The 72089-nt window shown below is 46.5% G+C and overlaps 1 protein-coding gene across 1 annotated transcript; it reads right to left on the bottom strand.

Annotated features, from left to right (window-relative positions):
• Positions 1-36690: 36690 nt before the first annotated feature.
• LOC139280045 (ARL14 effector protein-like) lies at positions 36691-56407 on the bottom strand. The gene is made up of 3 exons (XM_070899502.1): positions 55777-56407; positions 45332-45468; positions 36691-38514 (listed from the first exon to the last, which is right to left on the bottom strand). Exons 1-3 carry the CDS (start codon positions 55804-55806, stop codon positions 38286-38288), a joined length of 396 nt encoding a protein of 131 aa, XP_070755603.1. The 5' UTR covers positions 55807-56407; the 3' UTR covers positions 36691-38285.
• Between the last annotated feature and the right edge of the window lie 15682 nt (positions 56408-72089).

Raw genomic sequence — 72089 nt, 5'->3', positions numbered from 1 at the left:
GACTTTGGACCCAGGCAACAGAGGGCACGGCCACCGATGGTTGAGAGATTATAATCAGGGATGCTCAAAAGGGCAGAATTAGAGGAGAACCGACATCTCGTTGGGGGGGGGAGAGGGGGAGGGGACGTTGTGGGGCAGAAGGAGATTATAGAGATAGGGAGGGGCGAAGCCATGGAGGGATTTGAAAACAAGGATGAGAATTTTGAAATTGAGGCTTTGCTCAACTGGGAACCAATGTAGATCAGCGAGCACAGGGGTGATGGGTGATCGGGACTTGGTGCGAGTTAGGACACCGGCTGCCGAGTTTTGGATCATCTCAAGTTTACATAGGGTAGAATGTGGGGGGCCAGCTTGAGGTTTAGATTACAGACTTTTGAAATGTAATCACTGTGGTAATGTAACCACACAATTAATGGATTTCTGGTGAAAGACAGGAATACTTGTATCCCTATTTCTTTTAACTATATATATGAATGATTTGATGAAGGAATAGAGAGTTGCATATCCAAGATTTTTTTAAATTCATTGGATGTGGGTATCACTGGCATGGACAACATTTATTGCCCATCCCTAATTTTCCTTAACTGAGTGGCTTGCTGGGCCATTTCAGAGGGCTGTTAAGAGTCAATCACATTACTGTGGGTCTGGTAAGACCAGACCAGACCAGGTAAGGTAAGGATGGCATATTTCCTTACCTAAAGGACATTAGTGAACCAGATGGATTTTTATAACAATCCACTACACACCATTACTGATACTAGCTTTTTATTCCAAATCTATTTAATTAACTGAATTTAAATTCCCCAGTTGCCATGGTTGGGATTTGAACTTACATGTCCTAGATCATTAGTCTAGGCGTCAGGATTACTGGTCCAGTAACATAACCACAATGATACCATTCCTAACTAGCTATTTCTGCATAATTAAAACATGCAGGGAGTTAGATGGGGCAGTGGATTAAACATTCATTTTTAATCTACAATTTGGCTTCAGATCTGATTACAGATTGCATTAAGTTAAGAGGCACAATAAATTGTGTAGATGGAAGCAGGGAGTTGCAAAGGGACCTGGACAGACTAAGTGAGTGGGCAAAAGCTATGGCAGACGGAGTTCAATGTGGGGAAGCGTGAGGTCACACACTTTGGATCCAAGGAACACAAATCGGAATTTCTTTTGACAGGGCGAGACTAGGAGTTGTGGAGGAGCAATGAGATTTTGGTGTCCATGTAAGCAAATCACTTAATGCTGGCATCAGGTACAAAAAGCAATCACAAAGGTTAATGGAATGTTGGCCTTTTCCTCAAGGGGGCTGGAACACAACAGTGAGGAAGCGATGCTTTAGTCGTACGGAGCCTTGGTCAGGCAACATCTGGAGTACTGTGCTCAGTTTTGGGCACCACACTTTAGGAAAGATATACTGAACTTGGGTCAGATTCACCAGAATGATACCGGGGCTTAGAGGGTTAAATTAGGACAGGTTACATGGACTTGATTTGTATTCCCTTGCGTTTAGAAGGTTAGGGGGGATCTAATTGAGGTATTTAATATGATAAAGGAATTCGATCAAGTAGATGGAGAGAAACTATTTCCTCTGGTGGGTATAATGTATGCACCTATGAATATGCTCACAGGTTTGTGGAGCTGTTGTATTGTGAGTGGCTTAGCCAGTCATGTGATGTTCACAAGACTCAATAAAACCCCAACCAGTTGGGTTCAGGGGATCCACGCTGAGGCAGGTGGTTGTGAGCCTGGTGGATGAACTGGTAATGTGTAGTGTGATTGTTAAACCTTTTGCTAATAAACCAACTAGTTCTTAATAGCAATGTGTTGCTATGAATTCTTAAGCAAAGAACCCATGGAGCAAATACATTACAGCGGGGAATCCAGAAGAAGAGGGCACAATCTTAAAAATAGAGCTAGGAAGCATTTAGGAGTGAAATCAGGAAGCATTTAGTGGAAATCTTAATTGAAATAATCAAGACAGACATCGATAGATTTTTGTTGGGTAAGAGTATCGAGGGATATGGAGTAAACGTGGGTAAATGGAGTTGAGGTACAGATCAGCCATGATGTAATAGAATGGCAGAACAATTTCGAGGGGCTGAATAGCCTCCTCCTGTCCATATTTACTTTCCTGGGATGCATATCATGCATAGCAACAGCTAGCTTGTTTGCCTCTCTCAGAGCTGACAGATGTCTTGATCATGTTAATAAAATCTGATGTGTAAATCAAGAAAGTTACATCAATCAGGAAAAGCAAGTAGTTATTTTTACATAATTAAAAAATATAGGGAGTGTGATGGGGCAGTGGATTAGACATTCATTTTTCATCGACAATCTAGGTTCAAATCCAGGGCATTTTGTCCAACATAAAAGGGGCAGCGTGTTGCGTAGGGTGTGACCTCCATTGCCACCAACCTATTTGGCGTTTCATTAAAAATATAAATATTCAAGGACGACCAACCCTGAAGCTGGTCAACAATGACAACAAATACAACAACTTGTATTTATATAGTTCATTTAATATAGTAAAACATCCCAAGGCGCTTCAAAAGAATTTTTTAAGACAAAACAAATAAATTTGACACCGAGCCACGGAAGAGGAAATTATGGCAGATGACCGAAAGCTTGGTCAAAGAGGTAAGTTTTAAGGAATGCCTTAAATGAGGAAGGAGAGGTAGTGAGGCGGAGAGGTTTACGGAGTGAGATCCAGAGCTTGGGGCCTCGGCAACCAATGGTTGAGTGATTGTAATCAGGGATGCTCAAAAGGGCAGAATTTGAAGAGCGTAGACATCTCGGGGTGGGGGGGGGGGGGGGGGAGGGGTGCGGGGGAGTTGTTGTGAGGCTGGCGGAGATTACAGAGATAGGGAGGGGACAGGCCATGGAGGGATTTGTAAACAAGGATGAGAATTTTGAAATCAATAATAACAACAACTTGTATTTATATTTATATAGCGCCTTTAACATAGTAAAACATCTCAAAGTGCTTCACAGGAGTGTTATAAGACAAACATTTTGACACCGAGCCATATAAAGGAGAAATTAGGGCAGATGGCCAAAAGCTTGGTCAAAGAGGTAGGTTTTAAGCCTTTTTGAGGAGGGGATGGGGGGAGGCAGAAAGAGTTAAAGGTTGAATATTTCTGCACAAAGAAAAAATAGATAGGACTGCCTGGGATCATAACCTTGCTGCCGTTCTTGTACCAATTATTCTTTAATTGCATTATACCATCTGAAATAGATCTGTAATTGGAAAAAAAAACTTTGACATTCTGTGAAACTCGCAGCGACATGTACTATTTGCTCTTTATTCAAATGTAAATTTTCCCTATTATGCTTTCAAAGAAGGAAAATCATGCAAAATTGAAATGTCAATAGCAATTTCTGACAGGCAGACTGCAGCAAGGCTGGGTTCCTTATCTCCCCGTCACTGCTCCCACATCACCGTAAATCAAGCTGCGAGAATTAGCATGGAGGAAGGTGCAGTGTGGCTGCCCCATCCTCAAGGGTACACATCAGGCTTGCCATCGCAGCGTCTCCCGTCCACAAACCAACCACCGGCTGTAATTGTTTGATGAATGGACTTTTCACTTCGTATTTGGGAAAGAGATTGAGGGATAAAAGTGAGGTTGACAGTGCTGTGTGATATTGTGGCACATATTCTACGTGTCGGGGCGTACATCACCCCGCCATTTCAAATAACGGGCCGTGACTTCATTTTAAGGCGCTTTAAGGGCTGGAAATTAGGTTGAGGATTTTTAGAGGTGGTAATGGCAGGCGGTGGGTAAATTTAGTGCCGGGAAATGGTTTGCGTCGGCAGCCAAAATATTCAGCACCTGCGCCCTGAGAGTGGAGCGGAGCACTAAGGGAGGCAGTCCACACGTATCTTAGGGCGCAAGGCCAGGTGAGCAACTGAATATCCCGAGCTAAAGATCTGGTTTTGTAGCGCCCTGAGAGATGCCTCCCTGCAACAACAAAAAAAATTGTAACAAAAAACACACTCTCTATCATGCTCACCCCAAATAAACTTAAATCGCAAAAAGAAAAAAAGATCAATCACACTTACCTCCTGCAGTCATTCCTTCCCGTAGCGCCCCGGGACAACTCTGCACGCAAGCTTTCTCTGGCGTGGTCACTAGGGGGCGCTACAGGTGCAACTGATTTTGAAAGCGGGTGGATACCGGAGGTGTTGCATACCGGCACGACGCTCCTGGGCGATATTCCTCAGCGCCGGCACACTGAAATTGCCGAGCGCCGCCAAAGCTGGTGCCCCTGTTCCGACCCTCGTGAGGTCATATCCTAGCCAATTTCCAGCCGCTTAATCCTTCCGGTCAGGAAAGCAAATCGATGCGTTACAAAACTTTCGGGGGCCGTGCGGATCTCAATGTACAGCAGATTGGTTGTCGGTAGGCAGAGTGGCTAACCGCACATGTGGATACTATTCTGCTTCCCCACTCTGTGATGCCAATTTCCCCCCCCGTCTTGTTGAATGCTGGGCTTGGGTTCTGCAGCAGCTAATTCCCTCGCAGTGAGGTAAAGGAGGAAAGAAAGACTTGCATTTATATACGTTGCGCCTTTCATGACCTCCCAAAGAGCTTTACAGCCAATGAAGTACTTTTTGAAGTGTAGTCACTGTTGTGATGTAGGAAACGCAGCAGCCAATTTGCGCACAGCAAGCTCCCACAAACTGCAATGACCTGATGATCTGGTTTTGTAATGTAATGTTGGTTGAGGGATAAATATTGACCAGGACACCGGGGAGAATTCCCCTGCTCTTCTTCGAAATAGTGTCATGGAATCTTTTACGTCCACTTGAGGGGGCAGGAGGGGCCTCGGTTTAATGTCCCATCTGAAAGACTCCCTCGGTGCTGCACTGGAGTGTCAGCCTGGATCTTGTGTTTAGGTCTCTGGAGGGTGGGACTCGAACCCACGACCTTCTGACTTGGAGGCGAGAGTGGTATGACTGAGCCACGGCTGACACAAAGTGAAGCGGGTTTGGAAGACCGTTCGCGAAGGCAGAGTCAAGAGTCAGGAAGAATTTGTGGAGAAAAAATTGATACAGTGCCTTATCACGTCGGCGATATGGCGCAAAGTGCTCGATCTGAAGACCAGTCACTGTTGTTATGTAAATATAGCAGCTGAGAAATTAGGCAGCCTCGTCCCACATAAGATGAATGACCAGTTCATCTATTTTTGATGTTGTTGGTAGAAGGAGTAATGGTGGCCAAGACATCAAGTGTGAAAGAAAGAAAGAAAAATCTAGCAATTATATATAGTACAAAAGCAAAATACTGCAGGTCAGGCAGCATATGTGGCGAGAGAAACAAAGTTAACATTTCAGGTCTGTGACCCTTCGTCAGAACTGGCAAAAGTTCGAGATGTAACAGTTTCTTAAGTAGGTGCAGGGGCAAGGGGGCGGGGAGGAAAGAAAAGGGAGGGTCTGTGAGAGGGTGGGAGGCAGGAGTGACTTGTGAGACAAAGGGGACAAATTGAGATGGTAATGGCACAAGTTAGGAAACAAAAGATGAGTCTAGATAGGGTGTGAATGGTGGCCATGGGAAACAGAGAAAAAAATAAAAATAAAAAAGGGGGTTGTTATTTGTAAAAAAAAATGAGGAAAGGGAGCAGAGGTTATGATCTGAAATTGTTGAACTCGATGTTGCGTTCAGAAGGCTGTAAAATGCCTAAACGAAAGATGAGGTGCTGTTCCTCGAGCTTGCTTTGAGCTTCATTGGAACAGTGTAGGAGGCCGAGGATGGAAGGGTCAGAGAGGGAGTGGAGCGGAGAATCAAAGTGACAGGCGACCGGAAGCTCGGGGTCACGCTTACGGACCCTGAGTGCCTTTCACGACCTCAGGACGTCCCGCAGTGTGTTACAGGCAATGAAGAACCATGGAAGTGTAGTCACTGTTGCATCGTGTTGTTGGAAACACGGCTGTCAAACGAGGCCGTCCCATCTCTCACTCAAATAGCGTTCGAGGAAGCCCGAAGTTGCCTGGGCTTTCTACTGGTCTCCTGCTGTTAGTTCATCCAACCTGGGAGATCCCTGATGGAGAGGGGGGAAACCCGTCACGTCGAGTCTCTGTCCACTGCGAGTTTCGTGGGTCTGCCTCGTAAGGGGCAGAATTTCTGTCCGCTCTGTACAATGCACTTGACGGGCCTGGGGCCGGGGGCTGCAGTGGGGCCTGGAGCCGGGGCCTGGGGCCGGGGTTGGGGCCGGGTCCTGGAGCCGGGGGCTGGGGCCAGGGGCTGGGGTGGGGCAGGGGGCGGTGCAAGACCAGGGCCAGTGGTGAGGACAACCTAAGCTGGGAGTTGTCAGTCCCTGGCCCTAGCTCGGGACCTGATGTATCAGGAGCGGCTAGTACGATGAGTGAGGGGAGGAGTACCAACCTCACTAAGGGGGTGTAATGTATGCACCTGTGAGTATGCTCACAGATGGATTGAGCTGTTGAGGGGAGGGGGGGGGGGTGGGGGGTGCGGGGTGCGGAGCGGGGAGGTTGGAGGAACTGATTCAGGAAACGTGATGTTCACAAGACTCAATAAAACCCCAGTCAGTTGGGTTGAGGAGGTCCACGATGAGGAATGCAGTTGTGAGCCTGGTGGATGTGCAGTGTGATTATTAAACCTTTTGCTAACAAACCACTAGTTCTTAATGGCAATGTGTTGCTATGAATTCTTAAGCAAATAACCCATGAAGCAAATACATTTCAAGGGGCCTGGTAAAAAAACGTGGACCCGTGAAAGAAGGGAAAATAACATTATAAAACAAAATTTCCTGAATCAATTCCCCCAACCTCCCCCCTCCAACCCCGGCTACAATTTGAGGACAATCAGAGCAGAGCCAGGGTGGGGATGGGGGTTGGGGGAGAGGGTTACGGGCAACCCCCACAGGCAAGCGGAATTTCCACTGGCATCGAAGTGAGGTGCCCCAATGCTGATGAGGTCCTCCAACTGACCCTAGATACTCCGACACAGGATCAGTGTTGGGGAGCACTGGCAGACAAGATCCCAGTGCAGCTACTGCCTGTGGAATTTTGGGGCCAAATCTTTAACACCACCTGAACCGTAAGAACTAGCAAATGGGGCCCTCGGTTTAATGTCATCTAAAGGACGGAACGGTAGAAAGATCAACCTCTGATGGTTTGAGCAGAGGGAATGGGAAAGTGGTCATCAGGAGTCAGGGGAACAGAAGGCGTGGGCTGGGATGCAGGAGTGGAGATTTTCCAAATGTAACAAGATCATGAAGGGAGAGAAAATAAGCGTGAAGATTTTAAAATTGATTCACTGGGGCTCAGGGAACAAATTTCATTGGGAGTTTGGGGCGGAGGGAGAATGGAATTATATAGCGCCTGAGCGTTTAACGTCTCATCCGGAAGACAGCATCTCCAAAAGTGACGCAGAGAGCACTGGAGTGAGAGTGTTAGCCTAGCTTTATGTGCTCAAGTCCCTGGAAGGATTTGAACCCACAGCCTTTGGACTCAGAGGCAAGAGTACTACCCACTGAGCCACAGCTGACACTCAATGGGGAATACTGGTTGTGCAGTACCTTGCGTGGGAATTGATCATGAAAATACCCACCATCTCAAAATGGATGATCAGATTATTATCATATTGCTGTTTGTGGGAGCTTGCTGTGTGCAAATTGGCTGCTGTGTTTCCTACATTACAACAGTGACTACCCTTCAATAAGTACTTCATTGGCTGTATCTCTGTAATCTCTTTCAGCCTCACAAGGCATTATCAAACAAAATTTGACACCAAGCTACATAAGGAGAAAAGCTTGGTCAAAGAGGTAGGGTTTCATGGGCGTCTTAAAGCAGGAAAGAGAGGTGGAGAGACAGAGAGGTTTGCTGATGGTGGGGCAATTCAAATCGGGGATGTTCAAGAGGGCAGAATGTGAGGAGTCCAGAGATCCCAGGGGGATTGTGGGGCTGGAGGCGATTATACAGATAGGGAGAGGGGCGAGGCCATGGAGGGATTTGTAAACAAGGATGAGAATTTTCAAATCGAGGCCAATGTAAGTCAACGAGCACAGGGGTGGGTGATGGGTGAATGGGACTCGGTGTGAGTTAAAAGGAGATCACCCCCTATTCCCGGCCCATGAATTATTTCAGGCCAAGAGGATTAAAAATTGAAGCATAATTTGACCAAAAAAGATTTAGGAAGCCCAAATGTTGTATAATTTTAGAACCAGATTCCATGTGTTACCAGCAAGTGTAACCACTTCCAGAGTCATACAGCCCATCGTGCCTGTGCCGGCTCTTTGAAATAGCTGTCCAATTAGTCCTATTCCCGATGCTCTTTTCCCGTAGCCCTTCAAATTTCTCCTTTTCAAGTGTATATCTAATTCCCTGTTGAAAGTTACTATTGAATCTACTTCCAACACCCTTTCATGCAGCGCATTCCAGATCATAAGCACGTGCTACATATCAAGATTTCTCCTCATCTCCCCCTCTAGTTCTTTTGCCAATTACCTTCAATCTGTGCCCTCTGGTTACCGACCCTCCTGCCACTGGAAACAGTTTCTCCTTATTTACTCTATCAAAACCCTTCATAGTTTTGAACGGCTCGATCAAATCTTTCATTGTGCTTAAGTTTGTTTCCCGTACCATGAATGTGATTGAAAGTTTGATATGCCTGCAGTTTAAGTTATGACAAGCCCAAGCCTCACTGAACGTAAGAACATAAGAATTAGGAGCAGGAGTAGGCCATGCAGCCCTTCGAGCCTGCTCCACCATTCAATAAGATCACGGCTGATCTTCTACCTTAACTCCACTTGCCTGCATTATCCTCATATCCCTGGATTCCCTTAAAATCCAACAATCTATCGACCTCTGTCTTGAGTATACTCAGCGACTGAGCATCCACAGCCCTCTGGGGGTAAAGAATCCCAAAGAGTCACAGCCCTCTGAGTGAAGTAATTCCTCCTCATTTCAGTCCTCAATGGACAACCCCTTATTCTGAGACTGTGACCCCTGGTTCTAGACTCCCCCCAGCCAGGGGGAAACATCCTCCCTGCATCTACCCTGTCAAGCCCTGTAAGAATTTTGTATGTTTCAATGAGATCTCACTCTCACTCTTCTAAACTCCAGAAAATATAGCCTCGTCTACTCAATCTCTCCTCATAGGGCAATCCCCCCATCCCAGGGATCAGTGTAGTGAGCCTTTGTTGCACTCCCTCCAAGGCAAGTATATCCCTCCTTAGATAAAACTCCTTAATTAAAAGCAAGTTAGTGTGTTCAGAGTCCTTGTTGTAAAACAATTACTCAAGTTAATTGTCACATTCTTTTTTATATTAACCATATGGCATTCCTATTTATACACCAAAGGGTTAATAATACAAAATAGAAAAATTAGATTTTTAGGAGCTGAGTGAAATCCTCACTGAAAATATTTGAAAATTATTACTAGAAATGTTTTCACTATTTTTAAGCGATTAAATAAATACTCTGACGCTGGAGCCTAGAAAATTTGTGGATGAATGCTTAATGCCTTGGTGCAGATTTTTCTGTCTGCCATCTTAACGGAGATGTTTACCTACTTAACTGTATGAACCATGGGCCGAAAATTGCAGTCGGAGGCTTCCTGCGGGCGGACGACTCCGACCAAAATATTTTTTACGAAAGTACCTGGTGGTCCCGGAGGAATGCAGACTTGCGGTCCGAGACCTCCATTCGCACGCTGTGTGTGGGCTCACACATCCCAGGAACGTGGGCCTGGACCACCAATGAACATGGAGTATTCTCATTGATAATAACAGTGAGTTCCGTGTGTACGGGCTCCCATTACTATCAATGAGAATACCCCCAAAGCACAGAAACACAACACAATAAATAAAAAAAACACCTCACGAAATTGAATTTAATTAAATCTTTTAGAAAACAACTTTTTTTTTTTTAATATGTTTTAATAGGGTTAAAAATAACCTTACCTTAATGGACAGGGTTTTTAGTATAAAAATTAGTGATGAAATTTAATTTTTCTATGTTTTAAAACTCTTACGCTGGTAACAGTAAGGACATTTGCTGGGCAGGAGTTGGGCTAATAGCCCAAATCTCCACCCGTAGAGGCCCTTCGCCCGGGGATGTGTGCGATCTGTTGACAGATCGCGAAAGCCAGTTCTCGGCACAAGCGCATCGTGTGCTAAGAACCGGCACTTGCACGGCCCCTTCGGGTACCTGCACACATCGTACATGCCAAGAAAATTTTCGGGCCATTGTGTACAGAGCAAAGTGACATGAAAATGGTTGACCACTAAAAGCATCAACAGTCTTTTCGAGGCCTAGGCGGAAGCCTCTAATCCAAGGAATTAATTCATGGTCTCAGGATGTCCCGTACTTTACAGCCAATGAAGTACTTTTGAAGTGTAGTCACTGCTGTAATGTGGGAAATACTGGACAAGGGACGGATCAGGACTGATGGGCCGAATGACTTGTTCTTAGTCTGTGTTTTATGTTCTTACGAGTCTAACCACCAGAACCATAAAGGTTTACGGCACAGAAGGAGGCCACTCAGATCATCATGCCTGTGCCGACTCTTTGCAAGAGAAATCCAGAAATCTCCCCATCACCCAGTTCCAGTGTAGTGCTGAGGGAGTGCTGCACTGTCGGAGGTACTGTTATTCGGATGAGACATTAAACCGAGGCCCCTGTCTGCCCTCTCAGGTGGTCGTAAAAGATCTCATGGCACTATTTCGAAGAAGAGCAGTGGAGTTATTCCTGGTATCCTGGCCAATGTTTATCCCTCAGTCAACACAACGTAAAAACAGATTATCTGGTCATTATCACATTGCTGTTTGTGGGAGCTTGCTGTGCGTAAATTGGCTGCCGTATTTCCTACATTACAACGCTGAATACACTCCAAAAGTACTTAATTGGCTGTAAAGCACTTTGAGACGCCCAGTGGTTGTGAAAGGCGCCATAAAAAGAGGAGACCTGATGGAGGTCTTCGAAAAATAGAAAGACTTTTCACGACCACCAGACGTCCCAATGCCCTTTACAGCCAACAAAGTACTTTTGAAGTGCAGTCTCTGTTGTAATGTGGGAAATACCATTGCCATGCTGCCGGTACCCCATTTGTTTTTAATGGGTTAATACCGCATTGGCAACGATCACGGGACTAGTGTTAGTGCTTTCCCCCGCTTATATTAGTTATTTGGAAGCCATTCAAGCTCCAGCTTTTAACATAATATAAGAAACATAAGAAATAGGAGCAGGAGTAGGCCGTTTGGCCCCTCGAGCCTGCTCCACCATTCATTAAGATTAAGGCTGATCTGATCATGGACTTAGCTCCACTTCCCTGCCCGCTCACCATAACCCTTTACTCCCTTATCGCTCAAAAATCTGTCTATCTCCACCTTAAATATATTCAATGACCCAGCCTCTATAGCTCTCTGGGACAGAGAATTCCATTGATTTCCAACCCTCTGAGAGAAGAAATTTTTCCTCATCTCATTTTTAAATGGGCGGCCCCTTATTCTGAGACTATGATCCCTAGTTTTAGTTTCCCCTATGAGTGGAAATATCCTCTCTGCATCCACCTTGTTGAGCCCCCTCATTATCTTATATGTTTCGATAAGATCACCTCTCATTCTTCTGAACTCCAATGAGGATAGGTACAACCTGCTCAACCTTTCTTCATAACTCAACCCTTTCATCTCCACAATCAACTTAGTGAACCTTCTCTGAACAGCCTGAAATGCCAGTATTTCCTTCCTTAAATATGGAGATTTTCTGCAGGTCACATGGATCTCAAGATGATTTTGATTTGTAATAAAATATAAAAAGGTGCGTAAATGGCAATTGGAAGTGAACCCATTAACCACAGTGCCCTTTCTGCCAGTCTGCTTGTCTGTCTGCACAGCAGTGGAATATTACAATTGCAGCGCCCTCTACTGGAATTCCTCTGGCTCTGCCAGTTGCTTGTTTGCCTTACTGTACAAGAACATGCATTTCTATAGTGCCTTTCACAACCTCAGGATGCCCCATAGCACTTTACAGCCAATGAAGCACTTTTGAAGTATAGTCACTGTTGTAATGTAGGAAACGTGGCAGCCAATTTGTGCATAGCGAGCTCCCACAAACAGCAATGTGATAATGACTAAATAATTTGTATTTTTAAGTGATGTCGGTTGAGGGATAAATATTGAGCAGGACACCGGGGATAACTCCCCTACTCTTCTTCGAAATAGTGCCATGGGACTTTTTACGTCCACCTGAGAGGGCAGACAGGACCTCGGTTTAATTCCCTCAGCACTGCACTGGGCGTGTCGAACTTCTGATGTCGACCAAGAAAGACTCGAAAGAACTTGCATTTATATAGTGCCTTTCACAACCTCAGGACATCGCAAAGTGCTTTGCAGCCAATGAAGTATTTTTGGTGTGTAGTCACTGTTGCAATGTAGGAAACGCAGCAGCCAATTTACGCACAGCAAGCTCCCACAAACAGCAATGTGATAATGACCCGATAATCTGTCACATAATGACTTAGTTTAAAAATATTGCTTTTTTGGGATTGAATCATTTTTGTGCATATTTCTTCTTCAGACATATAAAGGATCTGCAGCTTGTCATAGTGGCTGGTATTTGCTATCTTCAACTACAACAATAACTTTTATTTATGTCGCGCCTTTAATGCAGTAAAACGTCCCAAGGAGCTTCGCAGTAGAGTTATAAGACAAAACAGATACATTTGACACTGAGCCACATAAGAAGAAAATAGGGCAGGTGACCAAAAGCTTAGTCAAAGAGGTCGGGGCCGAAATTGCCCCTCCGAGAAATGCCTGTTTGCACCTCAACCCGGCGTCCGCCGAGCTCCCGTCAAATGGCCGCCGACATCAGAATTCCACTGACGTGGTGTTGCAGCGGCCTGCAGCACCACACCTCTTCCCCTTCACTTCCGTGGTGGTGATTGACCGCACTAGTAAGGAAGCGAGATTCCCCTTTGAAGTCGAATGGCCGCTCGGCGGTGCGAAGAGTCGCTTTTTCCCGGTGTTGCATCGTTGCAGATGCACACCGCCGGAGCCTCTTACAGGCTTGTTGATTTAACTAGTTCATGTCGGCTGGGGCGGGGGGTGGGGGGAAAGACCATTGGAGTGGGTTCACACCTTTATTTTTTTTTAAAGTGTCTCTCTACGTCGAATTATCAATCAGCCTGAGGAGCCTTTCCCCCTTTTAAAATCCGTTGTTTTCTATAGATTTGTACTCTGTCTTCAGTGTGCACTGCTTGCCGAGTGCTGGAGGTGCCTTCCAGCTGTAGAAGAGGGAGGCCACTTCAAGGAGCCTGTGCTTGTGGAGGGTCTTGAGATGGAGGAGGTGCTTGCAGGCCACCAAGCCACGGAGGGGAAGCCGGTGCCGGTGGCAAGGGATGCAGAGGCAGTGGGCAAGGGCTGCTGGCACCATTAGGGAGCATGACGGAGAGGGTCAGGGAGATGGTCACAGAGGGCAAGCATGAGAGCTGGCACACGAAGCCCCTCAGCAAGGGCCACCCCCAAGGAGGAGAGTCAGGTTTGCCGACCCACTGCAGCAGATAATGGGCAAGCAGCCCAGGAGGCAGCCAGCATCGGAGCCAGATGATGGACAGCACCAGCCTGCAGCTGATAATGCATGGCAGCAGCCACACTCTGAAACCATCAGAGGCTCCGCGTGCCCTGTTGCCCAAAGTGCGTGAGAGCATTCTGAGCTTCAAGGGCAGCGGCCATCTTGTGCAAAGGTCAAGATGAACTGAAGACACAGCGACAAAACCTGCCCTCTAAGAAGGCCAGGGAGCAGCTGCATCGTGAGCACGATGGTTTTGCATCAACTGGATAAATTGGGATTTTCGCAGTGCAAACTCCACACCACTGAAAACAGCCATTACCACCGGGAATTAAGACTCCGCTCCGTTTATGACAAAAAAAGGGCAATTTCGATCTTATTACCACCGCAATCATATCGGTGGTAACGAACATCCAACGGTAGTGCAACCACCACGTTTCGGGTGGAGGGCAATTTCAGCCCCTGAGGAAAGAGGTAGAGAGGCGGAGAGGTTTAGGGAGGGAGTTCCAGAGCTTGGGGCCATGGCAACAGAAGGCACAGCCACCGATGGTACAGTGATTATAATCAGGGATGCTCAAGGGGGAAGAATTTGAGGCGCTTCACAGGAGTATTATAAGAAGAACAATTGTCAGAACTGGAAAAAGTTAGAGATGTAACAGGTTTTAAGCAGGTGTAGGGGCAAAGAAAAGGGAGAGGACAGAACAAAAGGGAAGGTCTGTCATAGGGTGGAAGGCAAGAGGGATTAAAAGATAAAGGGGATGGTGATGCGAGGCGAAAGCAGGGGGGGAGGGGAGGGTGGTAATGGGACAAGTAAAGAAACAAAAGATGGGTCTACAGGAGGTATAAATGGCGGCAGCAGAATAATTACCAGGAGCTGCTGTCCGAAACAATGTTTTAATGTATTTGCTTCATGGGTTCTTTGCTTAAGAATTCAGAGCAACACATTGCTATTAAGAACTAGTTAGTTTATTAGCAAAGGTTTAACAATCACACTACACATTATCAGTTCATCCATCAGGCTCACAACCGCCTGCCTCATCATGGATCCCCTGAACCCAACTGGCTGGGGTTTTATTGAGTCTTGTGAACATTACGTGACTGGCTAAGCCACTCCCAACTCAACAGCTCTACAACTATTTTTATAAAACTATAAATCAAGCTCCCCCTTATTAAAGGAGCATGAAAACCGACAAATTAAACAAATTAACTTTTTACATTAATGGTTCAAATTAAAATTTGGCTGCAGTGGATGATGACTCCAGTCCCTCCAGTACCCATCTCTCGTGGATGCTCGCGAGTGTACTGACACCGCATGCTCCATCTCCAGGGACGCTCTGGCGCAAACGTAACTGCGGAAGAGAGGCAGGCAGTCGGGCTGAACAACCCCCTCGACCGTCCGCTGCCTGGACCGGTTAATGGCCACCATGGCCATGCCCAGGAGCAATCCTATGAGGAGGCCTTCCGACCTGCCTGTTCCCCTCCGCACAGGATGTCCAAAGGTCGGGAATGTGGGACTGAAGTGCAACCAGAATTTGAGGAGCAGCCTCTTCAAATATTGGAACAGGGTCTGCAACCTGACACACTCCACATAAACATGGAACACAGACTCTTCCAGACCACAGAAATTACAGGTGGCCTGGGAGTCCATGAACCGACTTAAAAACCGATTGCACGGGACTGCCCCATGCAACACCCTCCAGGCCAACTCCCCAATAAAGAAAGGGAGGACTCCTGCGTAGAGAGCCCTCCATTGGGGACCCACGCCTCCTTCAGATGGCAAGATGGTGCGCCATGACATGTGGACGGACATGCAGACGAGGATGGCAAAGTGGAGAGGGTGCAAGAGCAGCCCGTACAGGAATCCCCTCCGTGCAGAACTGAAGGGCACGGAGGGGATTTCCCGGAGGAGGCTCAAGTTGTGAGGCGCCGGCTCCCGAGGGAGGTTTTGGGGCTCGGCGCCGATGAGGAATTCCGCTAACAGCTCTACAAACCTGTGAGCATCCTCACAGTGATAAATGGGAGCAGAGGTTATGGTCTGAAATTGTTGAACTCGATGTTATGTCTGTACTGCATGCTGTAAAGTGCCTAATGGAAAGATGAGGTACTATTCCCTGAGCTTATGTAGAGCTTCATTAGAAGAGTGGAGGAAGCCGAGGATGGAGAGGTCAGAATGGGAGTATGTGTTAGAGTGACGTTGTTTTTGACAGGTGGTTTTCTTCAATCTCCACAGTGAACCCAGAAAAACATCCAGGCCAATCAAACCAAGAAGTCGACGGCAATGGCACAAGTGTCGATTCAACACCACCCTATTTTATAAACTGCGTTTACTCAATCCACCACCAGCACTCCAGCTTCATGCAGTTGTGGTACAGGAATGATTGACAGTTTGCCTCAGTACCCCGGACTGGAGAGGGGAGAGGCAATCAGCCAGGGTTTAGGCTCCTGACCAGCAAACCCTTGCTGGAAAGTGCACTGTCTGCAAGGCAGACATAACCTTCAAATCAGAGCCAGGCCATTCAGGAGGGAAGTTAGGGAACACATATAAGACTATAAGATTATGAGGGAGCTTGACAGGGTAGATGCAGAGAGGATATTTCCCCTCATGGGGGAATCTAGAACTAGGGGGCAGAGTCTCAGAATAAGGGGTCGCCCATTTAAAACGGAGATGAGAAGGAATTTCTTCTCTCGGAGGGTCGTGAATCTGTGGAATTCTCTGCCCCAGAGAGCTGTGGAGGCCGGGACATTGAATATGTTTAAGGTGGAGATAGACAGATTTTTGAGTGATAAGGAAATAAAGGGTTATGGGGAGCGGGCAGGGAAGTGGAGCTAAGTCCATGATCAGATCAGCCATGATCATATTAAATGGTGGAGCAGGCTCGAGGGGCCAAATGGCCTACTCCTGCTCCTATTTTTTATGTTCTTACACTTCACGCAATGGGTGTTAGACGTGGAACTCTCTCCTGCAGTTCGACAATGACATTTTTAGTACTGGGGCGGATTTACATTCTAATATTTCTGCTGACAGTCAAAAATAAATGGTCTTGTGTTATTTGTGAAACACTGGTGTGAAACATATTGATTTGGCACACTATATGTCAAACAAATGGATAAATATTATGCAAATTTGTGCAAATGCAGTCTACAAACAGTGGGACCATCTGGGTTTATCAGCTGTTCTCAGTCTGCATGTTTCGTAGGATCAATACACTGGGAGGGGAAATAACATTTTAATAATCATTAGTGTACAAAGCGGGATAGTTAAACTACAGAATACAACTTTTAAATACCCAAGGTATTAATGGCATTACCTTAAATTAAATCTTTTACTGACACCTAGTGGGCACTAATATAATCCCAGTACCACAAGAGACTTGCACATTAAAGAGGTTTCCACAATAAAAGGTAGACATGCAATGGCTTTTCTTCCCACCCCCACACCCTGACCTCGCAAGTCCCCCAATGTGCTAATCTTGGCCCCTCGCATTTCTCATTTACATGCTGCCTCTCAGTGACATCATCGGAAGACATGACCTCAGGTTCCACTTGTACACTGACGACACCCAGGTATACCTCGCCAAGGCTTCATCGGCAGCATCTCCCAAACCTACGCAATCTACCATCTAGAAGGACAAGGGCAGAAGGTGCATGGGAACACCATCACCTCCAAGTTCCCCTCCGAATCATACACCATCCTGACTTGGAAATATATCGGCCATTCCTTCATCGTTGCTGGGTCAAAATCCTGGAACTCCCTCCCTAACAGCACTGTGGGAGCACCTTCACCACACGGACTGCAGCGGTTCAAGAAGGCGGCTCACCACCACCTTCTGAAGGATAAATAGAGATGGGCAATAAATGCTGGCCTTACCAGCAACACCCACATCCCATGAACGAATAAAAACAAAACACCTCTCTTGACCCCTCCACTGCCTGTGTTGTCAGACTGCTTGTCCGACATCCAGCCCTGGATGTGCCACAAGTTCCTCCAATTAAACCTTGGGAAGACCAAAGCCATGGGCCCTGAATTTGCAGGCCTGATGACGGTGAGCTGGCAGCAGTCGCTGTAATTCCGGAAACTGACTGTCACTTCGGGATTTGTGGTAGGGTCAGTCACTGACAGCTCCGACACTGGCTCTGCTGTGCCCCTACCACCTCCCCATCGAGTGCCGACAATCTGTGTAACCAGCCAAATCACTGAAACTGACAAAAACTTTGGCTCTTTCACAGTAATTACGCTGATACATTCCCCACTAAAAGTTATCCCAAAGTGTCAGCTGTGGCTCAGTGGGTAGCACTCTTGCCTCTGAGTCAGAAGGTCGTGGGTTCAAATCCCACTCCAGGGACTTGAACACAAAAATCTCTGCTGGCGCACCGGGAGTGGTGCACTGTCGGAGGTGTTGCCTTTAAGACGAAATGTTAAACCGAGGCCCCGTCTGCCCTTTCAGGCGGATGAAAAGATCCCATAGCACTATTTCGAAGAAGAGCAGGGGAGTTATCCCCAGTGTCCTGGCCAATATTTATCCCTCAATCAACATAACAAAAAAATAACAGATTATCTGGTGATTATCACATTGCTGTTTGTGGGACCATGCTGTGCGCAAATTGGCTGCTGCGTGTTCTACATTACAACAGTGACTACACTTCAATAGTACTTCATTGGCTGTAAAGCACTTTGAGCTGTCTGGTTGTCGTGAAAGGCGCTATATAAATGCAAGTCTTTCTTTATTCATGTTGTTTTATACTGAAGTATTACTGGCAAAACAACCATAGGGGAGATGAGGAGAAGTCTTTCTTTTCTTTTCAAAAGTATTAGGTGTAACTGGGGTTTAACAGCGTATTTACAGCTAAACAAGTTTTGGCCCCGAAAATCTCATTTTAATTTTGTGCAGTTTGAAATTTTAATATAAATTAAAATTTTTGAGAAACTTTTGAAAACATTTTTTTTTAATTCTTTTTAAGTTTGCCCATCTTTATTTCAGGTTTGTCTTTCCCCCGTGTGAGAGCCATAATCTTTCCTTTGCTGCCTCTAACCATTTTTTTAAAAGTTAGAATTTTATGAGCTCACCCACTTCTGTGTCTGTGAGAATTCTGCCGTTTGATTGGCTGCTTAGACAGCCTGCTGACATCACTGCAGCTCACACTTGGGGATCCCCACGGCAGTTCGTTGAATTGAATTGAAGGTCAGAAAATCAGAACTTTTCATCACAGGGAGCTCGAGATCTTTGTGCAAAGCGTACTTCGGGGCCTGCAGCGAATACCTTCGCTGAGCCGTTGACCGCAAATTCTGGGCCATTATCTTCGGCCCCCTCGCTGGCTACTGTCTCAGACTGTTCGCAACCTCGACGTCCTATTTGACGCTGAGCTGAGCTTACACTTCCGTAACCCCTCCATCACTAAGACCGCCTATTTCCGCCCCCAAAACATCGCCGGTCTCCCATCCTGCCTCAGCCCATTTGCTGCTGAAACCCTCATCCGTGCTTTTGTCCATGCTTTTGACTATTCCAACGCTCTCCTGGCCGGCCTCACATCTTCCACCCTACATAAACTTGAGCTCATCCAAAACTCTGCTGCCCATATCTTAACTCGCACCAAGTCCCATTCACAAATCACCCTCTGTGCTCGCTGACGTACATTGACTCCTGGACCACAAACACTTCGATTTTAAAATTCTCCTCCTCGTGGGATGTTTTCCTACATTAAAGATGCCATATAATTGGAAGTTGTTGTTGAAATTAGTTACGAGTTTTTTGATCATATCAAAAGTGGTTGTAAGACATTGTTAATAAATTGGAGACCTGCTCCAGTCTTCTTCATAGGCAATGCCCCAGAGTCGAGGATGACTAATAGGAGTTCCAGTACGGGATCTGCAGTCTCTGTCACAGGTGGGGCAGATGGTGGTTGGAGGGACGGGTGGGTGAGGTGCTTGGTTTGTTGTACGCTCCTTCTGCTGTTTGTGATTGGCTTCCGCGTGCTCCCAGTGAAGAGACTCAAAGCATTCGGCACCTTCCCGTAAGATTCTTTTCCATTTTGAGCGGTCTTGGGCCAGGAATTTCCAAAAGTCGGTCAGGATGTTACATTTTCTCAAGGAGGCTTTGAGGGTGTTCTTGAACCATTTTCTCTGCCCTCCTGGGGCTCGCTTGCTGTGACGGAGCTCGAAGTAGAGTGCCTGTTTCGGGAGTCTAGTATCGGGCATGTGGACAATGTGGCCCACCCATCAATGCTTCGATGCTGGGGATGTTAGCCTGAGAGAGAACATTGACATTGGTGCATCAATCCTGCCAATGGATTTGCAGGATCTTGCAGTGAGTAACAAGTGCTATGAGCCTTAGACCACATCAATTTGGGCAGAAGTTAAATGTCGATGTTGCAGTGTAAAATCAATAGAGTCAATGCCCACCTTGTTCCAGAGCAAAGGCAGAACCCCTAGAATCAGTAATCTCATACCATTTCAAATTGACACCGCACAAAGTGTCCATCCCTTGCAGTGTCAAAGACGCTCAGATAATTCATTGGATCTCCTGGAATCTTCTTAAACCTACTTTACCTCAACTTAAATCTTTAGGGAGCAGGGACCTTCCCTACCTATCCTATGCTCAAGTTTCTAACTGTTGGGAGGCAACTTTGCTCCATGTTTGCATTCAAGATCTTCTTCAAATAGTGCTGTAAGATCTTTTACACCCACTTGAGAGGGAAGACAGGACTTCAATTTAACGTCTTATCCAAAAGGCAGCACTTAAAAAAAATTCATTCATGGGATGTGGGTGTTGCTGGCAAGCCCAGCATTTATTGCGCATCCCTAATTGCCTTTGAGAAGATGGTGGTGAGCCGCCTTCTTGAATCGTTGCAGTCTGTGTGGTGAAGTGCTATTTGGGATGGAGTTCCAGGATTTTGACCCAGCCACAATGAAGGAACGGCGATATACTTCCAAGTGAGGATGGAGTGTGACTTAGAGGTGGTGGTATTCCCATGCGCCTGCTGCCCTTGTCCTTCTAGGGATTAGAGATCACGAGTTTGGGAGGTGCTGCCAAAGAAGCCATGGCAAGTTGTTGCAGTGCATCTTGTAGATGGTGCACACTACAGCCAGTGGTGGAGGGAGTGAATGTTTAAGGTGGTGGAAGGGGTGCCAATCAAACAGGCTGCTTTGTCCTGGATTGTGTCTGTTTTGTATGCATTACCTTGTAACCAGCATTCTACCGTCACCACAGGACACATCTGTTGGAGTCCCAAGGGATCCCAGCATCCCTTGAGATCACTGCATATAAGCAGGCCTCCCATGCTGTGCCAGCACTCTTGAATGAGAATAAAGAGACTAAGGTCACACTTACTCAAGTCTACAGTACTCAGTCACATTGCTTTATTTGACACATAACAACTGACGACGCGTAATAAATCATCATGCGAAAATGCAGAGAACTGTTGGTATCCTGGAGAAATTCTCAGAAGGCGATGATTGGGAAGCCTTCGTAGAGCAACTCGACCAATACTTCATGGCCAATGAGCTGGAAGGGAATGAGAATGCTGCCAAACAAAGGGTGAACCTCCTCACCGTCCACAGGGCAACAACCTATGGCCTCATGAAGAATCTTCTTGCTCCGATGAAACCAACAACCAAATCTTATGAAGGCTGTGTACGCTGGTCCGGGAGCACCTAAATCTGAAGGAGAGCATTCTGATGGCAAGGTATCGATTTTATACATGTCAACGGTCTGAAGGCCAGGAAGTGGCGAGCTATGTCGCCGAACTAAGGCGCCTTGCAGGACATTGCGAATTTGGTGGATTCCTGGAGCAAATGCTAAGAGACATTTTTGTGCTTGGCATTGGCCATGAGGTTATCCTTCGCAAACTATTGACTGTTGAAACACGAACCTGAGCAAAGCCATAATGATAGCCCAGGCATTTATATCCACTAGCGATAACACCAAACAAATTTCGCAGCATAAAGATGCATCGGCAAGTACTGTACACAAAGTAACGTCGTTTTCAGGCAGGAATGCATATGGCAGAACATATACGCCTGCAGCTGCACGACCTTAGATGACTCAGAGTCCGCCATCAAGTGTGAATGCGAGGCAATTAACACCTTGTTGGCGCTGTGGAGGTGATCATCGAGCCCATCAATGCCGCTTCAGACACTATGCGTGCAAAGGCTGTGGAACAATGGGACACCTCCAGCGAATGTGCAGACGAGCTGCAAACACTGCAAACCACCACGTTACAGAGGAAGACCGATCCATGGCGGATCAAAGTGAACTAGAGATTCGAACCGAGGAGGCAGAAGTGTATGGGGTACACACCTTCACCACGGAATGTCCACCGATCATGTTAAAAGTTGAACTGAACAGAATTCAATATCCATGAAACAGGACAGGAACTTGCTCAAGGGTGCGAGTCAGTCTATCATGAGCAAAAAGGCCTTCGAGAGGCTGTGGTGCAACAAGGCACAAATTCCCAAGCTGAGCCCTATTCATACTAAACTAAGAACTTATACTAAAGAGCTAATCACTGTAATTAGCAGTGCAGCAGTAAAAGTCTCCTATGATGGAGCGGTGCATGAACTACCACCATGGATTGTACCAGGAGATGGCCCCACACTTTTCGGCAGAAGCTGGCTGGGAAAAATCAGCTGGAACTGGGACGACATCCGAGCGCTTTCATAGAAAGATAGAAACATAGAAAATAGGTGCAGGAGTGGGCCATTCGGCCCTTCGAGCCTGCACCATCATTCAATAAGATCATGGCTGATCATTAACCTCAGTACCCCTTTCCTGCTTTCTCTCCATACCCCTTGATCCCTTTAGCCATCAGGGGCATATCTAACTCCCTCTTGAATATATTTAACGAACTGGCATCAACAACTCTCTGCGGTAGAGAATTCCAGAGGTTAACAACTCTCTGAGTGAAGAAGTTGCTCCTCATCTCGGTCCTAAATGGCTGAACCCTTATCCTTAGACTGTGTCCCCTGGTTCTGGACTTCCCCAACATCGGGAACATTCTTCCTACATCTAACCTGTCCAGTCCCGTCAGAGTTTTATATGTTTCTATGAGATCCCCTCACATTCTTCGAAACTCCAGTGAATACAGGCCCAGTCGATCCAGTCTCTCTTCATATGTCTGTCCTGCCATCCCGGGAATCAGTCTGGTGAACCTTCGCTGCACTCCCTCAATAGTAAGAATGTCCTTCCTCAGATTAGGAAAACAAAACTGAACACAATATTCCAGATGACGCCTCACCAAGGCCCTGTACAACTGCATTAAGACCTCCCTGCTCCTATACTCAAATCCCCTAGCTATGAAGGCCAACATGCCATTTGCCTTCTTCACTGCCTGCTTTACCTGCATGCCAACTTTCAATGACTGATGTACCATGACACCCAGGTCTCATTGTACCTCTCTTTTTCCTAATCTGCCACCGTTCAGATAATATTCTGCCTTCATGTTTTTGCCTCACATTTATCCACATTATACTGCATCTGCCATGCATTTTCCCACTCACCTAACCTGTCCAAGTCACCCTGCAGCCTCGTAGCATCCTCCTCACAGCTCACACTGCCACCCAGCTTACTGTCATCTGCAAACTTGGAGATATTAAACTCAATTCCTTCATCTAGTCACTAGTCACTGCCTGCCATTCTGAGAAGGACCCGTTTATCCCTACTCTCTGCTTCCTGTCAGCCAACCAGTTCTCTATCCACGTCAATACATTACCCCCAATACCATGTGCTTTAATTTTGCACACTAATCGCTTGTGTGCGACCTTGTCAAAAGCCTTTTGAAAGTCCAAATACACCACATCCACTGGTTCTCTCTTGTCCACTCTAATAGTTACATCCTCAAAAAATTTCAGATTTGTCAAGCACGATTTCCCTTTCATAAATCCATGCTGACTTGGACCGATCCTGTCACTGCTTTCAAAATGTGCTGCTATTTCATCTTTAATAATTGATTCCAACATTTTCCCCACTACTGATGTCAGGCTAACCAGTCTATAGTTACCCGTTTTCTCTCTCCCTCCTTTTTTAAAAAGTGGTGTTACATTCGCTACCCGCCAGTTCATAGGAACTGATCCAGAGTCGATAGACTATTGGAAAATGATCACCAATGCATCCACTATTTCTAAAGCCACTTCCTTAATACTCTTGGGTGCAGACTATCAAGCCCTGGCGATTTATCGGCCTTCAATTCCATCAAATTCCCTAACACAATTTCCTGATTAATAAGTATTTCCTTCAGTTTCTCCTTCTCGTTAGACACTTGCTCCCTAGTATTCCCGGAAGGTTATATGTGTCTTCCTTTGTGAAGACAGAACCAAAGTATTTGTTCAATTGGTCTGCCATTTCTTTGTTCCCCATTATAAATTCACCTGATTCTGACTGCAAGGGACCTACGTTTGTCTTCACTAATCTTTTTCTCTTCACATATCTATAGACACTTTTGCAGTCAGTTTTTATGTTCCCAGCAAGCTTCCTCTCATAATCTATTTCCCCCATCCTAATTAAACCCTTTGTCCTCCTCTGCTGAATTCTAAATTTCTCCCAATCCTCAGGTTTGCTGCTTTTTCTGGCCAATGTACATGCCTCTTCCTTGGATTTAACACTATCCCTAATTTCCCTTGTTAGCCATGGCTGAGCTACCTTCCCCATTTTGTTTTTACTCCAGACAGGGCTATACAATTATTGAAGTTCATCCATGTGATCTTTAAATGTTTGCCATTGCCTATCCACCATCAACCCTTTAAGTATCATTCGCCAGTCTATTCTAGCCAATTCACATCTCATACCATCGAAGTTACCTTTCCTTAAGTTCAGGAACCTAATCTCTGAATTAATTGTGTCACTCTCCACCTTAATAAAGAATTCTACCATATTATGGTCGCTGTTCCCCAAGGGGCCTCGCACAAGATTGCTAATTAGTCCTTTCTCATTACACATCACCCAGTCTAGGATGGCCAGCCCTCGAGTTGGTTCCTCGACATATTGATCGAGAAAAGCATCCCTAATACACTCCAGGAAATCCTCCTCCACCGTATTGCTACCAGTTTGGTTAGCCCAATCTATATGTAGATTAAAGTCGCCCTGATAAGTGCTGTACCTTTATTGCACGCATCCGTCGACGACGCCTCATGTGCCCAGGTTTTGAGCAAGTTCCTGTCGTTGTTTGAGCCAGGCATCGGAAATTTCTCTGGGGCGAAGGTGCAGATCCACTTGATTCCCGGTACACAACCCATCCACTACAAGGCACATGTGGTGCCATACACGATGCGAGAGAAAGTGGAGTTTGAGCTGGGCAGGCTGCAATGAGAGGGCATCATCGCGCCGGTTGTGTTCAATAAGTGGGCCAGTCCGATTGTTCCGGTTCTCAAGGGCGATGGCACGGTCAGAATTTGTGGGGACTATAAAGTAACGATCAACCGTTTTTCGCTGCAGGACCAGTACCCGCTACCCAAAGCAGACGACCTATTTGCGATGCTGGCAGGAGGGAAGACGTTCACCAAGTTGGATCTGACCTCGGCCTACATGACGCAGGAGCTGGCGGAATCTTTGAAAGGCCTCACCTGCATCAACACGTACAAAGGTCTGTTCATCTTTCATCGTTACTATGCCTGGTTGAGTACTGTGTAGGTGGCGTATGAACGTTTCCCTGCCTCTCTTAGGCAAAACCACTCGATTACCCCACAAAAGACAGTCCGCCTGTATGGACATTTCGTCTTTGCGCCGCTGGAACGGCTTGATCTCTTCATGCATCTCCGCTGGGATACTGGACCAGCTCCAATGGAGGACATAGTTTTTACAAGGGACAGTAAAGGATCCTGGCTGGTCCAGGTCCTGATCTGGCGGGCCATAACGGATGACTTTTTGTTTTAAAATGCATCTATCACCAAGAGCAAGTCTGCAGGCTATGCCATTTCCACCCTGTGGTGAGCAATGGTAGTTGACTGAGAACATCAGCGCAGTTCTCTGTGCCTGGCCTGTGGCGAATTACATAGTTATATGCAGATAGCGTGAGCGCCCATCTTTGGATGCGAGCAGAGGCATTGGTATTAATATCTTTCCTCTCTGAGAATAGTGATATGAGCGGCTTATGGTCAGTTTCTAACTCAAACTTAAGCCCAAACAGATACTGGTGCATTTCTTTTACCCCGTAAACGCATGCCAGAGCTTTTTCAATTATGCTGTAGGCCCTTTCGGCCTTGGACAAACTCCTGGCCACATAAGCGACCGGTTGCAATGTTCCCGATTCGTTTGCTTGTTGTAACACACACGACCCCATACAAAGATGCATCGCAAGCTAGCACTAAACATTTACATGGGTCATACAGTTTATTGGAACAAACAGATTTCTGGCTTTCTCAAAAGCAGTCTCTCGTGATTTCCCCCACACCCAGTCATCTCCCTTGTGTAGCAAGGTGCTTAACCCGGGTAGGAAATTACCAAAATAATTGAGGAGTCCCAGGAACGACCGCAGCTCCGTCACATTCGGTGGTCTCGACGCGTTCTTGATGGCCTCCGTCTTGTTGTCGGTGGGTCTGATGCCATCTGCCGCAATTCTTCTCCCTAAGAACTCGATCTCTGGTGCCAGGAAAACACACTTTGAGCATTTCAACCTGAGTCCCACACGATCTAGCAGACTGAGAACCTCTTCCAGGTTCTGCAAGTGTTCGATGGTGTCCCGACCTGTGATCAACATGTCGTCCTGGAAAACCACGGTGCGCGGAACCGACTTTAGCAGACTCTCCATGTTCCTTTGAAAAGTAGCCGCGGCCGATCGAATCCCAAACGGGCATCTATCCCATGTGTGGTGGCCTGGCATCGACTCAGATTTGGAGTCTTGCGTGCGCCAATGCAACACTTGCTCTCAACTGAGAAATGCACCCAGGGAGGCACCGCTAAGTTTGTGGTCATGGCCCTCCAAACCGTGGTCTAGGATCCACGTTGACTTCGCAGGCCTATTTCTTGGCAAAATATTTTTGGTTGTTGTGGATTATTCAAAATGGATTGAGTGTGTTATAATGTCTGCAAGCATGTCCACTGTTACCATCGAAAGCCTACGAGCCATGTTTGCCATGCACGGCCTGCCTGATTTCCTTGTCAGCGACAATGGGCTGTGCTAAATTCAAGGAATTCATGACCCCCAATGGGATCAAGCACGTCACAGCTGCACTGATCAAGCCCGCATCTAATGGCCAGGCAGAACGGGCAGTCTAAACCATCAAGCAAAGCTTGAAGCGCGTGTCGGAGGGCTCCCTGCAGACCCGCTTGTCCTGAGTCCTGCTCAGCTACCGCATAAGACCTCACTCGCTCACTGGGACTCCCCCTGCTGAACTGCTCATGAAAAAGGCATTCAAAACAAGGCTCTCTCTAGTCCACCCTGATCTCCATGATCATGTCGAGGGCAGGCGGCATCAAAAAGCATGTACCATGATCGCACAAATTTGTCACGCGCTATTAAAGTCAATGACCCTATATTTGTACTCAACTGTGGACATGGTCCCAAATGGTTTGCTGGCACTGTTGTCGCCAAAGAAGGGAGATGGGTGTTTGAGGTCAAACTTGCAAATGGACTAACTTGCAGCATTTGGACCAAACCGAACTGCGATTCACAGACAGCCACGAGCAACCTGAAGAGGACACCACCAACTTCGACCCTCCCATACACACACAAGTGGCAACCGACATCACTGTTGACCACGAAGCTGAACTCATCATCCCCAGCAACCCAGCAAGGCCAGCTGCGCAGCAGCCCAGCGAAGGCCCAACCAACTCACCTGCACCTGTATTTGCACCGAAATGATCGACTAAGGAGCGGAAAGCCCCAGATCGTCTCACCCTGTAAATAAGTGTACTATTGACTTTGTGTGGGGGGGGGGGGGGGGGGGGGAGAGTGATGTTATGTATGCAACACCTGGTAACCAGCATTCTACCACCACCAGAGGGCGCATCTGTTGGAGTTCCAAGGGATCCCAGCATCCCTTGGGAGCATTGCATATAAGCAGGCCTCCCATGCTGTGCCAGCACTCTGGAGTGAGAATAAAGAGACTAAGGTCACACTTACTCAAGTCTACAGTACTCAGTCACATTGCTTTATTTGAGACATAACAGTGTCGAGCTTCTTGAGTGTTATTGGACCTCCAATAATGCAGCACTCCTTCAGTACTGAACTCAAGTGGGCTCAAGTGGGACTTGAACTCATAAGCTTCTGACACAGAGTCAGGAGTGCTACCAACTGATCTACGGCTGATACCATCCTTCCCTTGGGCAGGTCTCTTGTACACGAGCCCTATGGCTCTCTCGCAAAGACTCACGACGTGCACTATGCTTTCCAATCCTCCCGGACTCCAAATGCCCACGTACTGCATCGAAACATGCCTAAAAGACGTGCTTACCAACTCCGACCCCTGTGCATCAACTGCAATTCCCCTTATTGTGCAACAGGGCTTGCCAGCACCATCTGCCAGGCTCCAAATTGCTGGTGCAGCCGATCCAACCCTGCAGCCTGTGCATTGTACCACAGGAACAGGAGTAGGCGATTTAGCCCCTCGAGCCTGTTCCATAATTCAGTGAGATCATGGCTGATCTGTGACTTAACTCCATAGACCCATCCTTGCTCCATATCCCTTAATACCTTTGGTTGACAATAATCTATCAATCTCAGATTTAAAATTAACAATTGATATACATCAATTGCAGTTTGTGGAAGAGAGTTCCAAACTTCGACCTGAAAGGTTTGGCTCTAATTTTTAGACTATGCCCCCTAGTCCTCGAATACCCAACCGGCGGAAATAGTTTCTCCCTATCTACCCTATCTGTTCCCCTTAATATCTTGGAAACTTCGATCAAATCCCACTGTAACATTTTAAATTCCAGGGAATACAACTCTAGTTTGTGCAATCTCTCCTCATAATTTAACCCCTGGCTTCCGGATATCATTTTGGTAAACCTATGTTGCAATCCCTCCAAGGCCAACATATCCTTCCAAAGGTGAGGTGCCCAGAACTGCTCACAGTGCTCCAGGTGTGATCTAACTAGGGTGTTGTATAGCTCTAGCATGACTTCTACCCCCTTGTATTCTAGTTCTCTTGAAATAAAGGCCAGCATTCCATTAGCCTTTTTGATCATACTCTGTACCTGTTCATGATCTGAGTCCACAAGTTACTTTGGACCATCACTGTTTTTAGCCTTTAGAGTACTAGAGAAACTAATGGGACTAAAAGTCTGAAATCGTAGCGTTGCTTAACCGGAAGCCAATGTAGGTCATAGTCCGCACCACCAGCAGGAGTAAGGTGACCACTTTTTTGCTTAAGAGATGCAAGCCACCTGGTCATTCTCGCCCCACTTACATTGACCGGCTAACCTTTGAAATGCCCAGAGAAAACGGTCACTATCATCCTCCTCTTTATAATTTGGAATAACATTTAATTTAATAAATGGGTGAGTGTCGAGTCCAAGGTCCCAATTACCGGGCTCGCTGCTAGTGCAAGTGTCTGACAGTTTGAGAGCACAACGGATGAGACGTTGAATCGAGGCCCCGTCTGCGCTCTCAGGTGGACGTAAAAGATCCCACCATTTCGAAGAAGAGCAGGGGAGTTATCCCCAGTGTCCTGGCCAATATTTATCCCTCAATCAACATAACAAAAACAGATTATCTGGTCATAATCACATCGCTGTTTGTGGGAGCTTGCTGTGCTCAAGTTTGCTGCTGTGTTTCCCACATTACAACAGTGACTACACTCCAAAAGCACTTCATTGGCTGTAAGGCACTTTGAGACCTCTGGTGGTCCTGAAAGGTGCTATATAAATGCAAGTCTTCCTTTCACAATGATGCTCTTTCTACTTCTCATTGGCCCCCAATTCTTCTTTTCTTCCATTTCCATTGCTCACCTTCCTGTCTATGTCTCTGCAGCCCCTGGCTCAGCAGTACTTCTCCTGCCTCTAAGAAAGCTTTCTGGATCCGCTGGAATATAGGGAATGGTTTGGGGCTGCCCAGAGCTCATTTATAACCCTTTCATGCGACAAAGTACTCCATCATATCCCAGGCTGTGCCTGTTACTCCCAACAGGCCTAATAGGCTAACCATTAATCACTTAAAATAACCTGACAGTGCCCTGGCGCAACTATTTAAAGCAAAGCTTACCATTGCAGAAAGATGCTCAGCCTATTTACAATGGGCTCCCACTATTCGACTTCTGCACAAAGCATTATTTCCCTCATGTTAGCACAATTAGATTTTTAACAGTACTAAAAAAAATCAACTTGCATTCATCTAGCACCTTGAACACAAATTCTTCCCACAGGCGAAACCACACAGAAAGACTTACATTTCCAGAGCACCCTCCATGACCACCGGACATCCCAAAGCACTTTACAGCCTCCGGCCTGCGAGCACCATCGGAGCAGGCCGGGGAGCTGAAGGAGCAGTGTGGCGGCATACCACTCCAGGGAGCAGCACGTGCTGGAGCAGGAGAGCAACGGCAGCGAAGAGGGTGACTGGATTGGACGTCACCAAGATCCAGGTCGCTGATTGGAGCATGGGCAGGTACTACAAGAGCCGCGAGGTCGGGACGAAGGAGAGGTGAGAGACTGTAGAGGGACGTGATCGGGGCCAAGAAGAGGCGCGAGTTCGGGGCCCAGAAGAGGCGGGGGCCCAGGGGCAACGCGGGCCAGCCCACACCGCGATATGTGTGCACACTAGGTCCGTGCAGCAGAGCTGGTCTCCAGTTGTCTTGGTAAATCCTTGCCACTGGACCAAGACCTAGCTCTGTCAAGCCTGTATGGTGGCTGGTGTGCAACGGCCACCACACGTTAAAAAAATCCACGCACAGGCATCTTCCACCTTTCAAGATTTAGTTCGGGACCTGGAATATTAGGTCCTTCATTCAAACACCTGTGAACTTTTTGGCGTGGACGCAATTCATCCTCGACTTGAGGGACTGCCTATGATGATGATGACAGCCAATGAAGTACTTTTTGAAGTGTTGTCATTGCTGTAATGTAGGAAACGCGGCAGCCAATTTGCACACAGCAAGCTCCCACAATAGCAATGTGATAATGACCAGATAATCTGTTTTAGTGTTGTTGATTGAGGGATAAATATTGGTCCAGGACACAGGGGATAACTCCCCTGCTCTTCTTTGAAATAGTGCCACGAGATCTTTTACATCCATTTGAAAGAGCAGACGGGGCCTCAGTTTAACGTCTCATCCGAAAGACAGCGTAATATAGAGCTCCACCTATTGGATTACTGCTCCACCCAGTGGATTACTGTGGTAATGCAGCCATTGCTGTTTACAATAATAAAGCATCGGGTGACAGGTTGCCTGACAAGTTCCTGTATTAAGAGCCATCTTGTTGTCTGCGTGTTTGTGATGTCGTAGAGAATATACCACAGACAGCACTTCCAACAGTGCAGCACTCCCTCAGCACTGCACTGGAGTGTCGGCCTAGATTTTTGTGCTCAACGTCCCTGAAGTGGGACTGTGAATCCACAACCTTCTAGCTCAGAGGCAAGGGTGCGACCCACTGAGCCATGGCTGATACTGCGCAGTGACAAGAAGAGTAAGTGGAGGTCCTTGCAAATGAGGTAGCTTTTGAGGAGGCTTTTTGAAAGAGTAAAAGTGCAACATTGCAAAGGCTCTAAGGAGCGACCCAGATTATGGGGCCCAAGACAGTTGAAAAGGGATTGAAGGGGAAGGCCATGCAGGCCAGAGTGGGAAGGGCGGAGCGCATGTGCTGGCGCATAAAGCTGTGCAGAGAATTGTAGATGAGAAAAAGGATGTTGAATCTGCCGCACTGGGGTAAGGGGAGCTCATGAAGGTTGGTGAGGGTGATAGAGGAGCGAGGCAGGATGCAGATGGTGCAATTTTGGACAAGTTGTAGGGTGCAACTTTGGAAGCTGGCGAGAAGAGCTTTGGAACAGGCAAGACTGGAGGTGACAATGGAGTGAACGAGGGTTTCAGCAACTCAGGGAAAGGGGCGAATCAGATAACTGGAGTAGAAAACTGGCAGGTTTGAAGCCGAGTCACAATTACATAGGGCCCGAAATTCATCGACATACCGCCCAAAAACACAAGTTTCGTCAAAAAACAGGTACATAACGGCGACGGAAGTTTCATGAGTGACATACCGCCAGGCGGTATGCACACCGCCAGCCCATGCAGACTGCCCAAAAGTGCAAGTTCCATGACATATCGCCGGAACTGCATACCGTCCTAGAGAAGGTGCTTTTAAGTGGATCTTAAGTGGGCGGTATGTACACAGAGCTGACAGGTTTGTTTGATATTACACAGATCTTTATAGCTCTCCACAGTTTGATGTTTTTTTAAATAGATTGTAGTATTTTCTAGTGTATATATATAATATAAATGATCTAATAAAGTCTCATTTACGCCTTTATTAATGAACTATAATAAAAATTTGTTAGTCTCTCCCACCCCTCAGTCTCTCCCTCCCCAACCCACAGCAATCTCTCCTCCCCCCCACAGCGATTTCTCACCTCCCCCCAACAGCGATCTCAGGCCAGCAGTCTCTGGCCTCTCGTCAGTGCCTCTCGGGGGGCGGAGTTGGCAGCCGTCTGCGTGCGCACAACCCGGGAGCTGAAGATTCCCAAGTTGAAAAGCCCGCACACCGCCTGCTGCCCTCCACTCACTGCCGAGAAAAGCAGGATGAAACTCCTGCCCACTCGGCCCCAGCGGTACCGGGTGGTACAAAATGACGCACCGCCCAGGGACCGCCGAAAACCGGGCGGAACTTGTGTTTCACCAATTTTGGCTCCATAGAATTTACAGCACAGAAACAGGCCATTGGACCCAACTGGTCTGTGTTGATGTTTATGCTTCACACGAGCCTCCTCCCTCCCTACTTCTGCTAACCCTATCAGCATAACCTACTATTCCTTTCTCCCTCATGTACTTACCTAGCTTTCCATTGAATACATCTATGCAATTCGCTTCAACCACTCCCTGTGGTAGCAGGTTCCACACTCTAACCACTCTCTGGGTAAAGAAGTTTCTCCCGACTTCTTTATTGGATTTATTATTTAAAATTGGATTTATTGGAGAGGCAGTAAGGGGCTAAGGAGCTGAATAGAGTTGCTTCAATCTTACCAATGTTAAGTTGGAGAAAGTTCTTGTTCCTTCACGACTTAGAATCATAGGGCTAGATTTTACACTTTTGTGCAGATCGCCCAAAAATGGGTGTTATTTCCGATGTGGGTGGTAAAAATGGGTTTTCAGATCGCCGACTTCTCGCCTATTCTCAAAGCACCTAGTCTCCATTTTTGAAATTGGGCGTTATCACCAGCGATATGAAATGGGTAGCGTTAAATCTCTGACCTTCTGCCGTAAAGTGTCGCCATCCTTAGCAATGGCATGGCAATGCTCGATTCCCGCGATTCAGGAAGTCAAGGGTCATCATGACATGCGCAGAAGAGGAGACAGAGAAGGAGCTGAGAGGGACTGAAAGCGTGTGGCTATGGTGTGTGCTTGTTTGGCTGTTGTGGGAGGCACGAGGGAGATTCACCAGCAGCAAAAAGCCTACTAAGCACCAAGAATATAGTTGCCACCGAGTTTTTGTCTAACAAATAATATATAACATGGAAGGGATGGTGGAGGCCCTGGAGCTGGTAGCCAGGAATACTGATGGCAGAGGGCTTCCAGTGGTCCCGGAGCATGGCACTGCACCCCAAGATGCCGCACCCCCATTGCCAACAAAACATCAGAGCTAGGAGGAAGATCTTGCTTCTGGCTCGGAGCACGTTCCCACCTCGGGACCGTCCTCTCCCATATCCGTCCAAGCAGCGATTCGTCCGTCATCCCTCCCACCCCCAATGAACCATCGCCTCAGGAGCTCCTCGGCCAGGCGGCTTGGAGTCAGGAAGGGAAGAGGAAGGGGTAGAGGTGGGGAGCAGGGGGGAAGGGTTGGTTTTGACAGAAATATTTATGATTTCAGACAAATGTTTGGTTTAAATGTTTTTTATTCAACAAAACCTTGTTGCACATTGGCTCAGATAGCTGCACCGTTACACATTGGTGATTCCTCATCAAAGGGTATAATTACACATAACTTCAATCAACTTAAACTTTAACTGGCACCAAGGTAATGCCCGCCATTGATGTATGACCTGCACACCCAGCAGTGTGTCAGCTTTGTAAATACCATCAACGAGTCTTGCAGATATCATGCCACCACGGGCCCTTTCATGCGGTCTACAGGGGGGCGGGAGCATGGCTTCAGCGTCAGCCTGATTGTCTGGTCCGATGTCAGCGTCCACCTCCTCATCCTCCTCTTCCTCTCTCTGGTGAGGTGACTGTCAGACTCTTCAAGCAATGTCCCCCCCGATTGCTAAGTTGTGCAGCATGGAGCACACCACCACAAATTTAGCTACCTGCTCAGGGTGGTATTGGAGCTCGCCTCCTGAGTGGTCCAGGCATCTAAAGCGCTGCTTAAGCAGTCCAATGATTTTCTACACGATATTGCGAGTGGCTCGTTCGGTAGCTCTCGTTTTATCGCCTCTCGGCTTCGGCGTGGGTGTCACGCGGGGGAGGATGGGGGGTCATCAGCCAGGTGGTGAGGCCATATCCTTTGTCACCAAGCAGCCAGCATTGACCTTGTGGCTGATTGTTAAACAAGTCAGATACAGTGCTCTCACGCAGGATGTGAGCATCATGGATGCTGCACGGAATTTGAGCATTCACTGCTATAATAATTTGCTGGTGGTCGATAACGAATTGCACATTCAGGGAGTGGAATCCCTTGCGGTTCCTGAAAACCTCTGCATCCTGAAAAGGTGCCCGCATCGCGATATGCGTACAGTCTATTGCTCCCTGTACCTTGGTGAAGTTTGCAATTCTGGAGAATCCTAGAGCCCTCTCGGTCTGGTGCCTGCCTGGTCATAGGGAAGCTGATCAAGTCCATCCTGTGTGCATACAGGGCTTCAGTGACCTGTCTAATGCAGCAATGTGTGGCATGCTGAGACAGACCGCAAATGTCATCAGCTGAGGCCTAAAAAGAACCCGACGCGTAGAACGACAGTGCTGCAGTAACTTTGACCTCAACGGACAGTGCAGTACTGATGGTGCTGGCAGGCTGCATACCTCAGTGATAACCTCTTTGTGAAAGCGCAGTCTCCGAAGGCAGGTGGTGTCAGGAAAGTTGAGGTAAGACTGCTTCTCCCTGTACTTGCGGGGGGTGTAACGTCTGGTCCTCATCAGTCTGGCACGTGTTACATTGGGCACATAATGCTGTGGAGCGAACCTTCTGCCATCTTGAGTCTGCAGCATGTAATTGGTCATCAAGAGAGGGTGAGAAAGACAGATCCCATTGCAACAGCTATCTAGTTTCCACTGATTGTCCCGACAAAGACACCTATTAAATTCCAATCGTCCACAGTATAAGATATTTGATCAGATGTTCACTTCACCTCCAAACACCTCGAGAGTACATCCGAACTCCCCAGAGGTTGAAGCAGAGTAGCCTTTTAATGGATGCAATGTTATTTAGAACATGGCATCCATAATGCTGTGAGTAGTTCTGGTTAGTTCCAGTTTTTCCGGGCGGTTTTTTGGGCGAGTGATATGTGTGCGAGGTGGTAAAAGTGACGCTGGGAGATCTCCTGGGCGTTAGTTTCGGCAAATGTGATCTTTACGACAAAAAAAAGTGGACGGTCGGTATTATTGAATTGCGGCGTTAATTACGTGTGGAAACTAACGCCGGGCAACATTATGGGCGTTGATTTCGTCCATTCTGATGATTCCGCTCAAAAGAAGTGGGCGGGCGCTATTATTTTTCCCCAGCGTTACGCACATGGGGAAAGTAACGCTCGGTGATAAGTGTCCAAAAAATGCCCGTCAATTTCCATTTTGTGGCTAAATGGGCAATATCTGGGCGTTATACGTCATTTCAGCGGTAAAATGGACGTTAAATGGGCATTAAGCATGCAAAAAAAGTGGAAAATCTAGCCCATACAATGCTTACAGCACAGTAGGTGCCCATTCGGACCATTGAGCCCGTGCTGGCTCTCTGCAAGAGCACTTCAGCTAGTCCCACTCCCCCACCCTTTCCCCGTACCCGTGCAAATATTTTTCCTTCAGGTATTTATCCAATTCCTTTTTGAAAGCCATGATTGGAGTCTGCATCCACCACCCTTTCCGGCAGAGAATTCCAGAACCTAACCACTCGCTGCGTAAAATGGTTTTCCTCATGTCGCCTTTGGATTTTTTGCCAATCACCTTAAATAGGTGTCCTCTGGGTCTCCATATTTCTGCCAGTTTCTCTCCATCTACTCTGTCCAGATCCCTCATGATTTTGAACACCTCTATCAAATCTCCTCTCAACCTTCTCTGCTCTAAGGAGAACCACCCCAGCTTCTCCAGTCTATCCACATAACTGAAGTCCCTCATCCCTGGAACCATTCTTGTAAATCTTAACAACACGCTCTTGAAGGTCTTCACATCCTTATCGTCATGACAGCACAAGGCTGACTATGTTGTCAAGTGAGTACTAATGAAAGATGTGCAAGCATCGAAAAAGACTTTATTAAAATGTAATTAAACTTCCTTCAGCAATCTTCTCTTCCACCCTACATAAAATTGAGTTCATCCAAAATTCAGCTGTCTGCATCCTTACTCGCACCAAGTGTCATTCATCCATCAGCCCTGTGTTCATTGATCTACACTGGCTCCCAGACCATCTAACGCCTTGATTTTAAAATGCTCATCTTGGTTTTCAAATTGCTCCATGTCCCGGCACCTCCCGACCTCTCTAATCTCCTACAACCCTCGGAGATCTCTCTGCTTCTCAACTTCTGGCCTCTCGCATAGCCCAGACTTTTAATCACTATTGGCAGCCGTGCCTTCAGCAGCCGAGGCCCTGAACTCTGGAATTCCCTCCCTAAATCTCCCCACAGCTTTAAGACTCTCCTTAAAACCTACCTCTTAGGCCAAGCTTTTGGTCACCTGTCCTAATATGTGGGTTGGCGTCAAATTTTGTTTTATAATGCTCCTGTGAAGCCCTTTGGGCGTTTTAGAATGTTAAAGATGCTATATAAATGCAAGTAGTTAAGTTACGTATGCTAAGTTACTTCAGGAGAAGCACATCTTTAATTTACCAGATCCGAGCTCCTCTTGAGCTTCTCCAGTATGCAGGAGGAAGATGCAAGAATTCCATGTCCTTTATACAGGTATAACTTTATTCAAAATAGAAACACATTATTTGGCATATTGTAGAGCTTTTAGCCTTCTGCCGATGATATCTTGCATTCGTTAGCCATCAATGGAATCTAGGTTTATTTTCACATTTCCTAATCTATGCTGTACCCTCTTATGGGGAAAGGGAGGGATCCAGCTCCCCTTCTGTGCATGGGGCCAGGGGGTACTCGCAAATCTAATCAATCCTGACCACACTCATTGCATTTTCGATAACCATCTCAGTACAGAAGACATTTGCCGCAATGCCCTTTTGAGCAGGGGATATGAGGCCTGAAATCACGCTCCCCACGGGCGCGGGTTTAGGTATGTGAAGCGCATGCGCCTGAACCAGGCACTTGCGATCTGTTAGATCGCACGCGGGTGGAAAGTTAGGCTATTTGCCCTGTGAATGATCTTCAAATTCTTATGCTGGTAAAAGCAGGCGTAAGGCAATAGAAAAATAATATATGAAAAACCCTGTCCATTAAGACGAGTTTATTTTAAGCCCTGTTAAAACGTATTTAAAAAAAAATACATTTTTGTATAAAATATTTAATTAAATTGCATTTTAATTAATTTTAAATATGTAATTAAAAAAAAGTTTTTTCAGTGCTTGTGTTTTTGGGGATATCCCCATTCATACTTATGGCAGCCCCATATATACGGAATAACCAAAAGTATGACTGGGGATCCCCCTACTCTGATAGGTTGGGCCAGCCTGCGTGATCCCAGTGATGCATACGAAACCCGTACGATCCTGGGATATAGGCCTCTACGCTGGCTTTCACGTAGAGCCCCAGGACCACAAGTCTCCGAACCACCGAGTACTTTCGCAGAAACAATTGGAGTCGGAAGCCTCCGACCGCAAATTCTGGGCCATTGAGTCTGGAGGAAAGAATCTCAGAAATTTACAGCACAGAAGGAGGCCATTTCGGCCCATCGTGTCTGTGGCAGAAAGGGAGAGAAAGCAAAAGAAAAAAATATATATAAACTAATACATCCTTACGAACAATCACGGCTTTTTAAAAGTCAGCCAGGCAAATCGCTTTAAGCAGTACACCCGTGATCTCTTTATTAATTAAGAAGCAGAATGCTATGACAGAAATACACTTTATTTACAGCCCGTGTGTGGCTACAGCTCAGTACCGACAATTCAATTTTGCACTGATTTTTGTTTGAATTATCCAGTAATTCAAAGTAAAAAAAAAAGTAATTAACAAAGCTAGAATTTATTGCTTAAAAAAATTTGAATTTGATCATTCAAATTAGTTGAATGAAGAGTAGATAATATATACTTTTCTAGACAATATTAGCACTTCCAGCACACATGAAATAGGTAACACTGCTGATCATATATTTTAAATGTTCTAACATTAAAAACCATTAAATATGTAAAGTATATCTTTTAAGATCTGCGATAGGTTCCCCCTCTCTGGAAGGTTAGTTGGAGCGCTCCTGAGGTCAGCCCGCTGCCAGCACTTTTACAAGGCTACATTGCCAATTAATCGCAGAGGGAAATGGCACATTCTAGTTTAAAGTTATAAATAAAAATCGGTTTCACAAAGCCCCCTCGGCAGCCTAGTTCACATTTTTATTGCGAATTATTTCACCACCCTCAATTTCAATTTGCTCGTACAACCACTTGCGGTCACAGCGACATTCCACGCCACATTTCTGGGAGCCACAGCTGAGGCAGGGGTAGAAACACCCCAGACAATCCACTTCCAGGCAGTCACACCGATCCAGCCCGCTAAAGATGAGGAGACCTTGACTGTCGTAAACTTTGCTTTTTATGGGCATCGTTTGCCTGCAGGAAGAAATAATTGTGAGTCCGAGCATTCAAGTACACGACAGATATAATGAAAAGTAACTCTATTACATAAACGTGAAGGTCATCCTATCCTGGACATTAGAAATACAGATTTGCATTTATATCGTGCCTTTCTGTCCCAATGCACTTTACAGCAACAACAACTTGTATTTATATAGCACCGTCCAACATCCCAAGGCGCTTCACAGGAGTGTTATAAGATTTAAAAGTTTGACACCGAGCCACCTAAGTAGAAATTAACGCTGGTGACCAAAAGCTTGGTCAAAGAGGTAGGTTTTAAGGAGCGTCTTAAAGAAGGAAAGAGAGGGAGAGAGGTTTAGGCAGCGAGTTCCAGAGCTTGGAGCAAATGAAGTACTTTATGAAATGTAGTCATTGTTGTAATGTAGGAAACGCGGCAGCCAATTTGCACACAGCAAGCTCCCACAAACAGCAATGTGATAGTGGCCAGATAATTTGTTTTTAGTGATGTTGATTGAGGGATAAATACATGAGGCACCTCTGACAGTATAGCACTCCCTCAGCACTGCACTGGAGTGTCAGCCTAGATTTGTGTTCGAGTCTCTGGAGTGGGACTTGAACCCACAACCCTCTGTCTCAGAGGCAAGAGTGCTACCCATGGAACTCATGAATAGAAAGTCCAGTATCCTGTACCCACTCACCCCTTCCCCTAATATTTATGTGGGACACTAAATTCCAGCCCAAGTTAACATCAAAGCATCTTGCGGAAAGGAGGAACACAATGCGCTGTGCAACAAACCCCCAATAATGCTCAGAAATACAGACAAGGAAGGCCATTCTGCCCATCTTAGCTCATTGGTACTGAATGAGCTACCTCCCCACACCATCACAGCATTTAACTGGCACCCGTGTGACCAGGGTTTCCACCGCCACTCGCCCACGTGGAAACCTATTCAGAGTCTGCAAAGTAGCTCTTCCTCGCATCAGTCCAAGCTTAGCCTTTAACCAGCGTAGACCAATGCTCCCTCGTTCCACTATCACGGCTCACCTTGACTGCGCAGGACATTTAACAGCTTATATAATTCCATGAAAGGTCCACAATCTTCATCCAAGGCTAAACAGTCCCAGAGACATCAGTCTCCCTCGTGACTCAATTCTCTGACAGTATATCGAGGCCAGTCTCATGCTGCTCTTCACCTCCAGGGGTTTAATAGTCCTTTGCATCTCGGAGACCAAAAATGGACACAGTACCCGAGGTGTAGTTTGACCAGAGCGCAACAGTTTCAGCAGGATATCCGAATAATCCTTTAATAATGGACGGGATGGCCATGAACCGAAAATCACTAGCCAACAAAACAGGTTCTTTCGAATTAGTACCAGCAACATAGCCCTTCTGACTTTCTCTTTCTTATTTTAAAGTTGGGGTAAGAGGGGGTAAAGGGAGAGAATACAAGTTGCAGGAATCCTTCTCCTGACCATTATCCAGTGACTCCTGTTGTAAGAAGAGGGCAGGATGAGCTGTGATGCCTTCCCCCACATTAGCAAAAGGTTAAAAAATTGACGTTTATTTACAGATTGAACTTGGACCTCTCTTTGCCGAATAAGGGATTTTGCCGGATAAAGAGAGGTCAGCCCGAGGTGGGGGGACGAAGTCGGTGCCACGGGCGGGTCAAGTGTCGGCACGGCCCCAGCAGGTTTCGGCGTGACCCTCCCGGCAAGTGTCGGCGGTGTTCTGCGCATGTGCCCCCGGCCACCAGAATCATGCCGGACGAGGGGTGGTGCCAGATAAGGGAGTCCCTGATAGGAGGTCCAACCTGTAGCATCTTTCACCACCACCGGACATCTCAAAGTGCATTATAGCCAATGGGTGGTATTTTTGAACTGTAGTCACTGTTATAACATGAGAAATGCAGCAGCCAATTTGCACACAGCAAGCTCCCACAAACAGCAATGTGATAATGACCAGATAATCTGTTTTTAGTGATGTTGATTGAGGGATAAATATTGGCCAGGACACCCGGGATAACTCCCCTGCTCCTCTTCAAAATAGTGCCATGGGATCTTTTACCTGAGAGAGCAGACAGTTTAATGGTTTACTGTCTCATCCGAAAGACGGCACTTCCGACAATGCAGCACTCTCTCAGTATTGCACTGGAGTGTCAGTCTAGATTTATGTCCTCAAGTCCCTGGAATGGGACTGGAACCAACAACCTTCTGACTCAGAGATGAGTGTGCTACCCACTGAGCCACAGCGGACACTGGTACCGGACAGTTACAGTGACAGGCACACCAACATTAGCGTCCTCAACCAGGCCAACATCCCCAGCATTGAAGCACTGACCATACTTGATCAGCTCCGCTGGATAGGCCACATAATTCACATGCCAAACACGAGATTCCCAAAGTAAGCGTTCTACTTGGAACTCCTTCACGGCAAACCAGCCAAAGGTGGGCAGCGGAAACGTTACAAGGACATCCTCAAAGCCTCCCTGATAAAGTGCAACATCCCCGCTGACACTTGGGAGTCCCTGGCCAAAGACCCCCCCTAAGTGGAGGAAGTGCATCCGGGAGGGCGCTGAGCACCTTGAGTCTCGTCGCCGAAAGCATGCAGAAATCGAGCGCAGGCAGCATAAAAAGCGTGCGGGAAACCAGTCCCACCCACCACTTCCCTCAATGACTATCTGTCCCACCTGTGACAGAGATTGTGGTTCTCGTATTGGACTGTTCAGCCACCTAAGAACTCATGTTAAGAGTGGAAGCAAGTCTTCCTCGATTCTGAGGGACTGCCCATGATGATGATACAGGATGGACATAAAAAGTAGGAAGAGAAAAATTAAAAAGCCAATAATTACTCAAATATTTAAGTTTCAGCTCTGCTTTGATTGTACTGCCTGACTAAACCAGATATGCCAAATATTAGCATAGACAATGCTGTAGATTTTAAGGATGTTTTGCTCATTTTGTCAGAAGTATTGCACTTGTATCATTGGTCCTAATGAACCCAAATCAAAACCTCAGTGCTTCATGACTTGGCTGCAGATTATTTTGTGCAATGCTAATCCATTACGGGGATCAAAAAAAGACTATTGTGAAAATTTTGAAAATACAAAAACGAAAGGACGTTCCAGCGAGATGAGATACAGTTCCTCAGCCAACAGGATAGTGTGTACCTGCTAACCACAGAAAGTCAATCTAAATAACTTGAAGCACATTTTGACTGCTAATAAAACTCAGTATATATTTCATTATTCATATCGCCCTGTCCTGTGACTTTGTACTTAATTATAATGAACACCCAGCTCAAGCTCGAGAATTAGCCGACTATATACATTACTCTGCAATGTGGTCTACTTTATTCTTACTAAACAACCTCCCTAATGCTCCCCCGAGGTCAAGCAATATATAAAATGTAGCATTAGATCCATTTAAGAGTGTTTGCGTTATGGGAGGAAAATCCTGAAGATGTTAAAATAATGTAAAATCAAAGTCTGGAATCATGAGAGAATGTTTTAGTCATCTTACAACAAATTCTAGGAAATAAATGTCTGACATTTTAAAAAGATTGATGAGTACTTTATTTCTACATTCATTTGTCTCATTAGTATTTGGGTATAGAATACAATAATTCAAAAATCAGCATGTTGTAACTGTGTCTGCTCTATGGAAAATCATTTTAATTAAGTACTGCTACAATTTTAATAAAGATGCACATGGCTTATGACAGTTTACCACCGTTAACTTTCAGAAAAGCGACAAACAATGGAATTATTATTTTTTCAGTTTGCTTTCAAATAAATTTTTGTACAAAATGATTATGTGCAGAGATGCAGTTGCCCTAATTCTGGTATTAATTCTTGGGATGTGGGCATCCTGGCAAGACTGGCATTTATTGCCCAGCCCCCATGCTGTGAAGGTGGTGGTGAGCCGTCTTCTTGAACCGCTGCAGTCAGTGTGGTGAAGGTGCTCCCACAGTGCTGTTCAGGACAGAGTTCCAGGATTTTGATCCAGCAACGATGAAGGAACGGCAATATATTTCCAAGTCAGGATGGTGTGTGGCTTGGAGATGGTAGTGTTCCCATGCACCTGCTGGACTTTGTCCTTCTAGGTGGTGGTCACGGGTTTAGGAGATGCTGCCAAAGAAATGACAGGTAACAGTGGCCTCGAGTGGAAAGGAGTTGAATTGAGCAGTACAAGACACTGATTCTGTGACAAGGGAGAATCACCTATTTGCCAAGGACAGTATTGAGCCAAAAGACAACCAAACTCTAACATGGCAAACCTATTCGACAGTTAATGTGTTTCCTACATTACAACAGTGACTACACTTCAAAAAGTACTTCATTAAGAAGTCCGGTAATCGTTAAAGGCGCTATATAAATGCAAGTCTTTCTTTCTTTGCATTGTCCTGCACAACAGCTGATCCAATGACACAAGATACTTTCTTTTTTTTGGAATTACATTTCAACCTTATGCATCAAGACTCCATCATGTCCTGACCATACATTATACGACACAATCTTTACCATCATTTCGATTGTATCTATAGTCAGCTGTACTGTCGCATACAATGAACTTTAAAGTTATTGATCACATCTCATTGTTGGTCAATGGGATCAGTTATGAAAATATTTGATAACATCTTATTAAACATAAGGACATAAGAATCAGGAGCAAGAGTAGGCCATTTGGCCCCTTCAGCCTTCTCCGACATTCATTAAGATCAGGGCTGATCTTCTGCCTCAAATCCACTTTCCCACCCAATCTCCATATCTCTTGATTGCCCTAGAGTCCAAAAATCTATTGTCTCCACCTTGAATATACTCAACGACTGAGCATCCACAGCCCTCTGGGGCAGAGAATTCCAAAGATTCACAACCCTCTGAGTGAAGCAATTTCTCCTCATCCTAGTCTGACCCCTTATCCCAAGACTGTGACACCTAGTTATAAATCCGCTATGCAAATGTAACCCTACTATTTAAGAAAGGAGAGAGAAAATGGGAAACTACAGACAGTTAGCCTGACATCAGTAGTTGGAAAAATGCTAGAATCTAGTATTAAGGACATAGTAACAGGGCACTGAGGAAAATAATAATAGGATTGGGCAGAGTCAACACGGATTTAAGAAAGGGAAATCGTTTCACAAATCTGTTATAATTTTTTGGAGATTGTAACTAGCAGAATAGGTGAGGTGTGGTGTATTTGGATTTTCAGAAGACATTCAATAAGGTGACACACAAAAGGTTATTTAACAACATTAGGGCTCATGGGATTGGGGGTAATATACTAGCATGGATTGAGGTTTGGTTAATGGACAGAAAAGAGAGTAGGAATAAACAGGCCATTTTCGGGTTAGCAGGCCATAAATAGTGCAGTACTGCAAGGATCAGTGCTTGAGCCTCAGCTATTCACAATCTATATCAATGATTTGGATGAGGGAACCAAATGCAATATATCCAAGTTTGCTGATGATACAAAACTAGGTGGGAATGTATGTTTTGAGGAAGTTGCAAATAAGCTTCAAGAAGATATAGACAGGCTAAGTGAGTGGGCAAGAACATGGCAAATGGAATATAATGTGGAGAAATATGAAGTTATCCACTTCGGGCGGCAAAGTTGAGGTCATAGATCAGCCATGATCTTATTGAATGGCGGAGCAGGCTCGAGGAGCTATAGGGCCTACTCCTGCTCCTAATTCTCATGTTCTTATGCACTGCAGGCAGAATAAAAATGACAGGCCAATGGGCAGATGAGATGTTGTGTGCTTCAGGTTGGTGCTGCTGGTTCCATAGATATTTTTAAAAGGAGGACCTGTTAATGCCTAACAAAGCAGCTGGAAACGGCTCATGCAGTCATGCTCAGTCACGGGTAATCAAGCTGAAGTCACAGCCCTGATGGGGTATGTGAAGGGGATCCCACAGGACATCCGATGAATGGTCTTTTTCTTTACAAAGTTTTTATAATTCTGTTGCTGTACAACACATTTTCCTCAACAATAGCATTGTTTTTCTATCGGTAACTGATGCTTTCTTTCAGAATTTAGGGACAGAGCTGTGTACTAACACTTGCAGTCCCCTCCCCTACCCTCAATACAGAAAAATACACTGCGTTAACTATCATTTATCCTTCTTCTGCTTAGGCAGTCCCCCGGTGTTGAGGATGACTTGGCTTCTACACTAATATTAGTTCTAAGGTGACTGATGAGTCCAATGTGGGATCTACAGGCCTTGTCACAGGTGGGGCAGACAGTGGTTGAAGGGATGGGTGGGTGGGGTGCCTGGTTTGTCGTATGTTCCTTCCGCAGTTTGTACTTGGCTTCCACGTGCTCCCGAGGGAGAAACTCAAAAGTGTTCGGTGCCTTCTCGGATGCTTCTCCTCCACTTTGTGCGGTCTTGGGCCAAGGATTCCCAAGAGTCGGTGGGAATGTTACATTTTTTTCAGGGAGGCTTTGAGAGTGTCCTTGAAGCTTTTTCTCTGCTCTCCTGGGGCTTGCCTGCCGTGACGAAGCTCGGAGTAGAGTGCTTGTTTCGGGAGTCAAGTATCGGGCATGCGGGCAACTTGGCCCGCCCATTGGAGCTGGTCGAGCATGGTCAATGCCTCGATGCTGGGGATGTTGGCCTGAGAGAGAACGCTGACGTTGGTGCGCCTATCCTGCCAATGAATTTGAAGGATTTTATCCAACTTAGTAAGCATTGGGTGAAATTTCAAAATCCATTCCCTTCCATCAACTCCATATATAACTGCGTAACAGGTGAAGGCCCAGGCCAAACCCACCATGGACTCAACGATTCACCTTTATTTCACAATATGTAAAAAGAAACCATTACAAACACCTTACCTGTCTGCATTAGATTGACTTGGCTGCTTCGTCTGTAGCTTTCGTTTCTCTCGCCGACTAGTTTCCGGTGTGAACTCTGTTATTTGACGGCCTGGATTAGCAAACTGCAATGACCTGAGTGCTTTGGTGGTTCGAGCCTATGGGAGATTTAAAACAAAAGCCACAGATATAGGTTACCTGCACAATGAAAGTTTGCATCCATACTTGCTTCGGCGAGTTGGGACATAGTAAATAACCGGAACATGTTCCAGAATGAATGGGTTGGTTGTGCCCCATCAATTAGCACAAGTATCTAATCTAGCACCTCTTCTCCCAGCCCCCCAGCCGAAGTATCTTTTCATCTTCCTCCAATGTACACCACCCAGTATCACACACCACTCCCCCAGCCAGGAGCAGACAGCAGTCCTTTTTTTAAACTTCTGCCAACCAGCTGGGAAGAGGTGCCTGATCTCAGTTAGTGGTGACTCCCGACTCTTTGATTTGCCTGGTCTCTATTCTTCTTGTTTAGGCAGTTTGAATGATATCAGGGGCGTACAGCGGTCTGGGAAATTAAATGCAAACCAGGTTCCTAACACTATCCCAATTCAATGTAGAGACTGGCTTGAGAAAAAACTGTTATTTGCATAATTCATAGTCCAAACCCTGACATTATCCTAGCTGTACCCTTACGTTTACACAGTCCATGTGCTGCAAGATTGACTCCACTATTTTGAAACATGATAGACATCACTTATTATATTAAATGTCAATATAGGTCGAGATTGCAAAACTAACTCCAAAGAGAAAACATGCATTAAAAAATTGAGTGCAGTCGCTTGCTCTTCCGCCTTTATGAAACTCCAAGGGTCATTTCTTCAGTTTAAGTGGCTAGTTCATCGGGTAGCATTGGATTTTACGACATCATTTTCCTCCTTTCGAAAAATATTAGAGCCAGGAAAATTAATTCTCAAATTGACACAAATCAGAGGTTGCACTTTCCCAGTGTGAATACCACCAGTGCATGGCATGGCACCAAAGTCCAAATCTAATCTCGGGGGATGGGGGGTCACCTGGCTGCAGCTTTGCTCTTTAGGACATCGGAGCCCCCCAACTGGTGCCTTTTACACACTCCCAAAGAATGTTACAGCACAGGTGGAGACAATTCTGCTCACAGTGGCAGCTTTCAAACAACTAGCCACTTTAGGCCCATTCCCGCGTAAAATTTCTGTTGTTCAAATATTTACTTATTTCCCTTTTGAATGCTATGATGCATTCTGCTTCTATCACAGTTTCTGGTGGAGCATTCCATGTCCTAACAACCTGCTCTGCATGTATATACCCCCTAATCTCTCCCTTCATTGTTTTGGTGCCAATCTTAAGTGTAAGCCCTCTACCTACCAACTTACCAATCAGCAAAAAGTGTCTCCCAATAACCTTATCAGACCCTCACATCATTCTGGAGACCTCCATCAGATCTTCTCTTAACCTTTTCTGCTTCAGGGCCCAGTTTCTCAAACACCTCGTCCCTTAGTAAATCCACTCTCGGTGCCCTTTCCATGGCCTTGATGTCCACTATTCTACACAGGAAACTTAGGAAAAAATATCCCAGGAATAAACTCCAGACAAATTACCAGTGAAGCTGCAACACTGAGAAATGAAACACAGACCACATGTCCAGAAAGACTGGTCGTGTGCTATCAAAAGGCTACAATGAATTGCCAGGCACCGTCTGAACCTCTGAGGTAGTGCTCAACTCTTCTCAGTTATGCTCTTCTTCACATAGTCAAACGATAGCACAGAACATTCTGTTGGATTGTGCGCTAACCCACAGAAAGATGCAGCATGCACTTCCCAGTTCTTGTCACAATTTGTCAATTTTCAGATCAATCTCAAATTCAAGGTCAACTTACCAGCAACTCCTGGATACTTGGGTTGATTTAGAAGCGATGCCATCAGTAAATGGATTACTGCAATAATTTAAATAGTTAAAAAAAAGCGTTTAAGACAAATCCGGTTAAAATAATTTGAGAAATTTAAAACAGGGACAGTGCTTCAATTTTGCCATAAACTTTAAAAAAACAGCCAAGAACAGGGACAGTCAGTGCAACTTCACAATCAACGCTACAACTTTCACTAACACTTTCTAAACATTATTTCCACATAACTTAGAGTATGCAGTCAAGTGAGTATAAACATTAAAAGTGCAATTATATTTCAATACATTCATGTTTTCACTTTGGTGAGAATGCAATTTCGTTCTCCTCCTCCTCAATGTCATTCAAAAAAAGGTTAATTTGTCAGACATACAAGTTCTCATGGTTCATTCATAACCAGAGTTGTGCCTGGATGAAAACTCTTAATAAAAGCCTGTTTAAAATCTGAGTATTATCAGAAAATCTTGCATCCGTGCACACTTTCTGTTGACCTTTTCCACGATTAATCCCTATGCCCACATTTAGAATGGAAGGCAACTGCGTTGTCAACAGTGGATCTGCTACTGCCACCGTGTTGACAATATTGCTTTCTAGCCCTAGCCACCAACTGCTAACCTTAACCCCAACATCAGCCCCCAACTACTGACCCAAACTTCTAATTCCGCAGCACTATCAACCCCTAACCAAACCCCAATGCTAAACTCTAAATCGCATGGGCGAGGAGCTCATTGTACAATGTATAGTGTCAGCTGTGGCTCAATGCGCTCGCGCCTCCGAGATAGAAAGTTGTGGGTTCAGTTCCCACTCCAGAGACTTGAACACATAAATCTAGGCTGACACTCCAGTGCAGTGCTGAGGGAGTGCTGTACTGTCGGAGGTGCCGTCTTTCGGATGAGACATTAAACCGAGGCGTTGTCTGCTCTCCCAGGTGGAAGTAACAGATCCCACGGCTCTATTTCGAAGAAGAGCAGGGGAATTATCCCCGGTGTCTTCAATCAACAGAACAAAAAAACATGATCTGGTCATTATCACATTGCTGTGTGTGGGAGCTTGCTGTGCTCAAATTGGCTGCCACGTTTCCCACATTACAACAGTGACTACACTCCAAAAGTACTTCATTGGCTGAAAGTACTTTGAGACGTCCGGTGGTCATGAAAGGCGCTATATAAATCCAAGTCTTTCTTTCTCATTGACATCTTTGTCACTCAGATCAAGATCACTGGGGCAGCTGCCACACCCCAGCCTTCCCTCTGCCCACCCAGCCAAGCTTCTCGCAAGGTTCCCCCCGCCCTAGCCCTGAAGTCGGATCTTTCTCTAGTTTCTCTCCTACACTCCTCATGGCATCTCCAGCTCATCTTGTCCACAAGACCCGCCTCCTGCTCTCTTTCTCTTGATCATTTTCCCACAAAAACTGTAGACGGCCCTACATCCCTTCCTGACTCCTATGTTAGCTGCTTTTGGAAACAGTTCCCTCTCCCTTTCAAACCTGCCACCATCATCCCTTCCTCAAAAGAAACTTCCCCTCTCTGCCCTTGCAAACTACCGCCCCATCTGCAATTTCGCTCTCCTCTCCAAAGTCCTTGAACGTGTTGTCACCACACAAATCCGTGCCCATTTTATGCACAACTACACCTTTGAACCTCTCCGATCAGGTCTCTGCCCGTGCCACAATCGAAGTAACAAACAACATCCTTTGACTGTAACCATGGAACACTATCACTTCTCATCTTTCTCAAGCTCTCCCCAGCCTTATGACATGGTTAACCACACCACCCTTCACCAACGCCTCACTATTGTCTAGCAGAGTGAACTGCCCTCGTCTGGTTGCACTTCTGCCTATCCAGTCATAGACAGTGAATCGCCTGCAAGAGCTTCTCTTCCAGCCCCCCCAGTTACCTCTGGAGTTGTCCCATAGCCCCCAAGGATCTATATTTGAGTATCCTAGCTCACATGCCCCATTCACCCATCACCTCTGAGCTCACTGACCTACATTAGCCCCCAGTCCACCAATGCCTTGATTTCATAATTCTCATCCAAGTGTTCAAATCCTTCCATGATCTCGCTTCTCCCAATCTCTGTAACCTTTTTAGGCCTACAATCCTCCAAGGCCTCTGCGTTCCACCAGCTCTGGCCTCTTCTACATCCCCCGCTGGCGGCCGTGCCTTCAGCCACCAAGGTCCCAAGCTCTGGCATTCCCTCCCTAAACCTCTCCACCATTGAGTTCGGGATCGGCGAGAGGCGTGCCAGTGCAGCTGCAGGGAAAAGGCAAAGAAAGAAACAAAGGTGACGTCACAGCCGAGGGGGTAAGTGATTGGCTGGTGATTGGTGAGTAGTTTTTCTTTTTCTTCTTATATTAGTCAGTAACTTTTAACATTGTTGTTGCCAATCTAAGTGTATCTAAGGGTTCAGTCATGGCAGGAGAGCTCGGTCGGGTGTTATGCTCCTCCTGTACCATGTGGGAACTCAGGGACGCTTCCGGTGTCCCTGACGACTACGTGTGCGGGAAGTGTATCCACCTCAAGCTCCTGACGGTCCGCGTTACGGAATTGGAGCTGAGGGTGGATTCACTCTGGAGCATCCACGATGCTGAGAATGACGTGAGTATCACGTGTAGTGAGTTGGTCTTACCGCAGGGAAAGGGTCCACAGCCAGATAGGGAATGGAAGACCAGCAGGAAGAGTAGTGCAAGGAAGGTAGTACAGGGGTCCCCTGTGGTCATCCCCCTGCAAAACAGATACACCGTTTTGAGTACTGTTAAGGGGAATGACTCATCAGGGGAGGGCAGCAGCAGCCAAGTTCATGGCACCGTGGCTGGCTCTGCTGCACAGGAGGGCAAGAAAAAGAGTGGGAGAGCAATAGTGATAGGGGATTCAATGGTGAGGGGAATAGATAGGCGTTTCTGCGGCCGCGACCGAGACTCCAGGATGGTATGTTGCCTCCCTGGTGCAAGGGTCAAGGATGTCTCGGAGCGGGTGCAGGACATTCTGAAATGGGAGGGAGAACAGCCAGTTGTCGTGGTGCACATTGGTACCAACGACATAGGTAAAAAAAGGGATGAGGTCCTACGAAATGAATTTAAGGAGCTAGGAGCTAAATTAAAAAGTAGGACCTCAAAAGTAGTAATCTCGGGATTGCTACCAGTGCCACGTGATAGTCAGAGTAGGAATCGCAGGATAGCGCAGATGAATACGTGGCTTGAGCAGTGGTGCAGCAGGGAGGGATTCAAATTCCTGGGGCATTGGGACTGGTTCTGGGGGAGGTGGGACCAGTACAAACCGGACGGTCTGCACCTGGGCAGGACTGGAACCAATGTCCTAGGGGGAGTGTTTGCTAGTGCTGTTGGGGAGGATTTAAACTAATATGGCAGGGGGATGGGAACCTATGCAGGGAGACAGAGGGAAACAAAAAGGAGGCAAAAGCAAAAGACAGAAAGGAGATGAGGAAAAGTGGAGGGCAGAGAAACCCAAGGCAAAGAACAAAAAGGACCACTGTACAGCAAAATTCTAAAAGGACAAAGGGTGTTAAAAAAACAAGCCTGAAGGCTTTGTGTCTTAATGCAAGGAGTATCCGCAATAAGGTGGATGAATTAATTGTGCAAATAGATGTTAACAAATATGATGTGATTGGGATTACGGAGACATGGCTCCAGGATGATCAGGGCTGGGAACTCAACATTCAGGGGTATTCAACATTCAGGAAGGATAGAATAAAAGGAAAAGGAGGTGGGGTAGCATTGCTGGTTAAAGAGGAGATTAATGCAATAGTTAGGAAAGACATTAGCTTGGATGATGTGGAATCTATATGGGTAGAGCTGCAGAACACCAAAGGGCAAAAAACGTTGGTAGGAGTTGTGTACAGACCTCCAAACAGTAATAGGGATGTTGGGGAGGGCATCAAACAGGAAATTAGGGGTACATGCAATAAAGGTGTAGCAGTTATAATGGGTGACGTTAATATGCACATAGATTGGGCTAGCCAAACTGGAAGCAATACGATGGAGGAGGATTTCCTGGAGTGCATAACGGATGGTTTTCTAGACCAATATGTTGAGGAACCAACTAGGGGGGAGGCCATCTTAGACTGGGTGTTGTGTAATGAGAGAGGATTAATTAGCAATCTCATTGTGCGAGGCCCCTTGGGGAAGAGTGACCATAATATGGTGGAATTCTGCATTAGGATGGAGAATGAAACAGTAAATTCAAAGACCATGGTCCAGAACTTAAAGAAGGGTAACTTTGAAGGTATGAGGCGTGAATTGGCTAGGATAGATTGGCGAATGATACTTAGGGGGTTGACTGTGGATGGGCAATGGCAGACATTTAGAGACCGCATGGATGAATTACAACAATTGTACATTCCTGTCTGGCGTAAAAATAAAAAATGGAAGGTGGCTCAACCGTGGCTATCAAGGGAAATCAGGGATAGTATTAAAGCCAAGGAAGTGGCATACAAATTGGCCAGAAATAGCAGCGAACCTGGGGACTGGGAGAAATTTAGAACTCAGCAGAGGAGGACAAAGGGTTTGATTAGGGCAGGGAAAATGGAGTACAAGAAGAAGCTTGCAGGGAACATTAAGGCGGATTGCAAAAGTTTCTATAGGTATGTAAAGAGAAAAAGGTTGGTAAAGACAAACGTAGGTCCCCTGCAGTCAGAATCAGGGGAAGTCATAACGGGGAACAAAGAAATGGCAGACCAATTGAACAAGTACTTTGGTTCGGTATTCACTAAGGAGGATACAAACAACCTTCCGGATATAAAAGGGGTCAGAGGGTCTAGTAAGGAGGGGGAACTGAGGGAAATCTTTATTAGTCGGGAAATTGTGTTGGGGAAATTGATGGGATTAAAGGCCGATAAATCGCCAGGGCCTGATAGACTGCATCCCAGAGTACTTAAGGAGGTGGCCTTGGAAATAGCGGATGCATTTGACAGTCATTTTCCAACATTCCATTGACTCTGGATCAGTTCCTATGGAGTGGAGGGTAGCCAATGTAACCCCACTTTTTAAAAAAGGAGGGAGAGAGAAAACAGGGAATTATAGCCTGACCTCAGTAGTGGGTAAAATGATGGAATCAATTATTAAGGATGTCATAGCAGCGCATTTGGAAAGAGGTGACATGATAGGTCCAAGTCAGCATGGATTTGTGAAGGGGAAATCATGCTTGACAAATCTTCTGGAATTTTTTGAGGATGTTTCCAGTAAAGTGGACAAAGGAGAACCAGTTGATGTGGTATATTTGGACTTTCAGAAGGCTTTCGACAAGGTCCCACACAAGAGATTAATGTGCAAAGTTAAAGCACATGGGATTGGGGGTAGTGTGCTGACGTGGATTGAGAACTGGTTGTCAGACAGGAAGCAAAGAGTAGGAGTAAACGGGTACTTTTCAGAATGGCAGGCAGTGACTAGTGGGGTGCTGCAAGGTTCTGTGCTGGGGCCCCAGCTGTTTACATTGTACATTAATGATTTAGACGAGGGGATTAAATGCAGTATCTCCAAATTTGCGGATGACACTAAGTTGGGTGGCAGTGTGAGCTGCGAGGAGGATGCTATTAGGCTGCAGAGTGACTTGGATAGGTTAGGTGAGTGGGCAAATGCATGGCAGATGAAGTATAATGTGGATAAATGTGAGGTTATCCACTTTGGTGGTAAAAACAGAGAGACAGACTATTATCTGAATGGTGACAGATTAGGAAAAGGGAAGGTGCAACGAGACCTGGGTGTCATGGTACATCAGTCATTGAAGGTTAGCATGCAGGTACAGCAGGCGGTTAAGAAAGCAAATGGTATGTTGACCTTCATAGCGAGGGGATTTGAATACAGGGGCAGGGAGGTGTTGCTACAGTTGTACAGGGCCTTGGTGAGGCCACACCTGGAGTATTGTGTACAGTTTTGGTCTCCTAACTTGAGGAAGGACATTCTTGCTATTGAGGGAGTGCAGCGAAGATTCACCAGACTGATTCCCGGGATGGCGGGATTGACCTATCAAGAAAGACTGGATCAACTGGGCTTGTATTCACTGGAGTTCAGAAGAATGAGAGGGGACCTCATGGAAACGTTTAAAATTCTGACGGGTTTAGACAGGTTAGATGCAGGAAGAATGTTCCCAATGTTGGGGAAGTCCAGAACCAGGGGTCACAGTCTGAGGATAAGGGGTAAGCCATTTAGGACCAAGATGAGGAGAAACTTCTTCACCCAGAGAGTGGTGAACCTGTGGAATTCTCTACCACAGAAAGTAGTTGAGGCCAATTCACTAAATATATTCAAAAGGGAGTTAGATGAAGTCCTTACTACTCGGGGGATCAAGGGTTATGGCGAGAAAGCAGGAAGGGGGTACTGAAGTTTCATGTTCAGCCATAAACTCATTGAATGGCGGTGCAGGCTAGAAGGGCTGAATGGCCTGCTCCTGCACCTATTTTCTATGTTTCTATGTTTATGCCACATCCCAAGACCTACCTCTTTGATCAAGCTTTTAGTCATCTGTTTTAATATTTCCTTCTCTGGCTCAGTGTCTTATTGTGCTCCTGTGAAGTAGCTCTAGACTGTTTACTCGGTTGAAGGTGCTACATAAATGCAGGTTGTTGTTGTTGTTGTGAATAGCGTGATGCGGGGGCTGAGTGCGGTGTCAATAGTCACTGGGATACCATCATCGAGGCAAGTCGGTCGCGTTGTCAATAGTCACTCTATCTTGCAATTCAGAAATTGGAAACTTACATCAACTTGTTACACTGTAATTATAGCCCCAGCAACAAAGGATTAATTACAGTATGATAAGTTTACAGTCAATTTTCATGATAAATGTGGACATGGGAATTCATAACGGCAATAAGGACAGAATGTATGGCTCCAAAACGCAAAGTTACATCTGCAGCCCCAGGGCCACTTATCTCCCGCTTTACCTGTAAACAACACCAGAGCAGGTAGGCTGCTGGCAGTGAAAAAAATTGCAAAAATAAGTAGCGTTTCAATAAACGCAAACCAGCTTGAATACGGCACAAATCACTTTATTTGAGCCTATTATGGGTGGGTGAGTCCAGTGTGGGGTGGGGAAAGGAGTAGAAGGGGGGCAGGATCCACGGGAAGGGGGCTGGGCCTGGATCCCCGGGGGGAGGGGCCTGGGTCCCCCCGAGGGAGGGGATCCCGGGGGGGAGGGGGCAGGGCCTGAATCCCCGGGGTGAGGGATCCCGGGGGGTGGGGGCGGGACCTGGGTCCCCCCGAGTGAGGGGGTGGGGCCTGAATCCCCGGGGGAGAAAGAGAGAGCCTGGATCCGGGGGGGGGGGGAAAGAGGAGAGCGCGCCTGGATCCGGGGGAGGGGGGGGGTAGAGCCTGCATCCCCCCCCGGGGGAGGGAGTAGAGCCTGGATCCCCCCCGGGGGAGGGAGTAGAGCCTGGATCCCCCTCGGGGGAGGGAGTAGAGCCTGGATCCCCCTCGGGGGAGGGAGTAGAGCCTGGATTCCCCCCCCGGGGAGGGAGTAGAGCCTGGATTCCCCCCCCGGGGAGGGAGTAGAGCCTGGATCCCCCCCGGGGGAGAGAGTAGAGCCTGGATCCCCCCCGGGGGAGGGAGCAGAGCCTGGATCCCCCCCGGGGGAGGGAGTAGAGCCTGGATCCCCCCGGGGGAGGGAGTAGAGCCTGGATTCCCCCCCGGGGGAGGGAGTAGAGCCTGGATCCCCCCCCCCGGGGGAGGGAGTAGAGCCTGGATTCCCCCCCGGGGGAGGGAGTAGAGCCTGGATCCCCCTCCGGGGGAGGGAGTAGAGCCTGGATCCCCCCCCAGGGGAGGGAGTAGAGCCTGGATCCCCCCCCGGGGGAGGGAGTAGAGCCTGGATCCCCCTCCGGGGGAGGGAGTAGAGCCTGGATCCCCCCCCAGGGGAGGGAGTAGAGCCTGGATCCCCCCCGGGGGAGGGAGTAGAACCTGGATTGCCCCCCGGGGGAGGGAGTAGAGCCTGGATCCTCCCCGGGGGAGGAGTAGAGCCTGGATCCCCCCCCAGGGGAGGGAGTAGAGCCTGGATCCCCCCCCAGGGGAGGGAGTAGAGCCTGGATCCCCCTCCGGGGGAGGGAGTAGAGCCTGGATCCCCCCCCAGGGGAGGGAGTAGAGCCTGGATCCCCCCCGGGGGAGGGAGTAGAACCTGGATTGCCCCCCGGGGGAGGGAGTAGAGCCTGGATCCTCCCCGGGGGAGGAGTAGAGCCTGGATCCCTCCCGGGGGAAGGAGGAGCCTGGATCCCCCCTCCCCCCCGGGGGAGGGAGGAGCTTGGATCATTCCCCCCTCCCGGGGGGCCTGGATCCCCGGGGTGCGGAGTCAAATCCGGGGATGGATTTGGGTCCCGGCACGGATCGGGAGCCCCGGTGCTGAGATCCCACTCCGGGTTTTCCACCTGCCCCTGCCTGGCCGCTTCAGGAGAGCGGGGGAAGCGGGGTATTCTTCACCTTTTCGCCGGGGCCACCGCGGCGCTCTGTCGCCGGGCTCGCTGTCAGCGCTGTGGGCCGGCGGCCCTTCTCCCTCCCGCCCTCCGTGCCCGGCCCATCAACGGCCGCCCGCTCACCTGTTTCATTTCCCCCTTCAGTTTCCGCATTTTCCGGACCCCGAGCGACGGTTGGGCGACACACACGCGCCGCGGCGCCTGCGTTCCCCGACCCGCCACCGCTCCAGCGCCCGAACGTCAACGGCCGCCTCCGGGGGGCGGGAACCTGCGGCACAATCAACCAATCGCCTCGCAGAAGGGACGTCATCCTCCATCACCGATTGGTCCGCCCCGTTGTCAATCCGTCTTGCACCGACGTGTTGGTGATGACCGCCAGACGTCAGCGTACGCAGCTAGCCGGGAGGCGGGGTTAAACACTGATCGACAGTAGGCAAGTCCAATGGTACTGCAGAGTAGGTGGGAGCATTAATCGATGATTGGTGCACGCCACGATGCATCCGCCCTTGAGTGAGGAGGCGGATCAAGCAATGATCGACAGTAGAACGGACCAGTAGCGTTTGAGACTGACGGTGCGCCTCATCCAATCGGAGCTGGCGGCGCTACAGGGAAGGAGGGCAGCTTTCCGGCTCAATGTCCCGCATGCTGCGATTGAGTGGACAGCAGAACGGCGGTAAATCTCAGCAGCCAAAGGATGAGATTGCAGAGGGAGCGCTGTCAGTCGTTCCTGTCTCTCCTTTCATTTCCCTCACCCCGAGCGACCATTGGGAGCCACTCGTCAACCGCCACCGCTCGAGCGCCGGAACAGCGGGGGTGGGGCATTCATTGGTGATGGACAGGGAAATAGACCAATGACATTTGAGAGATGGGAGTACTCATCGACGATTGACAGGGGAATGGGCCAGTAGTATTTCAGGGGTGGGAGCATTGATGATTGACAGGGGAATTAACCAATTTTGTTTCGGGGCGGAACATTCATCAGTGATGACAGGAGAATAGACCAATAGTGTTTCAGGGAATGGGAGTATTGATAAATGATTGACAGCAGAGTGGATCAATAGCAGTGCAGGTTGATGGGGTATTGAAATGTCTTTCATCCAATCGGTGTGAAAGGGAATGTGCGGGGCTGAATCAATCGATTGAGGAGAGAAAGCCACTTAAAGAGCGAATAGTTATAATAGAGGATTATTAGCTGCTGAGAGACTGACAGCAGAGAATGACTCAATCGCTTCTCGGCCTTTTGGCTAAGATCATGCGTAACTGACCTGACAGGGGAGTAACCATGACCCCAAAGTGGTTCTCCCTGGATCAGGAAGGTGGTTCTCCTATGCTTTTTGGAAATAGGAAACAGGAATAGGAATGGTGCAGTGGCTCTCGGCCTTTTGGCTAAGAGTTGGCGCAGAGTGATCCTTGATGTGTGCAAGGTGACCTCTGGCGTTTGTGATTTGACAAAGAATTGGAAAGATTGGCTACGAATTAAAAAAAAACACAGCCAATCAGCGTCAACTAATAATGAAAGGGCGTGGTGAAGTGGATGACGCTGGGGTCATGGGGAGGGTGGCCTCGCCCCGGCTATGTGTTGGAAGAAGCCATTCAGCCCCTCTAGCCTGTTCTGCCATTTAATCAGATCATGACTGAGTAACTCCATTTGACCCACCTTTCCCTCCATGTCCTCGCCCAACAAAAATCTATTCATCTCAGCCCTGAAAGCTCCAACTGAACCCCGAGGGAGTGCCGCAATGTCGGAGGTGCCGTCTTTCGGATGAGGCATTAAACCAAGGCCTCATCTGCCCTTTCAGGTGAACGTAAAATATCCCGCGTAATTATTTCGAAGAAGAGCAGGGGAGTGTTCCCCAGTGAATATTATTCCTCAACCAACATCACTTAAAAAACATTATCTGGTCGTTATTACATTGCTGTTTGTGGGAGCTTGCTGTGCACATATTGGTAGCCATGATTTCCTACATTACAGCAGTGACCACACTTCAAAAGTACTTCATTGGCTGTGACGTGCTTTGGGACATCCCGAAGCTGTGGAAGACTATGTACAAGTCTTTTCTGTATCATCTCAGAATCTTTCATAATTTTGAAAACTTCTGTTCTGGCAACTTAAATTTCTTTGTTCGTGTAAGAAAGCTCCAATTTTTGGCAAGCATTTCCTCTACATCTCTCATTCCTGGTCATCATCGTAGGCAGTCCCTCGGAATCGAGGAAGACTTACTGCCACTCCTGAAGTGAGTTCTTTGGTGGCTGAACAGTCCAATACGAGAGCCACAGTCTCTGTCACAGGTGGGACAGATAGTTGTTGAGGGAAGGGGTGGGTGGGACAGGTTTGCCACACGCTCTTTCTGCTGCCTGCGCTTGATTTCTGCATGCTCTCGGCGTTGAAACTCAAGGTGCTCAGCGCACTCCCAGATGCACTTTCTCCACTTAGGGTGGTCTTTGGCCAGGGTCTCCCAGGTGTCAGTGGGGATGTTGCACTTTATCAGGGAGGCTTTGAGGGTGTCCTTGTAGCGTTTCCGCTGCCCACCTTTGGCTTGTTTGCTGTGAAGGAACTCCGAGTAGAACACTTGCTTTGGGAGTCTCGTGTCAGGCATGCGAACAATGTGGCCTGCCCAGCGGAGCTGATCGAGTGTGGTCAGTGCTTCAATGCTGGGGATGTTAGCCCGAATGAGGACGCTGATGTTGGTGCGCCTGTCCTCCCAGGGGATTTGTAGGATCTTGCGGAGACATCGTTGGTGATATTTCTCCAGTGACTTAAGGTGTTTACTGTACATGATCCATGTCTCTGAGCCATACAGGAGGGCGGGTATTACTACAGCCCTGTAGACCATGAGCTTGGTCGCAGTTTTGAGGGCCTGGTCTTCAAACACTCTTTTCCTCAGGCGGCCGAAGGCTGCACTGGAGGCGATGTTGGATCTTGTCATCGATGCCTGCTCTTGTTGATAGGAGGCGCCCGAGATATGTGAAGTGGTCCACGGTGTCCAGGGCCGCTCCGTGGATCTTGATGACTGGGAGGCAGTGCTGGGCGGTGAGGACAGGCTGGAGGATCTTTGTCTTATAGATGTTTAGTGTAAGGTCCATGCTTTCGTATGCCTCAGTAAATACGTCGACTAAGTCCTGGAGTACACTCCAGGACATAGTCATTCCTGGTATAATTCTAATCAATGTTTTAGGAACATAGGAACAGGGGGAAGCCATTCAGCCTCTCGAGCCTGTACCGCCATTCAATGAGATCATGACTGATCTGCAGCCTAACTCCATATACCTACCTTTGGCCCATATGCCTTAATACCTTTGCTTAACAAAAAGCTATAAATCTCAGATTTAAAATTAACAATTGATCTAGCATCAACTGCTGTTTGTGGAAGAGAGTTCCAAACTTCCACCACCCTTTGTGTGTAAAAGTGTTTCCTAATTTCACTCCTGAAAGGTCTAGCTCTAATTTTTAGTCTATGCCCCCTAGTCCTAGAATCCTCAACCCACAGAAATAGCTTCTCTCTACCCTGTCTGATTCCCTTAATATCTTGAAAACTTCGATTAGATCACCCTTAATCTTCTAAATTCTACAGAATACAACCCTTACTGCCCTCTCTGTGGTTTTAATATCCTTCCTACACTGGGGTATGTGCATGCATCTTGTCGCATTCAAAAGACGGCACCTCCGACAGTGCAGCACTCCCTCAGTACCGCAGTGGGAGTGTCAGCTTAGATTTTGTGCTTGAGTCTCTGGAGTGGGTCTTGAACCCACAATCTTCTGACTCAGAGGTGAGAGTGCTACAGTTGACACCAATAAATGCAAATGCATTACATTTGAGTCCTATAATGAAAATGACACTACTTTTTTCTCAGTAAGCACCAGCACAGACTAGTTGGGTCAATGGCCTGTTTCTGTGATGTATATTCTATGTAATATCCCAGCTTTCTTCAGTCTTCTAAAGCAAGATTACTGTAACATCACAAACAGGACTACACAACTACTGTACAATAGGACTTAAAGGGTTGCTTTTGAATAAAGTGCTCATTTGACCACAGCAACACAAAGATGATCTTTATATTATTTTTTCTAAACACCAATATGTCTGTATTTATGGATGGTACAATTAAACAAAAATAGCAGTGATCTCATTGATACATATAAAATTCTTAAAGGGTACCTGCTGAGAGGCTGTTTCCCCCTGGCTGGGGAGTTTAGAACTAGGGGGCACAGTCTCAGGATAAGGGGTTGGCCATTTAGGACTGAGATGAGGAGAAATTTCTTCACTCGGGGGTTGTGAATCTTTGGAATTCTCTGCCCCAAATAGCTGAGGAGACTCAGTCATTGAGCGTTCAAGACAGAGAGCGATAGATTTTTGGATATTAAGGGAATCAAAGGGATATGGCGGGAAGGTGGATCAGCCATGATCTTATTGAATGGCAGAGCAGGCTCGAGGGGCCGAATAGTCTACTCCTGCTCCTAATTCTTATGTTCTTGAAAAGAAAATCCTAAATAATCAATCCTTTGTAAAATATTAGCCTAGAAACCCCGGCCTCCCCTGGTCCGTATAGAGTGTGTACGGAGTGTGTACGGACCCGGGAAGGCATCGCAAAAGCCAGTTTTCAGTGCACAATGCGCATGCGCTGAAAACCAGCTTTTCCGATCTGTCTAGCTGGAGCTTGACAGACTGCATGCATCTCGGGAGCGAGGACATTTGCAAGGGCAAGATTGTGGGATTTACTCATATCTTGCCCAGCAAATGTCCTCACAACTCTTGTGCCTGATAAAAGCAGCGCATAGCCTACTTTTACAGGCGTAAGAGTTTTAAAACATACAAAAACATAATAAAATTAAATTTAAAAAACACATTTTATTGTCAAAAACCCTGCCCACTACGGTAAGTTTATTTTTAACCCTAATTACAAAAAAATTTTTAAAAATTGGAAAAATATATATTTTTTCTAAGACATTTATTAATTTTAATTTCAATTAATTTTAATTATGTGAGGTGTGTTTTTTATGTTTTATTATGGTGTTTAGTGTGTTTTTTTTCTCAATAGCAATGAGAACCCGTAGATACGAAGTTCTCATTGCTATTAATGAGAATGCTGTGGAATACTGAACCTGATTGGTTGAGCAGTCACACGTGACTGCACCTTCTGCGTGGGAACCTGGAGGACGGGAGCGCGCTTTGCAGCGCGGGAAGAGAAGGGCTCGCCAACGGGGTCCCACACTCCCAACGAGACCACCAGGTAAATTTGTAAAAATTCTCCGATCGGAGGCGTTCGTCTGAAATAAGCCTCCGGCCGGAATTTCAGGGCCATAAAGAATGTTCCTGCATCACAAAGAGTGACATCATAACTTCACATACAATTATGTGTTGACAATGAGACTTTTAACGATTGTGTTTAAAGTTTGAATGTCACTCCACTGGGCAGGTCTATATTTTATTTATGATGGTACAGGGTATTTTATTGCATGTGAAATGCTGTGATTTAATTCTTATACATATTTTGATTCCATGCCCCCTTTAAAGGAATAATGAGCAGTCAAATTGGTAAAAAGCACAATTGTTTAAGGAGACTGTGTCTCAACTGCCTCTTACTTTTGACTGTTCTTTTTGATTTGGGTGCAATGCTCACGCTGAAACGGTACGTCTTCAGTTTGTCTCGTCAGAATTGTTTATTTCTAATGTTCAATTACCAAACATTCAAGCTTATAAGGAATGGTGCAGAGACAGCCTAACTTATGTGCTCTTTATTTTTCCATTTCGCTGCCAGAGTGAAGAAAGAAACCAACAGGAATGCCATAAGTTTGGCTCTAACAAGAGATCACTTTGGATATTCAGATGGTAAAGTTCATTTTGCTTACTTTTTTTTCCAAAAGAAGTACTCGCATTTAGATAGCACCTTTCATGAGCTCAGGATGTCCCAAACCGCTTCACAGCCAGTGAATTATTTTTGAAGTGAGAAAATGCGGCAGCTAATTTACACACAGCAAGTTCCCACAAACAGTAAGGAGATAATGACCAGATAATCTGTTGGTTGAGGGATAAGTATCAGTCAGCATACTTCTCTTCTTGGAAATAGTGCCACCCTCTAGCAGAACAGGTATTTGTGATCAGTTCAGTTGCACCGTCAGCAGCCATCGTCTCAGGATAAGGGGTCGGCCATTTAAGATTAAAGTGAGGAGAAATTTCTTCACTCGGAGGCTTGTGAATCTTTGGAATTCTCTACCCCAAAGGGCTGCAGATGCTGCATCGTTGAGTATATTCAAGGCTGAGCTTGATAGATTTTTGGACTCTAAGGGAATCAAGAAATAAAGGGTTGATGTGGGAAAGTGGAGTTGAAGATCAGCCATGATCGTATTGAATGGCTGAGCAGGTTTGAGGGGGCCACATGGCCTACTCCTGCTCCTAATTCTTATGTTCTTATGTATCCGTACCATGCTAAAGTACAAAAAGATTCTGCAAAGAGACCAAAATCAGATCGATTAACCACTAGAAAAGACTTGGATTTATATAGCGCCTTTCATGACCATCGGACGTCTCAAAGCTGTTTTGCAGCCAATGAAGTACTTTTGAAGTGTAGTCACTGTTGTAATGTGGGAAATGCGGCAGCCAATTTGCGCACAGCATGCTCCCAGAAACAGCAATGTGATAATGACCAGATAATCTGTTTTGGTTAAGTTGATTGAGCGATAAATATTAGCCAGAACACCAGGGATAACTCGCCTGCTCTTCTTCGCAATAGTGTCATGGGATCTTCTATGTCCACCTAAGAGCGCAGATGGGGCTTCAGAGGATATCAATGAACAGGTCAGGTGGGCAGAACAGTGGCAAATGGAATTCAATCCGGAGAAGTGTGAGGTAATGCATTTGGGAAGGGCTAACAAGGCAACGGAATACACATTAAATGGTAGGACACAGGGAAGTGCAGAGAAACAAAGGGACCTTGGAGTGCAAGCCCACAGATCCCTGAAGGTAGCAGGATAGGTAGATAAGGTGGTTAAGAAGGCATATGGAATATTTGCCTTTATTAGCCGAGGCATACATTACAAGAGCGGGGGGTTACGCTTGAACTGTATAAAACACAGCTAGAGTACTGCGTGCAGTTCTGGTCACCAAATTACAGGGAAGATGAGATTGCACTAGAGAGGGTACAGAGGAGATTTACGAGAAAGTTGCCTGTACTGGAGAATATTAGCTATGAGGTACGATTGGATATGCTGGGTTTGTTTTCTTTGGAAAAGAGGATGCTGAGGGGTGACCTTATTGAGGTGTATAAAATTATGAGAGGCCGAGATAGAGTGGATAGGAAGGACCTATTTCCCTTAGTAGAGAGGTCAACAAGCAGGATGCATATATTTAAAGTAATTGGTAGCAGGTTTAGAGGGGATTTGAGGGAACGTTTCTTCACCCAGAGGGTGGTGGGGGTCTGGAACTCACTGCCTGAAAGGGTGGAAGAGGCAAAAACCCTTGCCACATTTAAAAAGTACCTGGATATGCACTTGAAGTGCCGTAACCTACAAAGCTATGGACCAAGAGCTGGAAAGTGGGATTAGGCTGGATAGCTCTTTGTCAGCCGGCGCGGACACGATGACTTGAAATGGCCTCCTTCCATGCTGTAAATTTCTATGATTCTATAATCCTGGGAATCTGTGAACAACTATTGAAGAGTCTTTGCTTGTTCTTTCAGAGTACGGTGTAAAGCCAATGGTTCCCAGACTAAGGAAGCAAACAAAGAAAGCACCATCACCGTTCCTACTGAACGCTGGCCGTAGCAAGAGGGATGACCCAGACATGGAGGACTTTTATGCATTTTTTGGATAACTATTGGCATCAAAATGTTTATAGTTTATCATCTAGCTGTGAATAAAACATGACATTTGGTGACTATGCAGAAACAAACGGATGCAAAGCTAAAGTACAATTTTTTTTAGGGCATATTATATAATGTGTTTTACTCCTTAAAATAGAATATTATTTTTGTTTCCCCCTTCCGGAGGGTGCTGACTCTCAGTGAGGGTTCAATTCCAATGTACAAAGTGCTCGCTAAAGTCTCACCCAACAAACCGTGCTGCATTGGTGAGTGTGTAATGAGCGCTGGCAGGATTTCCGGCCATGGTAAAGGACATGACAGCCAATGCCAAGGTACGTTCATACTGTCCGGCACTGATCGCTGGATAGTAACAGAGATCAGGAACCCCAGCCGATTATCCCTTTCCTTCTGAAACCATTTATTGCTCAACAGAATGGGAACTGAGGCAGGAGCCTTCTCATCTGTGTGCTGCAGCTATGAATGGTCTTTACCTACAGATCCATTGTGGGAGCAAAACTTGGGTTTAAAATCCATAAATTGCACAGCCATATAATTTATCTAGATCATTCATTCCCCCCCAATGTTGTCTCAAGTATATAGTTAAGTTTCATTGTCAATAAACCTTCCCCTTAAAAGAAGCTTTTTTGCAATGTCCATCTCGTGCCTCACAAGAGTACTATTGTAAATATGTTTGTGTAGTTTTCTCGAATCCGAGAATGATTTGCCAAATCCAGTCAGGTGCAACTTCCTTCATGCAGTCTCTGTTTCCTGGAGTGAGGAGCAGGACAGTGAGATGATCTCAGTCTGTCACTGCTCCACCACTGAAGATGCTTAACTGTTCGCGGTGGACCTTGGCAGATTGATCGTGATCTGCCTGCTGAGGTGTGACAGCTGAGATCGTAGGGTGTGCAGGCTTTCAGTACGCGCATCTTTTCTTTCATCGATAATCTATTGATGAATTATCTATTGCACATTTGCACTAAGAATTGACAGTATTGCATCAAGCTGCCAATGAATAATTACCCTTATGTGTTCATGTCTCACAAAGCCGTGTCTCAAGTGCATCAATTTATAAAACCTCTAGCATGAAGAGCACAATTATGACCTGTTACTTTGCTGTATAAACTGAAAAGGACCAACTCTGCCAAACACTTAGTGTAACCCTCAAAGCTGATATATTAAGCTGAACCCAACCAACCAAGGCTGTGAAACTAATTCTGAACAGAGTTATGTTGCATTGAATTGGACACAGTGTGTTGTTTAAATTCAGTAACCAAATTGTTGTTTGTGAGGATTAAGTTGAGAACTGTCTCATCCTTGACTTTGTACAAACAGTGCAATAAAATAGTTTTTAGTTCCACATCAAGCTGTGTCCAGTTCATTTCCTTGCTCGCGTTGGTTGAACAATGGGTTTGATAACGGAGTCAGCAGAGCAGATCAAAACACCGTCTGGATCCAGTTTCTAATTCTGTTGGCTGATTTCCTCCAACTAAATATTGCGAAGACCGAAACCATTGTCTTCGGTCCCCACCACAAACTCCGTTCCCTAGCCACCGCCTCCAACCCTCTCCCTGGCAACTGTCTGAGGCTGAACCAGTCTGTTCACAGCCTTGGTGTCGAGATGAGTCACCAAGGTCGCTTACTTCCACCTCCGTAACATCGCCCGTGTCCGCCCCTGCTTCAGCTCATCCGCTGCTAAAACCTGCATCCGTGCCTTTGTTTCCTCTAGACTTGACTAATCCAAGGTACTCCTGGCCGACTTCCATCTTCCACATTCCGTAAGCTTGAGATCATCCAAAACTCTGCTGTCCATGTCCTAACTCGCATTACCCTTGTTTTCGCTGGCCTACACTGGTTCTTGGTTAGGCAATGCCTTGATTTCAAAATTCTCATCCTTGTTTACAAATCTCTCCATGGCCTTGCTCCTCCCTATCTCTGTAAACTCTTTCAGCCCTACCACCCTCCGAGATTTCTGCGCTCCTCCAATTTTGGCCTCTTGCGAATCTCCGATTTGCATCACTCCACCACTGGCAGCCGTGCTTTCAGCTGCCTAGGCCCTAAGCTCTGGAATTCCCTCCCTAAACCTCTCCGCCTCTCTACCTCTCTTTCCTCCTTTGTGGGAGCTTGCTGTGCACAAACTGGCTGCCATATTTCCCACATTACAACAGTGACTGCACTTTGAATTACTTTGTTGGCTGTAAAGCACTTTGGGACATCCTAGGGTTGTGAAAGGCGCTATATAAATGTCAAGTCTTTTTTTTCTTATTAAGGTGTCCCCTATACTTGAGGATGCCTGTGCCAACAATGAAGAGAGTTTTAAGTCCTGGTAGATGGGTGCATTGATGACTATGCAGGGCAATATGTGATAGATATTATCTACTGCCTCACAGAATCATGTCCCTGGGGGGAGATTGGGGTGAGACCTGTTGATCCCTCGGACATTGGCAATCCTTCTGTCTCTTGCAGTTTGCCTCCACCCAGGCAAGGTCTTTCACTCCTCCTCTCACATCAGCATGCCATTGCCGTCTGTCAGTAGCCAGGGTTTCCCTAGTATTAATGACAATGTTCCACTGAGCATATATTTTGTTTTTCATTTATTCATTTGTGGGAGGTGGTGTTATTGGCCAAGTCAGCATTTATTGCCCATCCCCTAGATGCCCTTGAGCTGCCGTCTTGAACCATTGCAGTCTGTGCGGTGAAGGTACTCCCACAGCAACGATCCCGATAAGCTCGGCGGCCGAGCAACTATCTGGAGGTCCCACGCAGCCAGCTCACCGGCTTTTAAATGGAGAAACCGTGCATGCGTGGAAATCTGACGGGACCACGCAGCCCGTTAAAGGTGCCGTGCACCCACAAAAAGTTAGAGGGAACTTTGTCCCACACTGCTGTGAGGTAGGGAGGGCCAGGAGTTTGACCCAGGGACAATGAAGAAACGGCAATATATTTCCAAGTGTGTGATCTGGAGGGGAACTTGGAGGTGGTGGTGTTCCCATGCGCCTGCTGCCCTTGTCCTGCTAGGTGGTAGAGGTTGTGGATTTGGGAGTTGCTGCATTGTAGATGCACTTCAGCAACTTATAGCTTCCACCCTGCTTTCTTCTACCACCTGTTCTCCGTAAAGCCCCTGCTTCAGCAACCATAGGTCATCCATCCTAACATCACGTCTAGCCCAACGGAGCTGAGTATTTATTACCATAATCTCAATGCTGATGCTGTCAGTGTGTTCCAGCTCTTTGTTGTTAGTGATCTTGTCTCACCCCCTACTTCCAAGTTGTGTACAGTGTTTTTGGTGAAACCTTTCCAGCTGTTGACTGCACCTTCCATCGAGTGTCCACATTTCACATCCATGCAGAAGATTGGTAAGGACAGTTTAATGGCAATCTAGATAACATTCTGATTCTATAAGCGCTTGGATGGCCTATCAAAGGCCTTCTTCATTCTAAACAATCGCCTAGAGGATAGACAGAAAACTTATTACACCCAGTCCTCTGGAACATCAGAACAGGAGGAAATCATTCAGCCCCTCGAGCCTGCTCCGCTATTGAATTAGATCATGGCTGATCTGCATCTGAACTCCATTTAGATACCTTGGTTCTATAACACTTAATACCCTTGCCTTACAAAAATCTTGCAATCTCAGCTTTTAAATTTTCAATTGACCCCCAGCCTCAACAGCTTTTTGGGGGAGAGAGTTCCAGATTTCCACTACCCTTTGTGTGAAGAAGTGCTTCCTGATATTACCCCTGAATGGCCCAGCTCTCATTCTAAGGTTATTCTCCCTTGTTTTGGACTCTCTTCTTCCCCTTTCCCCACCCCACCCGCCAGAGGAAATAGTTTCTATCTACCCAGTCAAATCTTTTAATCATCTTAAACACCTCAGTTAGATCACCCCTTAATCTTCTACATATGCCTCGTCTGTACGACCTGGCCTCATAATTTAATCCTTTTAGCCCTGGTATCATTCTGGTGAATCCCTCCAAGGCTAATACATCCTTCCTGAGGTGCCCAGAACTGAACACAGTACTCTAAATGGTATCTGACCAGAGCTTTATATAAACTGTAACATAACTTCTACCCCTGTCAGCCGTGGCTCAGTGGTTAGTACTTTTGCCTCTGAGTTAGAAGATTGTGGGTTCAACTCCCATTCCAGGGACTTGAGCACACAAATCTAGGCTGACACTCCAGTGCAGTGCTGAGGGAGCGCTGCACTGGCGGAGGGGCAGTACTAAGGGAGCACTGCACTGAGGGACGGAGGTGCCGTCTTTCGGATGAGACGTTAAACCAATGCCCCGTCTGCCCTCTCAGGTGAACATAAAAGATCCCATGGCATTATTTCGAAGAAGAGCAGGGGAGTTATCCCCAGTGTCCTGGGGCCAATATTTATCCCTCAATCTACATAACAAAAAAACCCAGATTATCTGGTCATTATTACATTGCTGTTTGTGGGAATTTGCTGTGCGCAAGTTGGCTACGTTTCCTACATTACAACAGTGACTACACTTCAAAAGTACTTTAGCACTCTATTGTAGAAAGGATGTAAACACAATAGAAATGGTCTGGCACAGATTCACTACAATGCTGCCAGGGATAAGGGTTACACTTAGGCAGAGAGATTTGAGAAATTAGAGCAATGCAGTGCTTGTATTGGTCAGTAAGGTGGTAGTGCGAGGGCATACATTTAAGGTAATCCAAAAAAAAATTAAAGGGGATGTTAGAAAACATTTCTTCACACAGAGAGTGGTGGAAAAAAAAAGAAAAGACTTGCATTTATATAGTGCCTTTCACAACCATCGGATGTCCCAAAGCGCTTCACAGGCAATGAAGTACTTTTTTGAAGTGCAGTCAATGTTGTAATGTAGGAAACGCGGCAGCCAATTTACACAGAGCAAGCTCCCACATACAGCAATGTGATAATGGCAAAATAATCTGTTTTTTAGTGGTGTTGATTGAGGGATAAATATTGGTCAGGACACTGCGGAAAACTCCCCTGCTCTTCGAAAATGTCATCGGATCTTTTACGTCCGCCTGAGAGAGCAGAAGGGGCCTCAGTTTAACGTCTAATCCGAAAGACGGCACCTCCGACAGTGCAGCACTCCCTCGGAATTCTATGCCACAGACTCCAGAAATTATTTTTAAGGGAATTAGTTGCTTGAGAAATGATTAATATTAAAGAATATTGGGGAGGGAACAAGAGAGTGGATTGCACTTGTTGGCTCACCAGCACAGACTTGATGGGCCGAATGGCCCGTTTCTGGGCTGGAACATTCTACGATTCTATAAGGGCTTAGATTTTACTCAGCACTTTCCTATGATAGTACCAGGATTTTGCTTCCATGATATAATAACTTGCATTTATATAGCACTTTGAACACATCAACAACATCTCAAGGCGCTTTGGAGGAGAAGCAATGGACACGCAGTGCGGAATAGGAGAGGATTAACATACAAGTTAACATACCTCAACATCCTGACAATAAAACATCTCCATGGGTTATGCTAGGGTCTACACCTTACAAAACGTACTCTTTGACCAAGCTTTTGGCCACCTCTCCTTTTGTGCCTCGGTGTCAAATATTGTCTGTTTAAGCTCCTGTGAAGAGCCTTAGGACGATTTACTACTACGAAAGGCACTATATAAATGCAAGTTGTTGTTGCTGCTCCTTCAACCAAAGACATATTGGCCCTCAAATTCCGGTCAGAGACTTTTTTCGGATGAACGCCTCCAACTGTAGAATTTTTACGAATTTACCTGGTGGTTGGAGGATTCACAAAATTCTGGGACCCCCTACACAATGGACATGGAATTTAAAAGGGAACTGTGTTAGACTTTTGGAGGAGAAATGTGGACAGAAATATCTCACTATTAGGTGCCTTTGGACTAAACTAGGGCCTTGTAGATTGAGTTTGGATATTTTAAATTGTATGCTCTGATCCTCATAGGGCTGCTAATCTGCCTGGGAGGCAGGTCCCAGGGAGACATTAGCAGTCTAACAAAAGCCCACTTACCAGGGATCAGATACATACATATTTTAATAGTTCTTAAAACGGCTATTCAGAAAAACCCTGGCATCAGCAAAACACACAATGGACAGTATCAAGATGCTAATGCTTCTAACAGCACCATTCGAAAACCCCATCAACACCTTTGGAATCTTGTATCATGCTCATCATCATCATCATCATCATCGGCAGTCCCTTGGAATCGAGGAGGACTTGCTTCCACTCCCAAAATGAGTTATTTGATGGCTGAACAGTTCAATACAAGACCAACAGACTCTGTTACAGCTGGGACAGACATTGGTCGAGGGAAGGGGTCGGTGGGGCTGGTTTGCTGCGCGCTCCTTCCGCTGCCTGCGCTTGGGCTCTTCATGCTCTTTGCGTTGAGACTCTAAGAGCTCAATGCCCTCCCGGATGTACTTTCTCCACCTCGGGTGGTCTTCGGCCAGGGTCTCCCAGGTGTCAGTGGTGATGTCGCACTTTACCAGGGAGGCTTTGAGGTTGTCCTTATAACGTTTCCGCTGTCCTCCTTTGGCTCGTTTACCATGAAGGAGCTCCGCATAAAGCATTTGCTTAGGGAGTCTCTTATCTGGCATGTGAACTATGTGGCCTGCCCAGCAAAGCTGATCAAGTGTGGTCAGCGCTTCAATACTGGGGATGTTAGCCTGGTCGAAGACACTGATGTTAGTGCTCCTGTCCTCCCAGGGGATTTGCAGGATCTTGCGGAGACATCGTTGGTGATATATCTCCAGCGACTCGAGGCGCCTTCTATACATCATCCATGCGCCTCAGATCCATACAGGAGGGCGGGTATTACTACAGCCCTGTAGACCGTGAGCTTGGTGGTAGATTTGAGGGCCTGGTCTTCAAACACTCTTTTACTCAGACGGCCGAAGGCTGCACTGGCGCACTGGGGGCGATGCTGAATCTCCGCATCAATGTCTGCCTTTGTTGATAAGAGGCTCCCGAGATATGGGAATCATGCTCAATCAGCCACCAGAATTCTCACAAAGGGATCACATTACAGTTGATCCGCCTGCCAAAATCGCACAAAAGCAGTCATCAGAAATCAATTGTGCACTCAGGTATAACTGGAGGCCTTGCTGGTAGCTTGAGTGGGAAACCCTTGGGCTGAGGAAACACTTTTGAACACGCTGTGGAAACCTTTGAGCTGAGGAAACACTTTTGAACACGCTGGGGTGACTTTTGGACTGAGGAAACACTTCTGAAGAAACATATCCAAGAACACTCTGGAAAAGCACTTGGACTCTGGGCTCTTTGACTCTGGCTTTGAAACATCTGACTTGCCACACGAGGTTACAGCAACGCAACAAGAAGAACCTAAGAAGAAGCCTCGGAGTCACTGAAAAATCAACAATCATCCTGCGCTGACTCAAGGAAGAAACTTATTTACCATCAAAACGTCGACCAGTGCTAATACCGAAGACACCGCAACCAGCCAAAGAATCCACAAGATTGAGGAGAGAGAAAGCAGTGTGCAACTGCTCTAAACTGTGGAGAAATCCTTTGGTGAGCATAGTCCCTGCAATTTCAGAGCCTAGCTTAGTTAGTGTAGTGGTGGGAGGTGTTTTTTTTTTCACTGCATAACCTCTGTACCCGTTGCGTATACGTTTCCCCCCCCACCCCTTTCTCTGTACATTTTGTTATATGCTATTAAGTTAATTAGTGTGGTGTGCTATTTTCTAAATAAAATATTTGTTTTTGCACCAAACAGTTTTCTGTCTACATCTATCACATCCCCTAAATAATTCCAAGCCCTAGAACCAGGGAGTGGGACGATTCGAACTGTCAAGGTCAGAAAAGGCTGACAAACCCACCACCCCCGACATGATCCCGGTGGGGAGGCCTTCTCTTCCCGCGCTGCGAAGCACGCTTCTGTCCTCAAGGTTCGGATGCAGAAGGTGCGGTCACGTGTGACTGCTCAACCAATCAGGTACAGTATTCCACTGCATTCTCATTAATAGCAATGAGAACTACATATCTACGAGTTATCATTGCTATTAATGGAAAAAAAACACACTAAACACCATAATAAAAAATAAAAAACACACCTCACATAAATAAAATTAATTGAAATTAAAGTTAATAAATGTCTCAAGAAAAAAATAATTACAATTTAAAAAAAGTTCTTTTAATAATGGTTTAAAATAAACTTACCATAGTGGGCAGGGTTTTTAACAATAAAATGTGTATTTTAACTTTAATGTTATGATGTTTGTGTATGTTTTAAAACTCTTACGCCTGCAAAAGTTGGCTATACACCTGCTTTTATCAGGCGCAAAAGTTTTCAGGACATTTGCTGGGCAAGATATGGGTAATCCCGCAATCTTGCCCTTGCAAATGTCCTCGCTCCCGAGCTGGAGCTTGACAGATCGGAAAAGCCGGTTATCAGCGCATGCGCATTGTGCGCTGAAAACCGGCTTTTGCGATGCCTTCCTGGGTCCGTACACACTCCGTACGGACCCGGGGAGGCCGGGATTTCCAGGCCAATTATTTTCTCATAGTCCATTTAGTCAAAAGGATTCCAGATGTCACATTTCAAATTGTGCTAAATGTATGTAGAATAGCATGCTGATTTTCTGACCTGGAACCAGACTTTTACAAGTACCTGACAATCTGCAGAC

This window comes from Pristiophorus japonicus, chromosome 14, assembly GCF_044704955.1.
Source record: "Pristiophorus japonicus isolate sPriJap1 chromosome 14, sPriJap1.hap1, whole genome shotgun sequence".
In the NCBI taxonomy this organism is placed as follows: domain Eukaryota; kingdom Metazoa; phylum Chordata; class Chondrichthyes; family Pristiophoridae; genus Pristiophorus; species Pristiophorus japonicus.
This window is presented reverse-complemented; position numbering and strand designations above follow the sequence as displayed.

Coding starts and splice junctions, on each gene's coding strand:
- LOC139280045 (XM_070899502.1), bottom strand. CDS start 55,806: ATGCGGAAACTGAAGGGGGAAATGAAACAG. Junction 45,469..55,776: donor TGAAGGGGGAAATGAAACAG/GTGAGCGGGCGG, acceptor AATCTCCCATAG/GCTCGAACCACCAAAGCACT. Junction 38,515..45,331: donor AGTCAATCTAATGCAGACAG/GTAAGGTGTTTG, acceptor TTCTTCCTGCAG/GCAAACGATGCCCATAAAAA.